Source organism: Eleutherodactylus coqui, chromosome 7 (assembly GCF_035609145.1).
Source record: "Eleutherodactylus coqui strain aEleCoq1 chromosome 7, aEleCoq1.hap1, whole genome shotgun sequence".
Taxonomy (NCBI): domain Eukaryota; kingdom Metazoa; phylum Chordata; class Amphibia; order Anura; family Eleutherodactylidae; genus Eleutherodactylus; species Eleutherodactylus coqui.
Window position 1 is genome coordinate 51524203 of NC_089843.1, and position 66555 is coordinate 51590757.

Genomic DNA, 66555 nt, shown 5'->3' on the forward strand with positions numbered 1-66555 from the left:
CACTATATAGCTAACACTATACAGAACTCTAGAATGCTCACATTATAAAAAATCACTACACCTCACATCATTTACAATATTTGAATGCTCTTAGCATATGGAGTTAGAGTGCCCACATGATACATTGCAGTTGAAGCTGATTGTTATTGCTGCTTTTACTGGTGTTGGCTGATTAGTCAGTAGGGTAGTCTGTAGTGTGAGGTTTCAATTCCTAGTAAATCTCATGGAAGCAGAATATTTTTCTTAAACTTTTGACATGTTAAACCTGACTTGCACTTTTAGCCCGCTACAAGCATTATAATATGTACAGCCAGTCCGGAAGGTGAGAGCACCGGGAACAGTTGTCCGGAGTCAGTATCTTGTTCCAGGAGTTCATCGGGCCATTTTAGGACTTTCTTATGAAGCATTTATGTTTTTCTCATTATTATCAATTTGAATACAAGGGACAAGATATTCCGACCATAAGTGCTGATGTTGATTTTCCTAAATTTCCATCAGTACATACAGTAATTGTAATACCTCTAAGGGTCAAAACAACAAAAAAGAATACATTTCATACAGTTTACAGGGACAGCAGGGGGCACTTAGCAAGCATATGGACCCCCATTATGGTGACTGGTTTTGCCACATAGGACAGAAAGTCTCCCTTTCATAACCCTTGGTCAGGTTTGAACCCCTTTGCTGTTTAACAATGCAATTGCTCTCTACGGGGGAGTCCTGCATAGGTTCTCATGGGCATGGGACCTCATGATAAACAGGAAGGCAGTACACTACAGCTGCTATACGACCAGCGAAGTAATTAATAAGTAATAGCTGGATAGAATTGAAAATGAAAAACATAGGATAGCAACATATTACCTGACATGTAATACAGACCCCAACACGCATATCGCCCTGCTTCTTCAGGAGGCTCCCTGACGAAGCAGGGTGAAACGCATATTGGATGAAATCCATTTAACTAATAGGTGGTTATCCTACTTAGTTACATCTTGGCACTGCCTATTACATATTAGTATGCTATAAGTTCATTTATTGTTTGTATACGAGTAGGTATTAACTATTTTTGCTGATTATTTAGTTAGGTGATTTCAAGGCCTCCTGCCCACGGCCGTGTCGGACTCCGTCAGTGGAATATTGCAGCAGAGTCCAATACGGCGCCCCCCCCCAAGGACTCCATACTCACCTCTCCAGGTCCGTCGCGCGAGTCTCGTCCAGTGAGCCATTGCGCACACGCATAACTAAGTGCGTAACTAAGTGCATGACGTGCCAGCGGTGGGCGGTGACGTGTGATCACGGGATACTTTCTCTGTGCTCACAGAGGAAGTATCGCGTGATGGACAGCTTGCATTGACTACAATGGAAGCCGGATGCGCGTTTTTCCGCAGCAATTAGAACATGCTGCGATTTCTTTCATGCTGCTGAATTCCGTGGTAGAATTCTGCAGCATGAACATTGGAAGGTAGAAAGCTATTAGAAGCTAATAGCTGCAGGATAACGCCTACAGTATGTTGGGTAGATAGCGTAATGTACTGTAGTGGGATTGCCCTATCCTGGGGCACATGGCAGTAGGCACAAAGATAGCCCCATCTCATTCAGATCATAAGCCCAACTAGATGATGTCTTTCCTTCTTTTGTCTCGCTGTTTGTTAACGTTCATTTCTTTCCATTGTTTGTAAATTTATGTTACTAGATTGACCCGATGTTTGCTATGCGAACATAAAATGTTTGGAAAAGTGGTTATTGTGCATCTTCCCCCTCTCTCATTCCCTGAATGCCGCGAGCTAACTAAGGAGGCGGCACATGACTGGGAACAGGCACGGTAGGGGTTAAGCAGAGCGAGCATAAGGGGTGGAGTTTAGACAGGAAAGAAGGGGGGGGGAGCGGAAGGAGCTTCAGTTAGGAGTCAAGCGGTGAAGAGAGAAGGACAGAGCAGAGACAGCAGCATAAGAAGTTTTCAAGGAAAAAAAGAGGATTTTTGAAGCAGCGAGAGTGCAACAGAGAGAAGGAGCAGCAAGAAGAAGGGAGGCGCGGAAAAGAGTACCTGCAAGTGGAAAGAAAGGAGCACCATCAAGTCCGTGGGATCCAGAAGCCCCAAGATCCGAGGATGGCTGACCTGCGTGCGCAGATCCAGGAGGCGATTCATCGGGACGGCGCTGAGTGGCTGGAGGAAATAATGGCAAGTTGCCGATCGGGCTCGGAGTCGGGGAGGCCAGTCGGGCCGGCTGCAGGGCTTCCGGCGGCAAGTGGAGGAGCGGAGCAGCCGGGGGATGCCGGGCGAGGCCGCCCGAAGAGAAGAAACCCCCCCCCCAGCGAGGCTTAGCCCAAGCCCCGCAGCTAAGAGGGTCGGCCACAGGAGCGGTCGCGGCGGCGGGACGCGCCACGATGTGTGTGGCGGGAGATTCAAACCGCGTGGCAGTTGGAGGGCCCGCGGAGGAGCAGCGGGAACAGCCGATCGGCAGTCCGCAAGGCAGAAGAGGCACAGCGGCAGCATTAAGCAGAGGCTCCGCGTCCAGGAGCCAGCGCGCAGTCGGGCGCACGGCTGCAGCAGGACACAGCACGGAGCAATTGAGGAGGCACGAGACACGTGTGGAGGCATGGCGGGAAAGCAGGCCCTCTCAAGATGGCGGCACAGCGATGCGGCAGCGTCAGGTACCGGGGAGAAGGGGGGGAGGAGAAGCCCCAGGGGAGCAGGTGGCCAGGCCCTTAAACCCATTGCCCGGGAGGGAAAACACAGGGGGGGGGGGAGGGATAGGGATTATAGCCCGGCCACCAGCTCTGCTAGCAGTGTAGGCACTAGGGCAGGGAGCGCACAGGAATGCAGGGAAAGTGGGGAGATATCAGGAGATAGTGGGACGTCCGGGGTGGCACTCATTACGGAGGGCCCCCCAATAGGGGCCTATGTCGGTCACTCCGCACATAGGCGGCGCCATAGCCAGCACGTACCATATATCACACCCGCTGGCGCCGGGTACGCAGGCAGCACCCAGGGTCGCGAGCATAGCAGCCGTGCGGCTCGCAGACATCATTTTTACAGCAGCAAGCAATCGCAGGCACTAGCACGCATAGGCTCTGCTATGTCAATCCACGTTTCGTGGTGGCCCCATCTTCCGGGGGGGGGGGGGGTGATTCATCGCAGGGGTACGCCAGTCGCGCTAGCGGCAATAGACAAGGTGTGGGTGCAGAACGTAGACAGCAAGAGAGAGCCAGGAGGGAGATACCAGAAAAGGCGCGAAAGCGAGCTTGCTAGATTAGGGGCAGAGGCAAGCGAAAACAGGAGGAGACCAAGCGGAGAGGCTCTGGGCGACGGGTCAAGGGATCCAGGTCAGCGGTATCACCAGGAAACCTACCGCCAAGCAGCACCTCCGTCACCTTATACAGCAAGTATGCACAATATACGCCACGCGAGGCGGGATACACCACAAGAACGGCCGGAGCAGGGCCACCTTTGTACAGCAAGTGGTTCTGCAACGAGAGAAGCTCCGCATGTGAGTACGCGGCAGCCATCGTATAGCAGAGGCAGGAGCCCCGGAGGAAGGATGGCAGGGACCTTGCCCTTGGCGGTGCTGGAGGACGGTCATGCCGGTGAGTTACATTGTTTAAATGCATGGAAGAATGTTATGGATCCCGCTAAGGCAGCGGAGAAAAATGATTTGGTTTTGGTGTTGAAATAGGTGTTGAGTAAAATAGATAAAAGTGATGTGTTATCGGTGTCCTGTGGTTCCCCAGGGGGCTCGGGCCCGCCTGCGGGGCAGGAGGTGGTGGCTTAGCAGCCGGTGGTGATGTTGACTCATATATACAAAAAAAAAGAAAAGGGTCTTATGGTCATCCGGGGAGACGAGACTCACCCGTGGTTGGTAATGTGGCTCACGCTCCCGGGACTCGTCAGCGGTGGCGAGCGGGAAAAGCGAAGAGTCGGTAAAAGATGGTTTGCGATTTCTGATCCAATTTTTGGTGGCGGGGAGCCGAGGCTTGCCCGTGGTTGGTAATTTTCCCGTGGTTGGTAATTTAACTCACGCGCCCAGGACTCGTCAGCGGTGGCGAGCGGGAAAAGCGAAGAGTCGGTAAAAGATGGTTTGCGATTTCTGATCCAATTTTTTAGTCGCGGGGAGCCGAGGCTCGCCCGTGGTTGGTAATTTTCCCGTGGTTGGTAATTTAACTCACGCGCCCAGGACTCGTCAGCGGTGGCGAGCGGGAGAAGCGAAGAGTCGGTCAAGGATGGTTCACGGTTTCAGATTCCTCGGGACTCGCCTGTGGGTCGGGTGGTGGCGCTATGACGAGGACTTTCGTCGGCGCGTTTCGGCGTATGGTTGAAACTCATCTTAGCGCAACGCCCTCAAAACCTACTTTTCAAGGGTGAGGAAGCAAGAATCCTTAGACAGGGTTTTACCTACGGTTTTTTAATCCCATTTTCCTTTCAGGCAGCTTCCATTATGTGCGCAAATTTAAAATCGTTTTAAAAAAAAAAAAAAATATAGAGCTAGTGAAAGAAAAGGTTAATAAAGAAGTGGCGGCCGGCCGCATGGCCGGCCCCTTTCGACGAACCACCATTTGTGAATTTGCGGGTCTCCCCATTGGGGTTAGTCCCTAAGAAGGAGACAGGCAAGTTTCGACTGATACATCATCTATCCTTCCCAAAAGGGGAGTCGGTAGATGATGGCATTACAAAAGAACAAGCATCGGTGGTTTATGCGTCCTTTGACCAAGCGGTCGCTCTGGTTAGAGCAGCAGGTAAGCGGGCACATTTAGCAAAAGCCGACATTGAGTTCGGTTTTTTAGGCGGCTGCCGATTCATCCTGAGGGTTTCCACTTGTTGGGATGCAAGGTAGATAACCAGTTCTTCTACGACATGTGCCTGCCGATGGGCTGTTCGATTTCATGCTATTACTTCGAGCTTTTCAGTTCCTTCCGGGAATGGAGGCTCAGGTTTGAAACGGGCATCACATCGGTGACCCATTACCTGGATGATTTCCTGTTTATCGGTACGGTATCATCGGGCACCTGGGGTTTTTTGTTGCATACTTTCCGGTCGCTGATGCATGAGGCGGGGGTCCCATTGTCAGAGAAAAAAACGATGGGCCCGGTGACTAGGCTGATTTTCCTAGGGATCGAGACACCGAGGAAATGGTTTTTAGACTACCGATAGAAAAAATGGCCCGCCTTCGGCAGACGGTGAACGATGTCGTACAATGTAAAAAAGTTACGTTGCGTCACATGCAGGCTCATGGGTCGCGTTTTTCTAGAAGATTGTCTCTATAAAGGAGCCACATTACTTCATTAGAGTCACACCAGGGATATGAGGGGATTTACACATATGGATAATCTTCTTGGAAGCCTTTAATGGGCAGGTGGTGTGCCTCAAAGAGGAGTGGTCGGATACAGGTCTTAGCCTGTCCGCGGACGCAGCGGGATCAACAAGTTTTTGGTGTAATTTTCCGGAATCACTGGTGCAGGGAACCCTGGCCGGTATCCTGGTTGGAGAAACGATGGAATCAAAACATTACTCTGTGGGAGTTTTTTTCCCGTTGGCGGTGGCAAGGAGTTACAAGACCACAAGGTGTGTTTTTTGGGTTCGATAATGCTTCAGTGGTGCAATTTATTAACCGGCAGTCATCATCTTCCCACCGGTGTTGGCGCTTGTGAGACATGTGGTTCTGAGATGTTTACAGCTTAATATATATTTACTGGCAAAACATGTACCGGGTTATAAAAACGTGGCAGCTGACGCGCTCTCTCGTTCGCAGATGGAGCGGTTCAGAGAGCGGCACCCACAGGCGGATGCATTGGGGGTACGCTGCCCGCATTTCTTGTGGTAACTGGTAGAGCAGAGCTGCTGAAGCTTGTCGAGTCATCCGTAGCGGTGGGGAACCTGGAAAATTATAACGTGGTGTGGCAAAAATGGTTGTTTTTTGGTGGACGGTTCTGTGGCTGGGGGCGAGAAGGCCCGTTCAGCGACCCTGGATATGTTGGCGTCTCTGCGGGTGAGACGGGCGTCGGTAGATTTTGCAAAAAGCACCTCGCGGGCGTGGCATTTTTATTAAAGTTGCACGGTTTTAAGGACGTTACAACAGAGTTCGTTTTTCGCCAGATAGTGCGCGGGTGGAAGAAAGAAAAGGTCGGTTCAGATTCCCGGTCGCCCGATTTCGTATCAGTTGTTGTGTAAATTATTGGACTCTTTACAAGTCACATGTTACAACGACTACGAGGCGTTGCTGTTCAGGACGGCATTCTTACTGGCGTTTTTTGCAGCGCTCAGGATCGGCGAGTTAGTGCCGAAGAGCAAGTTGTTATGCCGGGAGGATTAATGGTTGACGACGTGGTAGCGGTGGATGACGGTTTACGCGTCAGGATAAAAAAAAAAAAAAAAACACGTGTACGGCAGGGGTGAGTGGGTGCCGATCACTCGATTAGGCTCAGGATGGTGCCCAGTAGATACGGCAGCCAGTTACATGGCATCAAGGCCGGCAGGGGAGCAATTTTTGGTCCACGCGTCCGGCCTCCCCCTCACTCGTTTTCAAGTTTCGGCGGGGTGAAAATCGTCTTTGAGGACTATGGGCCTCGACCCGAAGGAATTCGGGACCCATTCTTTTAGAATTGGAGCGGCAACGTCGGCAGATGCGGGAGGGATGAACGAAGATGGTGTAAAACGGCTTGGGAGATGGAAGTCACAAACATATAAGTCATATGTGCGACCCGATCTAACTGTGGGAGATTTAAGTTAGCACCCGGTATCCCGGTTTCTGTTTTAGCGGTAGGCTCGTGTGTTTTCAAGTTTTTGCCCTCGTTTGGTTTTCATTTGTTCGCAGCAGTGGAGCCGTGGAAAGTGCATATAATCGGTCACTCCTATATTTACTGGGCGGAAAGGAGGGCAGCCGTTCGGCCTTTAGGATCAGAGCTAGGCCTGACCGGAACATCCGTAACCTGGCACGGAGTCCGGGGGCTGATATGGCCCGACATGTGGAAGTTGGTGGTGGACATTGCCAGAAGTACCCCCCGGAGAGTGGTTTTGGTTGTTCACGCCGGGGGGAACGATCTCGGGAAAGTAAAGACTCGCGACCTGTTGGTCATTATGAAACAGGATTTGTGGCGTTTTCGGGAATGTTTTAATGGATGCATCATCGTTTGGTCGGACATAGTGGCACGGAGACACTGGAATGGAGCAAGAAACCTGGAAGCGGTGGATAGAGCCAGGAGGCTGGTGAACATGAAAATAGCTCAGTTTGTTCAGTCTATTGGAGGGGTGGCGGTTCGCCATTGGGAGTTGGAAGAGAAGGAGAAGGGGGCATTGAGGGGGGACGGTGTTTCACCTCAACGAGGTGGGGTTGGATACGTTCCTATCCGGCTTGCAGGATGGGGTCGAGAAAGCTCTAGCTCGGGTTGGTGGGGTGGGGACGGAATGAGCCGCAGTAACGCGGCACATCCCGTGTGGCCCGGAATTTGTCCATGCTGTTAAGGAATAGAGGAAGGTTTGCAAGCCGAAGGAACGGGGCTTACAAACGTCCTCAGTGGACGGTTTACGAACTGTAAGAATTAACACGGACAGCATGGATAGTGATCGATCGTTAAATTAAGTTATCGTTGAGACCGTTTAATAAATAAAGCTGTGGCCTACCCCACAATTTCAGCAAGAAGTTGTAAGACATTGGTTATTTATTAGGTAAGTGAGCGGGTAAGTGATTGAGTGTTCCCAGTCATGCCACTTCTGTTCTCCTCCCTCTTTCTCTCCCTCCCCCCTCTCCATGCCACTTCTCTCTCCTCGTCTCTCCATGCCACTTCCCTTTTCTCCACATCTCTCCATGCCGCTTCTCTTTTTTCCCCCTCTCCATGGCACTTCTCTCTCCCCCCTCTCCATGCCGTTTCTTTTCTCCTCCCTGTAAGGACTGGCGGTTCGCGGGTCCGTCGTGCCCGCACCGCCGGTCCGATCACACGTGCGGCCGCTGTGCGGCGCAGGGGAGCCCCGGTCCTCGTCACCACCCCTGGCCGCCGGGCTCCGCCTCACCGCCGGGTTGCTAGGGACGCGGTGGGTGTTGCCCCGCGTCGCGTCCTAGGTATCCTGGCAACCAAATGTGTGTCTCCTGTCCTGCCTCCTGCAGGGCTGGGGGCAGGTTCCCCAGTGCTGCTGGGTGCACTCAGCTGCTGTCAGGCTCCCCGCCCCAATCAGCTGCTGGGGCGGGAGCTCTGACAGCATTTAAACCTGCTGGTGTCTCCTGACCAGTGCCAGTGTTAGTTTTGGATTTCCTGCTACACCAGCGTACTGCATAGTTCTGACTCCTGACTCCTGTTACTGACCCTCTGCCTGTGGACCTGACGTTGCCTTTGCCTGACCCTCTTGTACCGCGTACCCTCTTGTTGCTGAACCGGATTGCCTGACTCGCCTTGCTGTTGTTTGTTCCAGTGTCTGTCTGTTCGTTAGTCCCCGCGTCCCCCTTCCTTAGTGAGTGTAGGGACCGTCGCCCAGTTGTCGCCCTGGGGCTTAGCCCAGGGGGGCAAGTAGGAAGGGACAGGGGTTGCGGGTATTTTCAGGGACCTCCAGTTTCCCGGACCCCGAGTCCTGACAGTAACACTGGCCGAACGGAAGTCGGTTCCCTACATCCGACCAGCAACCTTGAAACCCACTATGGAGGCTGTGGCGGCTTTAGCCAACCAGGTACAGATTCTGACGGACCTGGTCCAGGACCTGACTGCTCGCCTGCAGCATCAGGAGCAGCGAGGGGCTTCTAAGATGATGCAGCTCCCTGCCACTCCTGGTACGGTTTCTGAACCCCGAGCAACACCTCCTGACTTCTTTTTCGGGGAGAGAAGTCAGTTTTTTGTGTTCAGAGAAGGCTGCAAGCTTTATTTTGATCTCCGACCTCACACCTCTGGCACAGAATACCAGAAAGTGGGTTTTGTGATAACTCGCCTGAGGGGAGAACCCCAAAATTGGGCCTTCTCCTTACCAGCTGACTCCCCCACCCGACAGTCACTAGACGCCTTTTTTACTGCTTTGGGCCAGCTGTATGACGAGCCTGACCGTGCGGCCTTCGCAGTCTCTAAACTCCTGGCCTTGCGACAGGGGTCGAATGTGGCTGAGGACTATTGTTCACAATTTCGCCAACACTGCACGGAGTCTGGGTGGAATGACGCGGCCTTAAAGGATCTGTTTTTGACCGGTCTGTCGGAGGGCCTCAAGGACCTCTTGGTGGCACACCCGGAGCCCAGAACTTTGGAGCAAGCCATGTCTCTGGCCATCCGGGCTGACCGACGCTTGAGGGCCAGACGCTCGACTCGGACCAGCCCTGTCCGTACGTCTACTCCGTCGGTGGTTCCGACCTTAACCCCTCCCTCCACAGAACCCATGGAGCTGGGAACCATGACCCCGAAGCAACGCCGGGAATATCGTCTCAGAATGAACCTCTGTCTCTACTGTGGGGAGCCGGGTCATCGCATTGTGACCTGTGAGAAAAAGCCGCGGCAGGAAAACTTCCGCTCCTAGGCAGTTGTCGGGAGGATTGCCTAGGAGCTAAGGTACTCCCTGTAAAGTCTAAAATGTTGTTGCCCTGCACCTTAGAATTCCGGTCTTTCTACCGTGCTGGGCAAGCGTTTCTGGATTCTGGAGCTGCTGCTAATTTTGTTAATTTTGAATTTGTTGCTAAACTGTCTGAGTATTTTTTCCGTGTAGACCCCCCTATTCTCGTCTCTGGTGTCGACTCTACTCCCTTGCAGGCTGGTCTTGTAAATCTGGTTACCCCGGAGTTACAGTTCACTATTGGGGCCTTACATACGGAGTCCTGTACATTTTTGGTTATGAAGAACCTGTCTGTGGATGTTGTGCTGGGGCTACCCTGGCTAAGGGAACACAACCCAGTAATTAACTGGGATACGTTGGAACTGGTAAAGTGGGGTTCTCGCTGTGACAGCCACGTGCGCCCAGTGGGGGTGGATGTCTCCACCTGTGAAGGAGTTGAACTACCTGACTACCTCTCCGAGTTTTCGGACGTCTTTTCCAAACAGCTATCAGAAGCCTTGCCTCCCCATAGAGAATGGGATTGTAAGATTGAGTTGATTCCGGGGGCCAAACTTCCTAAAGGTCGCATCTATAATGTTACGGTTCCGGAGAGGGATTCTATGAAGGACTATATCCAGGATAGTTTGTCCCGGGGGCACATCCGGCCCTCCGAGTCTCCAGTAGGGGCTGGTTTCTTCTTTGTGGAGAAAAAGGATGGGGGTCTCAGACCCTGTATTGATTACAGGGAGCTAAACAAAATCACGGTCAGGAACCAGTACGCCCTTCCGCTCATCCCAGACCTCCTCAACCAGGTCACCGGTGCCCAGTGGTTCTCTAAACTCGACCTAAGGGGAGCTTACAACCTCATTCGTATTCAAAAGGGGGATGAGTGGAAGACGGCATTCAATACGCCCCTCGGTCACTTTGAGTACCTGGTCATGCCTTTTGGGTTGTGTAACGCCCCTGCTGTATTTCAAGGTTTCATGAACTCAGTTTTTCAGGACATCATGGGGGTGTTCGTCGTAGTGTATCTAGATGATATTCTGATTTTTTTCCCCCGACTGGGAGACACACCAGGTACATGTTCAAACGGTCCTTACTCGACTCAGGGCTAACCAGCTGTTTGCTAAGCTTGAAAAATGTGTTTTTGGGGTGCAGAAGATATCCTTTTTAGGGTATATCATTACTCCATGGGATATCCAGATGGATCCGGGGAAGGTGAAAGCCATCACTGAGTGGGCCCAACCCATCACCCTAAAGGCCCTCCAGCGCTTCTTGGGCTTCGCTAATTATTATCGGAAGTTCATCAAGAACTTTTCTGTAGTGGCTAAACCCTTAACGGATCTCACCAGGAAAGGGGCAGATGTGAGTACCTGGTCTCCAGATGCGCTGGCGGCCTTCGCTACCCTGAAAGCTGCCTTTTCCTCCGCACCCGTTCTTGTCCAACCAGACCTGTCGTGCCCGTTTGTGGTGGAGGTGGATGCCTCTGAGTTTGGAGTAGGGGCGGTACTTTCTCAGGGGCCGTCTACACTCACAAATCTTAGACTGTGCGCTTACTTTTCTAGAAAATTTTCCCCAACCGAACAGAATTATGATATAGGCAATCGTGAGTTACTTGCTATAAAATGGGCGTTCGAGGAGTGGGGGCATTTTTTGGAGGGAGCACGCCATCAGATCATGGTACTCACAGACCATAAGAACCTTGTATATTTAGATTCTGCTAAAAGGTTGAATGCTCGACAAGCTCGTTGGGCTCTTTTCTTTTCCCGTTTTAATTTCCTGGTTACTTACCGACCCGGTTCCAAGAATGTGAAGGCAGATGCCCTATCTAGGAGTTTTGGTATTCCGGAACCTCCGGAGTCGGAGCCTGAGACCATCCTCTCCCCCGGGGTGGTCCTCGCAGCTGTCTCCTCTGACCTCTCACCGCTAATTCAGGATGCTCAGCAATCTGCCCCTGAAGCACTTCCAGAAGGCAAACTCTTTGTTCCTTTACCATTAAGGTTGAAGGTGTTAGAAGAGACGCATGCCTCAGTCCTTGCTGGTCACCCCGGTATCCGGGGAACTCAGGAATTACTTGCCAGAACTTATTGGTGGCCTCATATGAGTAGAGATGTTCTGGCTTTTGTCACTGCTTGTCCGGTGTGCGCCAGGGGGAAGAGTGTCAGGAGACGTCCTGAGGGGCCTCTTCTTCCCTTGCCCATTCCGTCCAGGCCCTGGACACATCTGTCCATGGACTTCATCACAGATTTGCCGAAGTCACAGGGGAATACGGTCATTTGGGTCATTGTAGATCGGTTCTCCAAAATGGCACATTTCGTTCCTCTGAACAAGTTACCGAATGCCAAACTGTTATCTGACATGTTTATTAAGGAGGTGGTGCGGTTGCATGGGATTCCTGAGGACGTGGTCTCAGATAGAGGTGTACAGTTTGTCGCTCGCTTCTGGCGAGCTTTCTGCAGGAAATTGAATATTGGTTTGTCCTTTTCGTCTGCCTTTCACCCCGAGTCAAATGGGCAAACTGAGAGGATGAATCAAGAATTAATCCAATACTTGCGATTGTTCGCGTCTGACAATCAACATCTGTGGGTTAACTTCCTACCTCTCGCCGAGTTTGCCATTAACAACCATGTAAATTCGTCTTCTCATGTGTCGCCGTTCTTTTGTAATTATGGTTTACATCCTCGATTTTCTTTTTCTCCCTCAGTTACTGACACGCCATCTGCGGACTCTGCCATTAATGAACTGTGCACAGTTTGGGCCCAGGTTCGTAAGAACCTTCAGGGTTCCCAGGATAAACTTCTTGGTCAAGCTAATAAAAGACGCACGATCTCTGCTCCATTCGTGGTTGGGGAGCAGGTATTACTGGCCTCAAAAAATTTGAGGCTCAAGGTTCCATCCCTAAAACTGGCTCCCCGCTTTGTTGGTCCGTTCACCATCTCCCATGTGGTCAATCCTGTTGCATACAAACTATCTCTTCCGCAGTCGTGGAAGATTCATGACGTCTTCCACAAGGGGCTGCTGAAACAATATGTAACCCCAGTTCTGCCCACCCAGAGCCTGCCCGCTCCTACTCTTGTACAGGGGGAACTGGAGTATAAGGTAGAGCGTTTGATTGATGCTCGGCGTGTGAGAGGTAGTTTGCAATATCTTGTACATTGGAAGGGTTTCGGCCCTGAGGACCATACATGGATTTCTGCCCGGGACGTACATGCACCCCTATTGGTCCGACGGTTCCACAGAGCCTTTCCCCTCAAGCCTGCTCCGGGCCGTGGGGGTCCAGTGTCCCCCCGTAGAAGGGGGGGTACTGTAAGGACTGGCGGTTCGCGGGTCCGTCGTGCCCGCACCGCCAGTCCGATCACACATCCGATCACGCTGTGCGGCGCAGGGGAGCCCCGGTCCTCGTCACCACCCCTGGCCGCCGGGCTCCGCCTCACCGCCGGGTTGCTAGGGACGCGGTGGGTGTTGCCCCGCGTCGCGTCCTAGGTATCCTGGCAACCAAATGTGTGTCTCCTGTCCTGCCTCCTGCAGGGCTGGGGGCGGGTTCCCCAGTGCTGCTGGGTGCACTCAGCTGCTGTCAGGCTCCCCGCCCCAATCAGCTGCTGGGGCGGGAGCTCTGACAGCATTTAAACCTGCTGGTGTCTCCTGACCAGTGCCAGTGTTAGTTTTGGATTTCCTGCTACACCAGCGTACTGCATAGTTCTGACTCCTGACTCCTGTTACTGACCCTCTGCCTGTGGACCTGACGTTGCCTTTGCCTGACCCTCTTGTACCGCGTACCCTCTTGTTGCTGAACCGGATTGCCTGACTCGCCTTGCTGTTGTTTGTTCCAGTGTCTGTCTGTTCGTTAGTCCCCGCGTCCCCCTTCCTTAGTGAGTGTAGGGACCGTCGCCCAGTTGTCGCCCTGGGGCTTAGCCCAGGGGGGCAAGTAGGAAGGGACAGGGGTTGCGGGTATTTTCAGGGACCTCCAGTTTCCCGGACCCCGAGTCCTGACACTCCCTCTCTCTCTCTTCCGCTAACTCCCCCCTCTCCATGCCACTTCTCTCTCCCTGTCTCTTCATGCTGCTTCTCTCTCCCCATCTCTCCATGCTGCTTCTCTCTCCCTGTCTCTTCATGCCGCTTCTCTCTCCCCGTCTCTCCATGCCATTTCCCTTTTCTCCCCGTCTCTTCATGCTGCTTCTCTTTTCTCTCCATCTCTTAATTCTGCTTCTCTTTTCTCCCCCATGTCACTTCTCTTTTCTTGCTGTCTCTCCATGCCGCTTCTCTTTTCTCCCTGCTCTTCATGCAGCTTCTCTTTTCTCCCCGTCTCCCCATGCAGCTTCTCTTTTCTCCCCGTCTCCCCATGCCGCTTCTCTTTTCTCCCTGTCTTTCCATGCCGTTTCTCTTTTCTCTCCCTCTCCATTTCACTTCTCTCTCCCTCTTCATTCTGCTTCTCTCTTCCACCCACTCCATGCTGCTTCTCTCCACCAACTCCATGCCGCTTCTCTCTCACCCCCTCTCCATGCTGCTTCTCTCTCCTCCCCACTTCATGCTACTTCTCCCCCCCCCCCCCCCCCTCCATGTTGCTTCCACCCATATCCCTCCGTCCATGCTGCTTACACCTCCCACCCCCCTTTGGTGTGTGTGTGTCTCTGTGTGTGTCTGTATCTTTCACCATCGCTTCTGTCTCTCTCTGGCGCTTCAGCCAGCAGCGACATTCATAGTCATGCGACGGTGAGGGTGAGAGACGTTGTGCAACTAAGAACGTCGCTTAGCAATGATTATAAACTGTGTGAGCTTCCAGCTTTGCTCCGGCCCGGAGGTAAGACAGGGGGATAGTGTGTCTGTGTGTCTATCACTTCTCTCATAGCCGCGCTCCAGCCAGTTCATAGTCTCCCTAGAGAGAGACGTCGCCAGACTATGAACGTCACTAAGCAATGATTATACAGCCCTGTCAGCTCCCGGCTGTGCTCCAGCCTGGAGGTAAGACGGGGTGGTGTGTGTATATCTGTGTGTGTGTGTGTCTGCGTGTTTCGCTTCTTTCATAGCAGCGCTCAAGCCAGCAGGGCCGTTCATAGTTTCCCTAGAGAGATGTCATGAGACTATGAACGTCGCTTAGCAACTCTTACATCTGCATAACGGCGCTGCTGGCTGAATCGCTGCTATACTTAACATGGTGAAGTTTGACGGGGCCCGACGGGTCACTGAATGTACCAGCCTCAAATTTTGGGATTTTATGGCTCTGGTCAGCATCTAAGGAATTGAATGACACCAAAATCATCCTCCTAAGGTGAGGCAGACTGGTCCAAGTGTGGTGCAGGAAAAAGCATGTAGGCTTGTTTATATTAGAAATATGTTGCACTTATAATTTAGGCCGCCTGCACATGGATGGATTATCACTGCGGAATTCGCGGTCAGACACCAGCCGCGAATTCTGCAGCAATGTCCGTCCATACACATGCTCTGCTACAAGATTCTCCCCTGCCCACGAGCGGCAATCAACTGTGATTTTCCGCTCGCGGGGGAGAATCGGAGCACGTTCTATTCTGCGCGGAAAACTGCTCAGACGACTTCCATTGGAGTCAATGGAAGCCGTCCGTCCCGCGATACTTCCGCAGTAAGCACTGCGGAAGTATTGAGAGAATCTGCGTCACCGCCCAGCATCGGCGCGTCATGTGCTGCACTGGCTCACCGGCCCAGATACTCGTGACTGATCCTGGCAGGTAAGTATGTTTCTCTGGCGGTGCTGAGTCTGATCCCGCTGCGAGATTTTGCAGTCGGAATCCGACTCGGCCGTGGGCATGAGGCCATAGGCCAACTGCACATGGCAGAGCAGAATTTTGCATGCAGGTTCCCGCAGCAGAATCTGATCCTGACAGCAGCTGCATCCGCGCGTACCTGTATGTTTGCTTGTCCTGTACTGCGGACGAAAGTGCGGCTTGCCGTTGTACATATCCAGTACAGATTTTTTTTGCAAAACAACGCAGAATCTGTGACCTGGCCGTAATGTTCATTGTGGATGGGCCGCGGGTCGGACAACTTCCATTGACTTCAATGGAGATGTCCACGTGGAATCTGCGCAAAAATAAAGCATGCTGTAATCTTTCCTCCGCAGGCGAAAACCGCAATGGATTTCCGCTCGTGTGCAGGAATAATATAATCCCTTTAATTATCATACTACACGTTGAATCCGTTATTAGGGGCCTTTCACACGGGACACACCGCAAACCGCGGTAAATTCCACACCAGAATCCGCAGGTACCTGAAATCGGGTTGCAACATTGAAGATGATTTGAAACCTGCTTACAATTCTGCATCAAAATCCTCAGACCTGCAGCTTCCTCAGCTGTGGATTTGGAGGCGCCTTGCGGCGTAATTCCGTCCCGTGTGAAAGGTCCCTTGTGTGCCCTAGATGTAGACGTCACTATGTAGGATCTACAATTAGATCCCTACGGAAAAGGTTCATGAACACTTATTAGACCCAACGCATATCGGAAACCGATACACGTCAGTGGCCTCCCAGCATGTGATCTACCATCACCACATGCGATTGGCATAGAGAGGGTTAACAAGCCCTTGCAGGGTGGCGATTGTGGAAAAAAATTAAGAAATAGAAAGGCTTCTTGGATTTTGGTCTCTGACAGTCGATGCCCTGAGGGTGTAAATTTCCATATACAAGGTGATTGTCTCCCTGGAAAACCCGAACGTTCCTCAATAATGTTGTCATTTTGGTCTTGTTCCCTATGAAAACTGACGTGGAGGAGGATTATGGAGCAGATTTATGAAAACGGTGTAGGAAAACTGCCGTTGTTCATAGCAGCCAATCACAGAGCAGCTTTCATTATATCCCAGCTCTATGAGGAATGAAAGCCGTGCTGTGATTGGCTGTCGTGCGCAACAGACAAGTTTTGTTTTAGAGTGTCTCATAAATCTCTCCCTATGCCTATTGGACCATCACACCTCCCAACACAGTCAACTGTACCCGCGATGTCCAGAGGGGCCGCAGAAATCACCAGGCCTGACGCCACCTGCTTCTTCTTGTGGAGTTTACTGAAGGGCCGTGTATATAGATATAATCCACGAACAATTGGCGCCCTGAAAGACACGATACGGCAGGAGGGTGCTGCCATACACGAGCAGATGTCTTTGCGAATATGCAGCCTCGCGTAAAAACTGCTTACATGATGGAGGCGCCATTTTCAGCATATGTTCTCATCAATAAATACAGATCAACTGAGAACCAAGCTGAGATTACAAAGTTACTGAGGAGCGTTCAGATTAGTGAATCACCCAGGATTTGTGCCATTTTTTGCTGTCTGACAATACTGATGATTGCCAACCAATGTGTTTTAAAGATGCAGCCTCATGATTCTTAGATTTTGATCACTGCTTACTTTACACCTAATACGTAGGAATACGTCCTGTTCTGTTGCCACCATTCTGGCACTCTTGCTCTTTAACCCAAATCCGTATTTTCTGTCGTCCCCATTACCCGTCATTATAATAAAAGAATTATTCCAGATGCATAATAAATTATAGGTCTTTAATTTCATCATAATGTCAAAAAAGTGTTTTTAATATTCGAGCACCAATATACAGCATATGTATAAATAAGGACAATGATACCATTTAATGGCAGCTCTGTATCCTGCCACTAGAGGGCGCTATAAACAAGCAATCCAAACTGTAAGAACAGTCAGCAAATTAAAGCAGTATTCTACTTTCAGCGAATAAGGCCGCAGCTACCCTGAGAGACTTTCTGGAGCGCAGCTGATTGATTGGAACTATTGAGTTGTATCAACGCAGTCCTTGGAACCGCAGCCGGAGCCGGATAGTTGCAAATGTTCAATTGTACTGCAAAAAGTCTCAGCATAGCCAAATCTAAAAGTTCTGTCATTTTCTAATACACTTTGTACATTAACCCTTTCCAATCCACTGTCTGACATCTACAGACATTCTGATTGAAGGCTGTACAGCTCCGATGTCGGAAGACGTCCGGCAGGGTATTCTTACTGTATATTGCCGGCCGCTCTGTTGTTGGGGGCCTCTCCGGCATGTCACATACTGCAGTACTGGTTCTATCCAGCAGATGGCGCCATTGTACAATGGCAGAAAGAGAAAGCCCCCTCAGAAACACTGAATCCAAAATTGGATTGCAAAGGTTTAATTGCTTGCAGTTCTCAAAATCTCTGCTTGCAGTAATTGAATAGTGATCTCAATGGTTTACTTGTAGAGATTAAAAAGGCATCCCAGTTACATGATGATGATGAAGGAAGAGAGTCATCAAACATGGCTGCATTCACATGGTCAAACGCAATCGGTGAGTGAAAAACTGACTGTTTACTGTACAATTTTAAAGCAAATTTCATGCATTTTTGTGACTTTTACATGAATTGCTATCCGTTTTTTACACGTTAAATAAATTGTAAGGTCCTGATTGTTTTCTTATTATGGTCCCCATAGTAAGTATATATTTACAACGGCGCTTTATTTTTTTTTTATTTTGAAGTCTTGAAAAATAATATTGATTTTTCGTGCAGTTTTTACACGACTTTCATGACTGTTAGCCACTTTTTTGGCCACTTTGCCCCCGATTTATATACACATAATAAAATAAGTGCACGATGGATTCTGCATACTTGATTACATGCAGTAAAAATGGATCACAATCGCATCAAACAAGCGCAGTACGTTTTTTTTAAACGCATCCATGGACTTGAATGGGTGATTTTCATCTGAAATTTGCAACAAAATAGCATTTATTTTTTTGGTAACGTATTGCACTCATGTGTTCTTCAGACATCACATGGGAGAGTGATGCGTTTTTTGAACGCTCCCATAGAAAATAATAGAATCATACAAAAGTAGGACGTACAATGACAACTTTCTTTCAAACTGATTATCGGTCCGACTAAAAAAAAAAAAAAATCGCACGTGTGAATGAATCCATTTAAATGAATGGTTTCTCTTTCAGCGCAAGTTCTCGCCATCTCTGACTCGCATTAAAAATGCCCGTGTGAACGCAGCCTCACGGGCGAGCACGAAATTGGGCTGAGAAACTCGGCTTGATATCACGATTGCCAAAGTGCAATTTTCATGGTGATTACAAATTGTATCGCTTCTGTGAAATTGCGATCCTCATGCTCATGTTTCACAAGTGGGATAAGATCATAAGTGTTTCCCAATGACTTCAGTGCGAAACATTGCATCGCATTCACCTATACAATCCATGAAATGCGAGTGCCACGCAATGTCTTTTCAGGTCCCATTGAAAACAATAGGCGATGCGTTCCGAAGGAAACCACAAAAGATAGAACGTGCCGCGCTTGTGTGAATGCGAGTTTTGAGTGCATCTTATCGAACAAAACTCGCAAGAGAATATGGTTCGTGTGAATGCGCCCTAACGGCAAGCAGATATCTTGAAAACTGCAAGAAATTGACCAAATATGTTAGAAAATGACACTTTACATGAACTACCTAGGGTCGTGGGAGGATGAAAGTGATAAGTGCATATTTGTAATTTCTACAAACCATCTAGAAATTAAAGGGGTTTTTCAGGCAGCCCCCACTGTCAGTGCCGGGATATTCCAGAGTCATAACGGAAGCCACTGCTCCGACTCCTGTGTAGTGGCCGGCCCTTGTAATTGCAGGCTGGGGTCCCATTGATTTCAATAAGACCTGCACTGCAATTCGGAGCTACACAATGGTGGCTTCCGCTCCAACCCTGGAGTATCCTGGTACTGACCACTGGCTCGAATATCTGTAGTCTACCAGCACTAACTACAACACTGCCCCCTGTGGACAAAAATATAGAGAATTTCCCTCGCTTGACGAGAATTAGTCTATAAGTTGCTCATCCAAGACTTGTAATTCTCCTATTTATCTTCAAGACTGTAGTGGAAGAGTCTTGTTATAGACAGGGGTGTAGTTATAGACGGTGCAAAGATAGCAGTCGCACCCAAAGGAGCTTAAAGCACTGGCTCTCTGCCACAATAGATGGCACATGGTAGGGGGTCCCTGGTACAGACTTTGCATTGGAGACCAAAAACTTCAAGTTCCACCGCTGGTTACAGACAATATATAACCGTCACACAACACATTTGTATCATTTATAACTAAGGGATTGAAGATCTTCCTACAATAAGTTACACCCGTTCGTTCTGTCCTATATGCAGTTCTCAGGTTCACAATCTTTGTTGTCGCTGAGAGATGGACAAGCTGTCCCATTGTTGGCCGCTTTCATGCGGATGTAGCGGGTTCGAATTTCGACTCCCTTGGAGCCACAGCTGCCTTTACACAAGCCCCAGGGGGACCACAAGGACACCTCGCAGTCCAAAGGTGTTCCTGAAAGAAAGAGGTGAACAGATTAAAGTATTACTCTCACCTAATGAGAGGCATGGAGAAGAACAGCAATGGAGGACGAGAATTAAAGGGATACTCCTACTTTAGAGTTCCATGCCATGTTCACGTCATGAAAGTCTGATAGGTGTGGGTCCTAGAGGTGGGAAAGCATCTATCTGTAGTTTTGGCCCCAATCACCCACCAGCTGAATGTGGCGGCTGGAGGCGGTCATGACTTACTGAAACATTCAAGCAGGCTGCACTGCAGTGTTTCCGTAATTCCCATAGACGTTTAAGGGAGATAAGGAAATGGCAGAGCACTACGACCTATGCTGTTTCTGTAACTTGGGAGCTTCACAAACGGCGTAGCCAGCTGTGCTACATTGTATCTATAGCACTTATTGACTTCAATGGGAGTAACAGAAACAGTGTAGCACAGTGTTTCTGCAGGTTCCTCCACCACTGCTCAGACAGGCCAGGACTGGAGTAAAGGAGAATTCCAGGCTTTTACTATTGGTGAACCATCTTCAGGATAGGTCATCAATAGTTGATTTTGGTGTCCAACGCTCGGAGTCCCCGATGATCAGCTGATCGTCCAGGTCGCCGTCAGTGCAGCAGGGGTGGAACATCATCATCGGCGGTCAGAGCCTGGTGTGTAATACTGTAGACAGCTTCACTCTCATTGAAATCAATGGGAGCGCTGCCTCCTATTACACTGCTAGCTCCTTACTGCGGTCAAAGACAGAAGGGTAATAGGAGGCAGCACTCACATTGATTTCTCCAGAAGGAAAAGATAACCATGTAAAGGCATTTTGTTTCGGGGGTTTTGCTCCTCATTAGTGTGCACTAGGTCCACCAGCTTGGCTAGGTGAGAGGCCTATGATGTGGATCTGGGAAATTAGCTAGTGAGTAGACTTATAAGACCATGCATGCTCCTCTGGGAAATTTATGCAAATTGAAAGATGAAACAGTGCCTCTACAGCGCCACCTATTAGAAGGTAACATTCCTTCAATGTCAGACTTCTAACAAGCCCTGCACTCTTCTAGACCAACATCATTGGCCTCTGGTTTTAGTTTATATTCCCAGTCATTGTCCTAAGGCTCATTAAAAGGTCTGACATTGACTTGCAGGAATGCTGCCTTCCAATAGGTGATGCTATGGAGGCATTGTTCGACCTTTCAATTTCCATGACCTTATACGTCTCCTCAGTAAGAGCTCTGCCTAAGGAGAAACATTACCCATCCCGACCTAAGGTCATTGATTCACTTGAATGGATACTATGTAATCCTGCATTTTCCCTCCTAAGGAGTTGTGTCCAGGCTCGTGTTGATACAAGCAGTCCCTTGGGGTTTCAGAAGAATCGATCATTTGGGGGTAGGGAAATAACTTAAAAGTGACTATCAATATTATCACTTTTCCAAAGTGGGCAGCGAAGCAAATAGAACCAAATCTATGTTTTGCATAGAATACTTCTTTAATTGTCTCTGATGAAACTTCCCATTGAGTAAGCGGGTGCTTAAAATAAGTCCCAATAGGGAGAGGGCATTCTATCCTTACAAGAATACTAGAGCCCCATGTACATAACAGGACTACTGTATAGGAACTTGGAATTCTTCTATGTGGCCTCCAGAGGGCACTAGAAGAATGGTGGATATACTGTATCACAAGTAACATTTCAGCTGAAGTCTAAAAAACGTATTTATATACTGTCTGCTTACAAGGGGATTGTCCGGGTCCTTCATAATCCCTCCATTATCATTACATGATGTTATGAGGCAGGAAGTAGCTTGCTTCTCCGTATACTTCAGACTTTGGAAGGATCCACAGACCCTGAAGAGTGTAGGTTACGGTCTCTGCTTATGGGTACAGATACACTTAAAGGGGTTCAAATAAGCAAATAGGTGCACCATTAGGTGCGAGGTGTGGGTCTGGTGTGCAAAGCTCAGCAAGTCCCGACTCCAAGGACTAACGACGTCATCCAAATAGAAAGTGAATTGAGCAGCACAACCAGTGATCCCAGATAGTATTTCTTTATTGATCCATAAAGGGCAGAGCAACAACGTTTCAACTCCTTCTGTAGCTTGACAAAGACTCCAGAAGGAGTTGAAACGTTGCTGCTCTGCCCTTTATGGATCAATAAAGAAATACTATCTGGGATCACTGGTTGTGCTGCTCAATTCACTTTCTATTTGGATGACACTTAAACAGGTTGTCCAGTTGTAAACTATTGATGTTCTATCCATAGGATAGGTTATCAATAGTACATTGGTAACAGACTGCTGCACAGGACCCTCACCAATATGCTGATCTCTTGGCTGGTATATTTGTACACTGCGCTGATTTCTGCAGGAAGTAGACAGCTCTGTTTCCACTGCAGTGGCCAGACTTGGTATTACAGGCATTGAAGTGAATGGGAATTTTGCCTATAATACCAAGCCTGGTCATTGCAGTGGAAGCAGAGCTGTCTACTTCCAGCGAAAATCAGAGAACAGTAGATCACAGGGTGTCCCAGGTGGCAGACACTCACCGATGAACTATTGAATTACTTCATGTCATATTGATCGAATAAGCAGTGACTTACCTGGGAGATGCTCCTCAATTTCGTTCCCTGTAGCCGTCACGTTTGATGCTATATCAAGGAATGATGTTATCTTGCCTTTAAGTTTTATAAATGTCACTTTTGCAATTGGTGGGAGTCTCTTTAGCCGGGGATAAAAGAATGAGTTTGCCGGATGACTTGGCGAGGAGGATGTAATCTGCCACAGGAGAGAAAGGTTTTTACATTTGCAATTTCACTCCTGGAGGCCAAAGTTCAAATAATTTTTATAAACTTTTCACCTGTTTTAGTTAACGGACTGCTGCAGGGAAACGCTTTATTGTTTCTCCGAGGTACAACTGTCAGAGAGCACATTGGGGCAGTTGACATTCTTACCCATTGCTACGTTGCTGAGATTATGGCTCTGTGCCCATGCCCATCATCGTATCTAACCTCCGCTGTGACTACTTGTATCCTGCAGCGTCTTTTGTGTCCCACAAGTGGCTTTTCTGCAACTACTCCTATGACAGTCTATTGAGGCTTATGTAGCTCAGTAGCACTGCCGTCCTTTCCCTTCCACATAGGAGCGACTGTGTGGCCCAGTTCAGTGGCTATGAGGCCATGGCATTTAACCCTGCCCCAACTGGTCCAGGACTTGGCCAGGAGGGAGGACAGCGTAGAGCAGACAGGTGCTTGCCAGCACCAGTGTAAAGAGCCTTGTTCTCCTGCCAGAAGCAGGGATCGGGGCGGGCTGAAAGGTGCAAGAGGTGCCATATTTGTAGGGCTCTGAAGCACTGTGAAGAAGGGGGCTCCACCCTCTTAAATATGTGGGTGGTGACAAGGCTAGTGCATCACAACCAGAGAGACTGCTCCATTGATAGGGAAGTAATACGGGGTAGGCCCTGCCCTTGTTCGGGACTTTTCTCAGCACTTGCAGGTGCTGTATAAGTAGAGCTGCATCACAGGGTGCCCTATGTAGCAGTACACATGAGCGTGAGCACCTTGAGTGGCGGCAGTAGAGAGCAGTCAGCCAGAGACAACAGAAAAGTAGCAGAAGCCACTGAGGAAAATGGTGGCCATGTACTCATGCTGTGAGGAATCGGAGACTAACTGTAGCAAAGAGAAGCAGCATGAGCCATATGGATGAACTGGTTTACAAAAAGGTCTCACGACTTGGGGTCAAAAAATGACACCACGTCGTGTGGAAAGAGAAGGAGCCGCTTTTCCTGCCGGCGAGTTGGAGAAGTAGCAGACGTCATCATGAAGGTTTTGGCAAAGTTTTATTAGTTTGAAAAAAACACCTGATGCCTCCGTCTCGGCCTGTCACCACCGCACCATACACAACACCACCCACTCTGCCTCACTTACATAGCAATGAGTAGAGAAAAGTTACTTCTGGGACACAGAAGATGCCGGAGCATACAAATAGTCACAGTGGGGGTCTCAATGGGGTTGAAGAAAAGGCGAAATTTCAGCATTGTAGCGATCAGTAGGTATCAGTAGTGTATTAACTACACTAACTGCTCTCTGTGGCAATCATACACCCGGGAAACGAAAAACGTTTCTCTGGAGTGCCTCTTAAAGTGGTTTTCCAGGGAAAATACTATTGATGACCTATCCTTAGGATAAGTCATCAATAGTTGATCGACTGGGGTCCGTGACTCTGGACTTTGACCGATCAGCTGAGCGGGCGCATGCTGTCAGTGCCGCAAATTCACAGAGGACAGAGCAGAAGCAGCGGACGTCTCTGCACCAACCTCTGTGTAGTGGCCGGCGCTTGTCACTTCAGGCACGGCTCACGTTGATTTCAATGATAAATTGGCTCATTCTGCCTCAGGCTACACAGCAAAGCTGAGAAGTGAGCTGCATAACACAAAAAGTGTCATCTTGTTATGTTTGCTCCAGTGGCCAGAATGAAAACTGCAATATTTTAGAGTCACAAGAAATATGTAAAAAAAACTCATTAAAAAGGTAATAAAAAATATATACTCATGATATTAAAAAGTGGCACTTTCTGAAGGCGCACACCCTTTACAGTTATGTTACCCTACATACCTCAGTCACAGTGCCCTGTGGGAGGGTGGCAAAATTTGGTGAAGAGAATGTAAATCCACTGTCAGTCCCAGCGTCATAAGGATGGAGATCTATGGACACGCTCTTTTTCCAAGCCTTTCCACCACAAAGATTTAGACTATTGATCCCCACAAACCAGTCAGGACTTGGTACAATTCTTACCATAAATGAAACCTGAATATGGAGAACAGATTCAGAAAGCAAAAAAGATTTAAAATTAGTGCCAAAGAAAGCCAATTGTCATATAATCACATATAAAAAATACATATTACGGAACAAAGCAGATTATATGACATTAAACTTACCCTACCAGTTTATATCCAGTAAGAGCCAATATTATAGTAGTTATATTCTTGTACATAGAGGGCAGTATTATAGTAGTTATATTCTTGTACATAGGGGCAGTATTATAGTAGTTATATTCTTGTACATAGGGGGCAGTATTATAGTAGTTATATTCTTGTACATAGGGGGCAGTATTATAGTAGCTATATTCTTGTACATAGGGGCAGTATTATAGTAGTTATATTCCTGTACATAGGGACAGTATTATAGTAGTTATATTCCTGTACATAGGGGCAGTATTATAGTAGTTATATTCTTGTACAGAGGAGGCAGTATTATAGTAGTTATATTCTTGTACATAGTGGCAGTATTATAGTAGTTATATTCTTGTACATAGGGGCAGTATTATAGTAGTTATATTCTTGTACACATGGGGCAGTATTATAGTAGTTATATTCTTGTATATAGAGGGCAGTATTATAGTAGTTATATTCTTGTACATAGGGGGCAGTATTATAGTAGTTATATTCTTGTACATAGGAGCAGTATTATAGTAGTTATATTCTTGTACATAGGAGCAGTATTATAGTAGTTATATTCTTGTACATAGGAGCAGTATTATAGTAGTTATATCCTTGTACATAGGGGGCAGTATTATAATAGTTATATTCTTGTACATAGGGGGCACTATTATAGTAGTTATATTCTTGTACATAGGGGCAGTATTATAGTAGTTATATTCTTGTACATAGGGGGCAGTATTATAGTAGTTATATTCTTGTACATAGGGGCAGTATTATAGTAGTTATATTCTTGTACATAAGGGGCAGTATTATAGTAGTTATATTCTGGTACATAGGGGGCAGTATTATAGTAGTTATATTCTTGTACATATGGGGCAGTATTATAGTAGTTATAGTCTTGTACATAGGGTCAGTATTATAGTAGTTATATTCTTGTACATAGGGGGCAGTATTATAGTAGTTATATTCTTGTACATAGGGGCAGTATTATAGTAGTTATAGTCTTGTACATAGGGGGCAGTATTATAGTAGTTATATTCTTGTACATAGGGGGCAGTATTATAGTAGTTATATTCTTGTACATAGGGGCAGTATTATAGTAGTTATAGTCTTGTACATAGGGGCCAGTATTATAGCAGTTATATTCTTGTACATGGGGGCAGTATTATAGTGGTTATATTCTTGTATATAGGGGGACAGTATTGTAGTAGTTATATTCTTGAACATAAGAGGCAGTATTATAGTAGTTATATTCTTGTACATATGGGGGCAGTATTATAGTAGTTATATTCTTGTACATTGGGGCAGTATTATAGTAGTTATATTCTTGTACATAGGGGGCAGTATTATAGTATTTATATTCTTGTACATAGGAGGCAGTATTATAGTAGTTATATTCTTGTACATAGGGGGCAGTATTATAGTAGTTATATTCTTGTACATAGGGGGCAGTATTATAGTAGTTATATTCTTGTACATGGGGGCAGTATTATAGTAGTTATGATCTTCTACATAGGGGCAGTATTATAGTAGTTATATTCTTGAACATGAGAGGCAGTATTATAGTAGTTATATTCTTGTACATAGGGGGCAGTATTATAGTAGTTATATTCTTGTACATAGGGGGCAGTATTATAGTAGTTATATTCTTGTACATATGGGGGCAGTATTATAGTAGTTATATTCTTGTACATTGGGGCAGTATTATAGTAGTTATATTCTTGTACATAGGGGGCAGTATTATAGTAGTTATATTCTTGTACATAGGGGGCAGTATTATAGTAGTTATATTCTTGTACATAGGGGGCAGTATTATAGTATTTATATTCTTGTACATAGGAGGCAGTATTATAGTAGTTATATTCTTGTACATAGGGGGCAGTATTATAGTAGTTATATTCTTGTACATAGGGGGCAGTATTATAGTAGTTATATTCTTGTACATGGGGGCAGTATTATAGTAGTTATGATCTTCTACATAGGGGCAGTATTATAGTAGTTATATTCTTGTACATAGGGGGCAGTATTATAGTAGTTATATTCTTCTACATAGCGTGCAGTATTATAGTAGTTATATTCTTGTACATAGGAGGCAGTATTATAGTAGTTATATTCTTCTACATAGCGTGCAGTATTATAGTAGTTATATTCTTGTACATTGAGGGCAATATTATGGTAGTTGTATTCTTGTACATAGGGGGCAGTATTATAGTAGTTATATTCTTGTACATTGAGGGCAGTATTACAGTAGTTGTATTCTTGTACATTGGGGGCAGTATTATGGTAGTTATTTTCTTGTACATAGGGGGCAGTATTATAGTAGCTATATTCTTGTACATAGGGGCAGTACTATAGTAGTTATATTCTTGTACATAGAGGCAGTAATATACAACTTTTATTCTTGTATGTAAAAGCAGTATTAACACAAAGGATGGTAGAAGATATAGTTATTTAGAAAAATAAGACTTTATTAAATATTAGTTATATATTCATATTAAGCATCCTATTAGAATATGGTGGGTAAAATCTAAACTTTTTAGTAGACTTTAGTCATTTTACCGATTCCAACTGGACCGGGCAACTGTAGAATGTTTGGAGGGGAATTTTAACTTTCACCCAACAGATGATATTTGGGAAAAGAAAGATTAGGTGCGTTGAATTTCAATCCCCAATCATTTGTCCCTCCTGGAGATAAGCCCTCATCAGAGCTGTCTGGCTGCAGTTCGCTCCACAAAATGCATAAACAGGAGGATGAACCAAATGCTTATGTGTTTGGAAAAATCAAGAGAAATAGCTGTCCACTGAATGAATGTTTGGCCAACAGCTATTGAACATTGATGGGCACCTTTAGATCTCCAGATAAAGAGAAACAACAACATAAAAAGAATGGTGGCAGATAGCAAGGGCACATAGGAGGCATAAAAGAAAACAATGGGGGGGGGGGGGGTAGGCACACACAGCAAGGTGATATGGGTGGATAACTGATGTAGGGGTAGATAAAAAAGTAGCAGGTAAGGTAAATAAGAAGGAAACAATAGGGAAAGATAACATGGCCATATGGGGAATACTTTTAAAGGGGTTTTCCTGGACCAAACTACTGATGACCTATCATCAGAACAGGTTATCAGAAGTTCATCAGTGAGGATCCGCCACTCAGGTGAGCGCTGCAGCCTCTTCTGAGGTCTGTGGTGTCATATCGTTGATCGCATGGCCTGAGAGCAATTCAGTCTTGTTCAAGGGAATGGGATTGAGTTGCTATACCAGGAACAGTTTCCTTTCAAGGTGTCTCATATGGATGCAAGTGACAGCGTTGCTCACTCGAAGGCCACTGTAGCATCAATTGACTGATCATCGGGTATCCAGAGTGGTGGATGCCAACCAATCAACCACTGATATCCTATCATGAGGATTGGTCATCAATAGTTTATGCCCAGAAAACCTCTTTAAGGCCATATGGAGGGATAATAATAAGGATACAAAGAATTTAGGTAGCATAACTATAAGATAATTAGCTCCCCAATAACAATGAAAAAGCATACAAAAATTACTTATAGAATGGCCAATGGGATGTTGGGAGCCAATGACACAGATAACCGTGCCACAAGAAGTAGTCTTGTACAGAATAGAAGGTTACTGCGCTGGCAGGTACAAATAACTAGTCTGCGATGTGGCTCATAATACAGCAGACTGATAATAAGGCCCATGGACTCAGAAATTTGTTTTGGAACTGCTGAAATGCCTCCGCTTGGAGACCACCATTATAAAGTTTGCATGATCACATTGGGGCATTTTAAGGCCACATGACTTGGAAGTACTTACATAGGGGTGTCTGGAATGAGTTTCTAGCTCAGTTGAGGACTGGCCTGTCCCGCTAGAGATGGACGGAGCTGAGAAAACGCCATGTACACTTTGGATTTTCTCCCCCGCTGCTTCTATCTCTTTCATTAGGGCCCACGCTTCTCCTTTCTCTGCAAAGTCACGCACTCCATTGCTGGCATGGATATTTTTTTTCCACATGTGGTAGTCAGAACTATGACTCACTCCTGTTGGATAAGAGAAATCTATTGTCATCTTGTAGGTCTGGATATTCTCAAGTCGGACTGTTAGTAAACTATGTCACATCCACAAACATGTGCAATCTATTCCACTTATTCAGTGCAACAAAGAAGATTCGATATTTATCTAAGATGGTGACAAAACTACTGGGGGTAAATGAAGAATGAAGACATCCATCTTTGTTGCAGCATTGGCAATGCCAACACTGCATGTATTTTGTAGGCAGCAAATGTAAGAATGTCGTCAAGCAATGGTGAGCATATATTTATGGTATCTACCTCTAGTTATCATTATGCCATGATTGCTGGTTGACCAACAGTGAATACTCTTCTCTTGCTGTCGTCCATTGGATAGTAGTATATAGCAGAGAGCTTGTGGTAGATGCAAGTAGGGCATTTTAGTTGCAAACTTTCAGCTCAGATTTCGCCATAGAAACTAAATACAGTACAAAAAACTAAATGAGAGTCTAATAGATCTCATGTACATGCTGCAGATATTTCCCATATGGAAATTAAGCAACTGTGTGGATTTTGCCCTTTTCCCCACAAATTTCAACCTTTGGAAGCGGAGCGATTCCCTACTGCTTGGCCTGGGATCATTCCACCCGGGATGTGTCAGTGCTACCACTAAGCACTGACTGAGGAAGGAATCGTTGCTTGGTGAAGGAAGGCACAGGAAGCGTGATTGTGTACCGGTAGAGAGTTGGAGAGAGTCCCCAGGAGTGGGATCACACAGATAACTACGACTGTGGATTGTGCGGATTGCCCTGACTGTCCTCCCTGTCACACCACCTCCTTCTGTTGTATCTGTGCCAATCTAGTGTTGAACCGTTATCAAGTTACAGTAAACAGACATTAACGACCGTTCCCGGTTAGAAAGTTATCCCTGTTTGTGGACTAAGTTATTTCATACAACGAGTTTCACTACAGAGGACGGAACAGTGATGTCACGAGTGACAAGAAGATTCAAGGTAAAGGTAACCACTAGGTACCCTTTCCCTGTGACCTCCCCCAGCAGTAACTTGGACGGGTTCCAAGATACCCTCAGGGAAGGAGATGGTAGAGCCACCGTGAAAGAAATCCCTTACCTACCCTGCCATCTCCTTGGCTGTGGGCCCCCTCCTCGGACGCTGCACTAAAATCCTGTCATTCAGGATGTTGATGGGCAGTAGTGATGAGCAAACTTTTTAAAAGTTCGATTTAGCCAGTTAGCCGAACTTCTGCAAAACGTTTGGTTCGGTCCAAATTAGTTTGAACTGGACATTCACTAAAGCCATCAAAGTTCTGTATAGAACTCTGAGGGCTCAGTCACACGGGCACATCGGCACCCGTACACCAGCGCCGATGCGCCCGTGTGACTAACAGTTAGAAGACGTCCGTACCTCAAGACGGCCGTCTCTCTGCAGCGCTGACGAAAGAACACATGACCGGCAATGAAGCAGGTCACATGTTCTTTCTCCCGGCGCTGCAAAGAGAAGTCCGTCTTGAGGTACGGCCGTCTCCTACCTACAGTAACACGGGCACCGATGCGCCCATGTGACTGAGCCCTGATAGTGTTATTCAGGGATTTTATGGATCTTAGACAGTATTATACATCAGTGTTCAGGACTAGTGTTGAGTGAACCAAACCACTTGAACCCTGTCTTGGGTAGAACATTGCTAAAAGCTCGGTCAGGTTCATGCCAAACTGAACTTTAAGCAAAGTTTGACACAATACAAGATTCTATTGGTTCAGTTTGCTCAATTCTAGTGAGAAGCCAAGTAAGAACCCCCAAACAATGCTAAAAATGTAAAACCCATTTAATATTCCCATCATTGTTGAATTACTTAATTTTGAGTGATCCTGAATTACTTGATGTTTTTTTTCTCAATTCAGGCCTAATGATAAGGTGATAATTCTGCTATTTTCTTGTTACTTGAGAGCTCATTCTTAAATACCCTCTTAGAGCAGTTTTATTTTATTCAAGGAGCTCCCCGTCTCATGGCCCACATACAGTAGAGCGACTATAGATGGTAAGCTCCATCCTGGAGGACCTAACATGTCCATACATTACATAGATATTGAGATCTGTGTAATGCTTCATTTTACCTGTGGAGGCACTGCAGAGTATTCAAATACTTTTCCTAGATTCCTTCACTGGGAGCTCTAGCAGTGGGGCAGCTTGTAATCAATTCATCAACGGCGACCTTTCTGACTTAAAGGGATTGTCCAAAGTAGACAAATCCTTTGAATCCAACTTGTTAGATCTGACAGTACAGTGGGGCTACCTTAAGTTGCTGGTTTTTTTTTTACATTTTATGCTGGTTATTTCTCATAAACATTCCTGGGAAAGGAAAATGGATAAGAAGTTCATAAATAACTTGCAAATTAATCAACTTTGAAGGGTTTTCACAACATCATTTCCGGTTATTTCCAACACGCATAGAGTGCAGCAGCTTAGTTAGAGATACAGTAGAAATACTGGAGTCCGCTCACCTGCTCATTGAATGCCCTTAGGGCAGGCAGCTAGCTACCACATTCTATCTCTAATGCCATCAATATGCTGCCAGATCTTGACAGTGAACTTTAGGGTTGAGTCATTATGAGGATTGATAACCAACTAACCCAAGCACATGAATTCCTAAATTGGTTGGATCCAATGCTTTAGCCTCTCAATATTATTTTCTAACTTAGGGCTCATGCACATGGACATATTATGGATCGGTGTTGTATGCATCCTGAATATGGTGCCCAAAGATGGCTATGGTCCATACTATACCATCAAGTGCCTTCAATGGCACACATGATATGCTCTACCACATCTTCCATATTATGGCATTTCTACTTCCAGAGGCACCATATGATGTTATACAGATTGCAATACAGGTTCATACTAGGGACCTATACAGAGATTTAGTGGCATTTTACCCGATCCATGTAGAAGGTATTTCCATGTGCGTGAGTCCAATTATTGTGTATGACATCTTGAAAAAAACGCCAAAAGCTGAAATGCTGTGTCCCGGCATGGAATAATCTAGTCTTGGTCACTTCTGAACAGCTAATGCAACTGCTCAAATTCATTGATTTTTCTGAGATGAAGGCAAAAACTCTACTAGCCAGGTAAGAACACCAATGCCAACCGGAAGGTCACACTTTCTGGTACCCCTATTGATATTTGCATACAGCTCAGTAAAATGGTTACTGAAAGAGAGGAGAGCCAGAAAAGGCTTCCTGATAATTGTGCAGCCATTTAGCTTGGGGCAGACAAGAATCAGGAGAAAAAGATCACCAGAAGTTATTGAAGTTAACAGTTTAAGGATTATATCGTCCACCACAAACCTAACATCTTGTCCAATAACCTCAACAAAAACTTTTTTTTTCACACAGTTGTCTGTCTCTCTTAACCCTTTCCAATCCAATTTGTATCCTGGTTTTCTTAGGGGCCTTACTCTTTTTCTGCCGTTATACAACGGCGCTATATGCTGGCTAAATCCAGTACTACATGAGGTGACACGTTGGATAGGCTCCGACAGCAGAGAGGCTGGCAATATACAGTAAGAGAACCCCGACGGACGGCTTCCATCATCAGAGCTGTACAGTCTTAAGTCATAATGTCTTCAGAGGTCAGACAGTGGATTGGAAAGGGTTAAAGGAGTTTCCCACAGATGCCATAAAACTGTAGGGTTGTGAGAGGACACACTAGGCTGTTTCTTAATTATTTTTGGGGACAAGAGTAAATATGGATGAGTGGTGAACAGGCATAGAGATAGGACCCTTCTCAATCGGCAGTGGAGGTGATTCAACCACTTGCCACAGTTATATGGCCTTTCTAAATGAGGCAAAGCATAAAACTTGGTATTAGGGCTTATACACATGGTCATCTCCACTATTGTACCTCCATGGTCGTCCATTTCAAACAGAGGACACATGTTCCATTGCATACCATACAATGAAGACACCAAACGGCAGAAGAACGATTGTCTACAGGTCTTCAATATGGATAGGCTTGGGCATGTACATGATTTGGCATGCTCTCTAGACACATCTCAGTTGGAAATACAGTTTAGACCATCATTCTTGGTAGTGCAGTTCACCCTTTTCTTAAAGTTATTCTCAGATTTCATGACAAAATTCTGTCTGAGGACCAGAAATGAAAGGGGGTACATTACCTGCACTTGTTCTTCTCTGCCAACCCTCCAGTCCATCGGTTCTGGGTCCTGTTTTTGGCCGTCTAACGTTGTCACTGCAATTTTCTGTACGCTGCTCTCTAATTGGACTGCACTGATCACGTGAGCAGCACTGGCCAATTAGAGAGCAGGTACTGTATAGTGCATTGGTAGTCTAACATTATCAAAGTGCTGTGCGGACTAGATAGTCTGAAGAGTGTGTCGGTCATCTTGGATGGACAAAAACAGGACCCAGAAACGGGAGAATAACAACTACAGGTAATATACCCTCCCCGCCCCTCCAGCCCTAGGACAGAACTTTGTTGCAAAACTGGAGGGTTGCTTTAATTACTTCGATTACCCACCTCAATGTGCGCCCAAAACATTTACATGTAGCAATGTAACTGCAGATGTAGCAAAGCTGAACTTGCTTGAAGCAGCTGGGAAGGATATGACAAACGGAGCAGAGGAAGGTTTGCCAGATGTGGCAGGGCTGAGGATGTCAGATGGGTAGTTTTGCAGAGACAGCACAAAGCAAAAACTAGAGTTTTGGGTCATTGCGATGCTAACTATGGTTATATCTACCGAGTCCTTTTACAATATTGTTCCTTAATGCTACTTCCTAGATATCTATGGGATCATAAATGCTGACTTTCATGCACAGACTACATTTTATACATATTCCATTCTCCATAGCATGCAGCAATCACTTACCCAACAGTGATGACCACTGCGCTGGCGGTCTGTAGAGGGGATATTGTTTAGGGAACGCAGTCTGACTCCATCTACCAGTGAAGACTATCCTATACTTAGCAATCTCCTCTGCAGTGCAAATAGGATCTTCACTTAGGGGAAGACAGCTGGAATAGCCAACAATCGATAAGACAGTCAAGACAACTTTGTAGGATTTGTACGACGACGGAATCATGTTTTCCACTTGCTGCGGAAAAAGGCAAAAAAAATGAATAAAGACACGACTCCCTCTATCTACATCTGCAATGTATTTAAGCCTGGACGAGGCAGGAGAGAACACATTGGCTTGTGCAGTCAGTCCAAATTCAATCAATCATGTGCACAGATGTAGCAGAGCTGAGTGTGAGGATGCAGAAGAGGTGGATATGTTATTCTGCGGATTAAATAGGACTTCCAGGAAAATCTTAAATGACAAATTCAGCTCTGCTACATGAAAAGTTGCTGATTTTCTGCTGCAGGAAGAAAGTTGAGGCAAGACGTGAGAAAGTTACTTACAAGTCTCGTCCTGCAGAGTCCGGGGAGGCTGCGGCACCTGCGTTTGCTGGCAGCTAAAGTCTTCTGCTAAGGAGAAAAGGAGGAACTGATGTATTTATGCCTGGAGAGGGTCCCCTCTGTCCAACACTGATGGTAACCTTAAGACCCCGCACTTTCAGGCAGTGCTCAACCTTTTTACTTCTTGGAGGCGCATCGCTGCCAGTTGGTCCAAGTTTCTCCAATAAAAATAAATCAGAGACTGCTGACTAAACAAATTAAGTTTCCCAAGTCCTAGCCCCCTCTCCCATTACCCAGCCCCTGGACGCTTTTTTTTTTCTTCCCAGTGGTACATTTGGGAAATGTCACGACGGCGTAAAACATTCTCATACGTGAAAGTAATGACTCTCCGGAGGGAAAGTTTAACTAATAAGTATTGGGGGAGAACATGTGTGAGTGCGGCGGGTGATTCATCTGTGGGATCTAATAACATTATATCGTTCCCGTTGGGGTTTTTTGAAAAGAGCCATTCTGCTCATTTATTGTCGGAAGAACAGAAGAGTCTAGCGAGACGGCGATAACGTATATAATTATGTGCGAGGAGATATAATGCATATTACATGCTGCTCAGAGTCATATCTTGTGGCACGGTACCAGCATAGGGTCCAAACAGTAGATGTGGCCGTGGGATATGAAGATCACGGTTGTCGACGAGGTCCCGTTGCGACTAGTGGGATGAGAATCACAGAAAATCCAAATAATTGGACTTTTGGTCGTAGGTTGCAACTTTGTCCTCACACACTGCACGCGACTACAATTTTTTAAGGGCTCCTTCAGACGGACATATTTGCGCAATATGCCAAGAATAGAACCCATTGATATCTATGGGTTTGTTCTCATTTTCCGTATCTTGCACACGCAATAAAATAGAATATGCTCCTTTTTGTGCACATTTGCGCACTAAATAACCCCATAGTGCGCATGCAATATGCAACAAGATGCGTAAAATACAGTGCAAAACTGAGGATAAAAAAATACATCTGCACCCTATTAGGCTTAATAGCCTTTTAAATTACGGTGGGGGATTGTCCCATGTCCATGTGAACATGCCTTACGTGCGCAAAAAAGTACCGTAAATTGCGTTAATATGCACACAAAAATGCCTCAGTCAGGGTGCAAATGCGTTCCGCTGAAGTGTGTGCAATTGTGCATACACTCATGTGAAGCTGCCCTAAGGCTGCCCTCACACAGCTCGCTTTTTACCGCGATTAGCGTGGCGTTTCAAATACCGTGCTACCCGCGGTACAATGCTCCTATTGATTTAGAATAGAGAAACCCAGGGCAGCAGACTGGTGCGGTAGAACAACAAAGTTTTTCTTTTTATTCCTCTGCGATCATAAAAATAACCAACAATGTTTCGACCCACAAGGGGTCTTCGTCAAAAACCCTTAGTGGGTCGAAACGTTATTGGTTTTTGTTATTCTGGATTTGAAGAGGACGGTTGGTTTACTGTCCTTTAGGCATTGTACCCGATTTCAGAGTGGATTGTGTGTGCTGCTAAACACTCAATTCTGTCTGCCATTGATTTTAATGGGGCTTCGCAGACCAGAACTCGAATGCAGTGTTTCTAACACGATTTTCAAGCACCGCCTGCTTTATTTTCACACATTTTAGTGCTTTTTAACACCCCTCATCACCCATCACAATGATGGGGTGTGTTAAAAAAAATGCTGCCAAACACCTTAACATGCGTTTTGTGAACGCATGTGTGAGAGCGGCCTTACTGTCAAGCTGGAGATCTAATACAATCACCCAACAGGAAGTTGCACAAATGTTTTGGTTGTACAACTGTTCCGACACTTAGGCTGGTGACACATGAGCGGAAGCGTATTTGCACGCACATAAGCCTTGCATATTTGCAGAATGAACAGCTTTATTTTGCACGCATCAGCGTATTTTTTTTAGTTTTTTCTGCATGCAAGGCATGTGCCAAAAAAAAGCATGCTTCACCCATCGAAATGACTAATGAGTCTGAGTTCCAGATGTGTTCTTTTCCCTGCGCAATTATGCAGTGTTTCAAGCATCATCTAGTGCAGTGGTCCCCAATCTTTTTCCCTCCAGGGACCGGCCTTAAGCAAGATGATTTTTCCATGGCCCGGTAGGGCGGGGTGGGGGTGGGGCAGGGGTGGGGCTTTGGTCATATGGGGGCGGGGTTATGCAGTGCTATACACCAAACAGCGTTGTAGACCGGGGGGTGCTGCTGGGACCTCTCTGCTGCCCTGCTACACTCCCTGGCACCCTCAGATATGCGCTCACTGGATCCGAAGCACTGTCCGTGTGGCCATGTCCCCACTGCGCTGCAAGAACTCTAGGGGCCCAGCCAGTTCTGATGGCGTGGTTCCTGAGGTCCCGCTATGCTATCCGCTTTCGTGCGCTCACTGCTATGTTGGCGAGCCGCCACCGGTAGCAGACAGCAGCACACGATGGAGCGTGTCCTCCCTGCCGCAGTACTAGCCAATCGGAAGCTAGGGGGCGTTCACTCCAAAGTCCGCTCAGCCCCTAGCTTCCAGTGACGTGACATCAAGGTACAACAGTACCGTGCTGGTCTGCGGCGCCGCCGACCGGCAAAGAAACCCTAACGGCCCAGTCCGCGGACCGGTGGTTGGGGACCCCTGATCTAGGGTATTGCGTGCACATTTGCACATCCACCTGAGTTGCCTACCAGGGCGCAGTATTAAAACGCTATGACTGCTGTAAGGTAGACATTGTAGAGAGTGTAGCGAGCTGCGCAGGGACTCCTGGGTGACTCTACAACTAAGTGAGAACTCCATAGCTGCTATAAAGAGTCGCTACGACTGTCATGTCTGCACGGCCAGATGGTGGAATGGCATAATGAGATGGCTGCAGAGGATTTTTCCCAAATGAGTTTGCAATACAACGGGGGAATTTACTATGCCCAACGTTTCATATGCCAGTCTTCATATAATCCCAACCAGTGCGTAACGTGTCTAATCTATGAAGGGGCGCACACCTCTACATATATTAGGATCTCCAGCCATCTCTATACCAGATGGAAAAGATTTCTGGTATTCTTTTCTGCAAGCTCCTGGTGTAAAATATATATAAATTTGTTGGGCAAGGATAGCCACGCTCCTTCCCATTAAGCTATGCTGACTTTTTTAAAAAGGGGTGTGGGCTGATGTAATTGTAAAAAGACACCAATTTTGTAGAGCAAGACAAAAATTGCAACTGTTTTAGGCCAAACTTGCTTTCATAATACTCACTCTGCAAGCAGTTCCCTCTGGAGCTCTATACAGCGGGATCACAATCTCCCTCTTTCTACTGTACCTACCTTTTGCTATGCAGCTGAGCATCCTACTTGCTTTCTTTGCTGCTTGACCGCATCAAGGACTCATTTTGAGGCTGTCCGAAATCAGAAACCCTAAGGGCTCATGTCCACGGGCAAAATATGATTTAAGATCCGCAGCGGATCTCCCGCATGCGGATCCGCACCCCATAGGGATGCATTGACCACCCGCGGGTAGATAAATACCCGCGGATCGTCAATAAAAGGGATTTAAAAAAAAATGGAGCATGGAAAAATCCGGACCATGCTCCATTTTCGTGCGGGTCTCCCGCGGGGACGGCTCCCGCGGGCTTCTATTGAAGCCTATGGAAGCCGTCCGGATCCGCGGGAGACCTAAAATAGGAATTTAAAGTATTTACCATCCGGCGCGGGCGGGGAAGGTCAGCTGTTCCTCACGGCCGCATCTTCCTTGCTTCGGCTCGGCGGATGTGCCCGGCGCATGCGCGCGGCACGTCGGCGACGTGCCGGCGACGTGCCGCCGGCGTCAGGAATTCATCCGCCGGCCGAAAATGAAGATCCGGCCGTGAGGAACAGCTGATCTTCTCCGCCCGCGCCGGATGGTAAATACTTTTAAATTCTTATTTTCGGCGCTCATGTCCGCGGGGCAGGAGGGACCCGCTGCAGATTCTACATGTAGAATCTGCAGCGGATCTGATTTTCCCCGTGGACATGAGGCCTTAATCCTTCTCTTCTAAAGTCCCGGATAACAGAACAGCCGATACGATACTCAGTCTGAAGATTTCTTCTACCCAAGTGCATTATTTTACATATGGAAAACTTGAACAGCAGTTTCTATTGTTTTGACCATTTATTCAGTAAGGCTTAATTGTTCTCTATGTTCAAGACACGACTGGTAGTATCAGCCCTATTGCACACTTTTGTCATCAGCAAACAGATGAACCATCCCTGTTATACCTTCTCTTATGTCACTTAGGCCTCATTCACTCGGGCTACAAAATCTCGTACAAAATCATCGCTATGTTTTGCAGCCTGAAAGAACCTATTGGAGACCATGGGCTTCACATACATGGGTTTTGTAGCAAGATTTTGTAGCCCCTGTGAACACATATTAAAAAGAACAGGACCCAGAAGAGACGCTTGTGGTCACCACTTGTAACTCGTCCCTGTTCAGAATACACTCTGTTACCAACAACACTTCGATATCTATTCAACTGTAAATCCACCGGGCTATCAAAAGGTTTAATCCTTTCCAATCCAATGTGTATCCTGGTTTTCCTAGGGGGCTTACTCTTTTTCTGCCATTATACAACGTTGCTATCTGCTGGCTAAATCCAGTACTGCATGCGGTGACACGTTGGATAGGCTCCGACAGCAGAGAGGCTGGCAATATGCAGTAAGAGAACCCTGATGGACGTCTCCCAACATCGGAGCTGTAAAGCCTTAAAGCATAATGTCTTAAGACGTCAGACAGTGGATTGGAAGGGGTTAATCCAATTTTCAATAATTTATCTATAAGCTTTTCATGTGGAACTGTATTAAATGCTTTACCAAAATCCAGATGGCGATATCCACAGCAAGACCTTCATCCACTACTTTTGTGACATAGTCAAAGAAATCACTGAGATTAGTGTGACATGATCCGCCCTCAGTAAAGCTGTGTTGTTTAGGGTCTAACAGGTTATCGTCTTTTTCAGGAGAATTTCCATTAGTTGAACTACTACAGCTGTCAAACTACTTGGACTCTAGTTCCCAGCTTCTTCTCCACTATCTTTCTACTTCTACTATAAATGGGTACAACACTGGCCATTCTCCAGTCCACTTCTTGGTCTAGCCCAGTGGTGGTGAACCTATGGCACGCGTGAAGCCATCCCTGCTGGCATGCGCCGCCATCGGCTGCTCACTATGACAGTGATTACTGGCTGGGGTGCTGCAGCTTCCCGCCGGTAATCATGCAGCAGCGCTGGCAGTGTTGATCCCGCCGCACACTCTGATGTCAGTGTGCACCTGGTACCAGCGCTAAGAAGAGGAGGAGCAGCGCTAACTACAAGGAGGAGGTAAATATATGGGTTGGGAGGAACTATTACTACTGGGGCTACTGAAGGGGTTATTATTACTACTGGGGCTACTGAAGGGGTTAATATTACTACTGGGGCTGCTGAGGGGGTTACTATTATTACTTGGGCTACTGAGAGGGGTTAATATTACTACTGGGGCAACTGTGGGGAACAATATTACTACTGAAAGGGTTAGTATTATTACTGGGGCTACTGAGGGGGTTATTATTATTACTGCAGCTACTGTGGGGTTAATATTTCTATTGAGGGGGTTATTACTGGGGCTACTGTGGGGTTACTATTACTACTGAGGCCAGTATAGTGGGTTACTATTACTACTGAGGCCACTGTGGGGAAGACTATTACTACTGAGGCTAGTATAATGGGTCACTAATAAACTGAATTTTTGCCCTGGATTAAGGCAATCCAAATACAACTTTTCAGTAATTCCTTTGAAAATATCCTTGCATGGTGTATGTTGATATATAAAATAATTACAAATTAAGGAGTAACCCAAAAGCAACAGTCTCCAGGACCTTTTACTCAGTCCCAGAGGCACATTCATTAAGTACTTAAACAATCCCAAAAGATCAGTCCCCAACAGTGTCAACATTAACCCTTTTCAATCCACTGTCTCACGTCTAAAGACATTCTGATTGAAGTCTGTAGAGCTCCAATGTGGGAAGACGTCCAGCAGGGTATTCTTACTGTATATTACTGGCCACTCTGTTGTCGGGGGCCTCTCCAGCATGTCCCATTCCACAGTACTGGCTCTAGCCAGCAGATTGCGCCATTGTAAAATGGCAGAAATAGGAAAGTCCCCTAGGAAATCCTGAATCCAAAATTGGATTGCAAAGCGTTAAGTTAGACAGCACCTTCTTTTGGCACTCCTCCATCATAAGAAAAAAGCTATTTATATTGCACTGTTAGGCAGTCAGTCTCTATTCGACTTGTGCAGAAAACAACAGGATAGCAGCGTTCCCACACTAGAACAGCTTAGTGAATAGCTACTGTACAGAACCAAGCTCATAACATAAATACAGCACCAGAACTAAGCTCATAACATAAATACAACACCAAAACCAAGCGGATAACAAAAGTACAGCACCAAAACTAAGCTTGTTACATAAATACAGCACCAGAACCAAGCTCATAACATAAATACAGCACTAGAACCAAGCTCATAACATAAATACAGGACCGGAGTCAAACGCAGGCACACTCGCCATAGGGCAGGCGCAATCGCCGTAAACCCTAATCGAATGCAGTCAGCCAGACTATGATATGGAGGAGCAAATTGTTCAATGCAGACTAATGTGCGGTCACCCACTCAACCCAGCCCAGATTGTGTAGGAGCGACTGCAAACAAACATAGCCCGCATATGTGAACAATACTAAAGAGGCCAGCCAAAGATGGATGTGGCCCACCATACAGGATATCAACTCTCACTGATATAGCAGTGGGTTGCCCTGTATCTCCAAAGTGGGCCACAGTGGCTGACATCTTGGGCTCCCCCAGAAGTCTATAGCAAACTGCATAAAGGAAATACTGATAAACACTAATACAATGCGGGTGTTAGTTCTACATTTTGGCCAAAACACATAGGCTCACTGGCCATGGCATGACATAAATAAAGTAGTAGAATGATGTGATTGTGTTGCGGGGACACGAATGGGCTGATAACACCACATTAGAACATTACAGGGGAGGAGACAAAGCCAAGAGGAAGGTGATTCATGTAGGTGCAGTATCCGAGGAACAGGCCCCAGCCCAGGAGACAGCGTGGGTAGAGTAGTTCACTTGTCACGGTGGCTCTACCATCTCCCTACCGGAGGGTAACCAGGGACAATTCCAAGGGGCGCAGGCAGACTATATTAAATAGGGAAATCCACAAGTGGATTTCCTTAATTCTTCTTTGTCACTCGTGACGCCACCCTTCCTTCCTCTGCGGTGATCTCTGCGGAGAATAAATAAGAGTCCACACACGGGGTAGAATTCAATAGGCCAAATCGAGAACAGTCGGTAAAGCCGTTTACTGAGTAACTTGAAATAACAATGCACAACAGTCTTCCTTACATCCACCGACACGTTAGTGTGGGTTTAGAACATGTAAAGCGACAGGGAAAAAACATGGGAGAAACAGGGTGACTTACACAGGCCTAGATAACTCTGGTTACCTGGTATCGGACAACGACTCTTAGAAAACTCCACCAGCACTCTACCGGTCCACTCTCACGGATCTTGAGACACTCTTCACCTCACACTGCACGGCGGGAAAAACTCCACATAACAAGGGAAAGTAGAAGAAGGGGTTCACGGCATTAGATGGGTATCCTCTCAGCCTCTTCCATCTCTTCTTGTACTCAGATTAAAGGTATCTGAGTACAGGCCAGCCTCTCTTTCTCTCTCCAAGGGAACAGCCAAAAACCAAAGAAAAGACAGAACTCCACTTACACACCTTGCACCCACACATATATAACGAGGTCACATGACATACAAATAGATATTTTCCAGACATAACGCAGACAGCAACCCATTCAGTGCTGCAAAGGTGCAATACACATCATATTCATACACATAGAGGACAGTGGGAAAACACAGAAACACAAGACAACAAAGATCATTCAAAAACTTCCAGAACACATGTGCACATTAACTTCTGTACACTGCATAGGTCCACAAGGTAATGACACACGGAGGTAGGAGATCGTCTGGCCAAACGGATCTAAAGGGGGCAATTGCCCTTAGCCTACATCCGGCTAGTGACCCCTTACAAGATCTGCGAGTGCACAGATTGCACATAGTTAAAGCCGGCCATGGTCCCCAACAAGGGTGTTGACCTACTGAGAAAGTGGTTGCCACCTTTAATGTCCTGTCCATAGCATACGGGTCTATGAAGGTGGTGAACTAGATTTGTCAGTTTTTAATCTGGCTGCACCTACTATGAACGGCAATGGAGTAGTCTTCTACATGTAGCGGATATGTAGCACATCCAGATAGAAATAGAGTCCAAATTGTACATTGTGATGGACTAAAAAAATGTTGTTGGGGCAGAATTAATTCACTACAGAAGGGGAGACCTTACGTGATCTGGTTCATTTTTTATCTATGGTGAGACTGTGCCTTTTAGTTACCCTTTCTGCTCACATCTCATCTGTTTTTACTTCTAGTAGATGGAACATTTACAGAATCCTTTCACAATTACACTTTGCTTACAACACTGACCTCAGGAGTTTGTTCCATGGACTTTTACATTTTAGAATTCAGTTTTCTTAATCAAACAATTATTGTAACTTTGGAAGATCTATTGCAATTTCTTTCCAGACTTACAAAACTAAGGAATTGCAAAGCCAAAATCCCCAGAAACAGTAATTCAGGAAGACATCAGCAAGTCTAATAAAAGACCTCCTGCCTGAGGAGAAGGGCCAGACTTCTTATGTTGGATGAGGCCCTATGCGGTACCATCTGTTGACACCCCCCTTATAATAAACTGATATTTCTCATGTAGTGAAGAAATAACTAGTCCATACACTGCCTAATTCTAAGCACCATACAGTATGGTAGCATGCATTGGCAATATAATGCTTCCATACTCTAGACTGAATAACAATGCTATATACTGCCATAAACCACCATGACTGGCTCAAGTTCCTTGGGTTCTCCTTGTTGGAGTATCTTCTTTTCCCTCTATTTTTTTATATTTTGCACCACAATGGTACATGCAACGACTGACAAGGACTGTAGGAGTCTTCAAGAGTGAACTTCCTTTTTAAAGAGGTAGCATGATATATAGAACTGCCGGCCATCTTTCTAGAGACAGTCCCAGCTGGGCATTGCCATACACTATGTTAACAAAAAGTATTTGGACCCTTACCAATCCTGTGCAGTCAGGTGAAGGGGACATTCACATTGGATGCGTGAGCATTAGGTATAAAAGAGAGTATCACACAGACATATCCCAGTAGAGAAACAATCAGATGCCACCAGGTGTAGAATTCACAGACTTCTAAGGGGGTCTGGTGGTGGGATGTCATCTGAGCAACCAATCAGTATGGGAAATCACAGCACTGTTAGACCTTACAAAGTCTACTGTTGGCAATGTTATTCGCAAGTGGAAAACATCTGGTGTGTGCGGTGCAGCCACATTCGGGGAGACCTCGTAAACTGACAGAATGTGGGCAACAAAGCCTTGTACAATCTTTGAAGGCATCATGCTCATGGTCTGCTGGAACACTCGCTCAGGGGGTCTCGTAGGCCACTGAAAATCCATTAGCACTGAAACCTGAATGTGAAGGTCACCATGGACAAGCAGTGGCACACAAGCCCAGCATCACAGCAGTGAATGCATAGAGGTGCCTGCAATGGTGTTTAAGAACATCGTTCTTGGACAGCGAATAAGTGTTGTAGACAACTGATTCACAGTACACCATCTTCTATTCAGATGGTCACTTTTGGGTGTGGCAGTTGCCTGGTGTTTCTACTAGGAAAGACTAGGGTCATTGGTTATAGTTAAGTCCCCCCTCAATGGGTACAGAGACATTTGGACAATGTGGCATTACCTAACCTGCGGCAATACTTTGGCACAACTCTATGTCTCTACCAACATAACCAAGTACCATGTCATACAGCATGCAGTTTTGAGGTTTGAGGAGCAGAACATCTGCAAACTTCATTGGCAAGCCCAAAGTTTGGAAATCAATCGCATCGAGCATTTGTGGGACATACTAGAATGCTGTATCTGTGCACGCCCAACATACCCATCATCCTCCACATCACTATCTGAAGGAATGGAGGCAAATGCCCCCACACATATATTGGAATTTGGTAGAAAGCAAGCCTAAGAAAGTTACTGCAGTCATTGAGACCAAAGGCAGCCCCACACCATGTTGACAAATGAATAAAATCTAATTTCATCACCTTCTAGGTGAACCAATACTTTTGTCGACATAGTGTAGTGGTAAAAAAACAACTCATGACTCTATTAGATTATTGATACCTTCTTATGAACCTTTTAGAGGGTGTGCTACAAACTTGGCCAGGTACCCTAATCTGCATCCCATTTTCTCCAGCTCAAATAGGGATTATTTCCTGTGGGTCAATACGCCATATGCTTCAATCTCCATGCCTGTGGTAATGTTACCTTGGTAAGGGCTTAAAGAATGAGAAGATAATTGTCACCTTACTTTATGATAAATTATCTAATGACCCTTGGCATCAAAGTAGTAGAGGACATGAATTTGGTCGCTCACAGTCATCAGTCAACCTTTGCGTGGCCTATGTAGGTGGAGTATCTGGAACGTTTGACTTTTTTGACTAGCTTTGTCCAGTCATTTTCATATTGTGTCTGCTAATGTGCTCACTAAAGTACAAAAAAACGTAATTATAAACTTATGTTGTGGTTTTTTTTTACATTAAACTGTTGCTTGACATGTGGTTCTTCAGGACTTTCTGGGTTTATGAAATTGTTAATTTTTCCTTCCATTAGCATTTGCAACTTCTAAGTTAAATCTGATTCATCATCTGGAAAAAAATATGCTTTTACTTTCACTAAACCACAGGTCTGAAAAATAAGATATACATAAGATGTTAAGTCATATAAAGGAACTGCCCACTTTTGACAATAGCTTTTTGTTAGAAGGGTCCCCCAAAGATAAACTGTCATCTGTAGATAAATTGTTTCCTGCAGCACCACTACAGGGGATACTGAGTATTACAAGGTTCATATTGATACCAAAGGCCTGCTCGTGTAGTACACAGATGGGTTGGGTCCTCCAGTGTTACAGCCACTCTCCACTCTGGCTATATGATGAGGCTCCTGGATGACAAACACTAGAGATGAGCGAGCACGCTCGTTTAAGGCTGATGCTTGAGCGAGCATCGGTCTTTTCGAGTAACTGATTACTTGTCCGAGCACCATGCCACACAGGGTCCATGGGCTGACAGAAGGAACCCTCTCTCTCTGTCAAACTCCTTCGATGCTGTGGTCGCTATTAACTGTGGCTTCTAATGGGTTAAAATGATCAGAGACCAACTATATGTGTATCCAATCAGTTTCCAACACCTAAGGCTTTTAATAACAGCCTCAGAATTGGGATTGCAGCGCTATGCCATCTGCTTATGAAATGTTGCCATAAAAAGGCAGCGTATCAGAAGTTCCATAAATGGTGGCTGTAAAAACACTGCACTATGTTGACAAAAGTATTGGGACACACATAGAAAATTATTAAATTAAATTATTTTCACATTTTTCGATATGATGTTGAGCCACCTTTGGCCTCAATGACTGCATCAACCCTCCTCGGCTGCTTCCCACCAAATTCCCATAGATGTCTGGAGGATTTGTCTTCATGCCTCAAAGAGAGCCTCAGATAGTGATGCGGGGAATGATGGGCATGTTGCACATGCACGGATACAGCATTCTAGCCACACCGCAAAGATGCTCGATAAGATTAAGATCTGGAGTTTGGGTCGGCCAATGAAGTTTGCAGATTTTCTGCTCCTCAAACCAAGCCTCAGCACTCCATGCTGTATTACATGATGCTCGGTCATGTTGGTAGAGATAAAGAGTTGTACCTAAGTATTGCCACAGGGTAGAATGTCTAGAATGTTTCAGTACCCATTGGTGTTGAGGGTGGATTTCACTATAACCAATGGTCCTAGTTCTATCCCAGCAAAAACACCCCCAAAGCAGAACCAACTACCAAACTTCACTGTTGGGATAATACAGTTGTGCGGAAACCACTCTCTAAGTAAATGCCACACCCAAGTGCGGCCATCCGATTGGAAGATATACCATCCAGAACACCTGCTTCCACTTTTTTATAGTCCTAAAAGCTCCACTGACCATCTCATGCGCTTCTGTGCATTTACTGTTGTGATGTTGGGCTTTTAAGCAGCCGCTCATCCATGGTAGCTCTTTGCATGAAGTTCCAATTGGATGGTTCTGTTGCTAATGGATATTCCAATGACCCGCGAGACCTTCTGAGCGAGTGTTTCGGCAGACTATGTGTGATGTCTTCACAGATCGTACAAGGCTTCATTGTCCTGTTCTGTTAGTTTATAAGATCTCCCCGATCGTGGCTGCACCACAACACCAGATGTTCTCCATTTCTAACTAACATTGCCAACAGTAGACTTTAGAAGGTTCAAAAGTGCTGCAATGTCCATACTGATTGGTTGCTCAGGTGACATCCCACTACCAGACCCCGTTGGACGTCTGTCAACTCTACACCTAGTGGCATTCTGATGGTTTTTGTACTGGGGTATGCTGTGTGATTCTCTCCTTTATACCTAATGCTCACACATCCAATTTGCATATCCCCTTTGCCTGACAGCACAGGATTGGTGGCTGTCCCAATACTTTTGTCAACATAGTGTATATGATGGTTGTTAAGGGGTTAAACTGCAAAGAGTATTTCACAGTCAATGTGAAATGTCAAAGTGAGTAAAACACCTCCCTTTCTCCCTATCTCAGCAGGAAGTCCAAGCGAGATCTCAAAGGATATTGTAGATTTGAACAAGGAGGGTGCAGCCCGCATCAAGAAAACATATTTCAAATGCCCAAGATATAAATGTTTTTGGCATCCAAAGAAATATTTATATTACTAAAATTAAGCTGTTATCCAGCATAGCCCTCAAATTCTGAGTTCTCGCATTCATCTGTTTAAATGCTCATTCTTTCATTTTCTCATGATGTATTCAAGTCTTTTATGTGAAGTCGGAGGAGCTGCCAAGAAGCCACATCTGTTGGTTGTATGTTTTATGTCAACATTTCTGTCATAGATGTGTCCTCATAAAGGTCACCAGGACAATGGAATGTGCTGCCACTTTGCTCATCTAATGTATTGAGATGTCTTAAAGTCAAAGTTCAGGCAATCTGTCATATTTACTAAAATGGTGTGACCGTGCTAGGATCCTAACCAAGGGTGTACGTACCATAGAAGTAGACTATGTGGCAGCTCTGGGGCCCCAGACAGAGAGGGGACCCCATCTCTGATTGCACCATCCCTTTTGCTACTGAGTAATGAGAACATATGTAGGTCCTTCCTCCAAAGAGAAAGTGCATTGTTAACAAATTAGAAAGTAAAAAATTTGCCCAAAGATCATTTTAAAGGGCATGGGGTGGGAAATACACACCAGGCCCTCTTGACCTGGATGGCAAAACTGGATGCAATACTGGGGAACCATTTACGTTTTGGCTATGGGGCGCCATCAATTCTATGTACGCATATGATTATAATATATCAATGATATTACATTTTTTTCCCTTGAAATACAGGTTTCTAAGGTGTTATGTCTGCTATAGATCCCCAATACTACAGAGAGTAAAAAGACTGCATGCTTTTGGGCTGTAGAAAGTGTTAAAATAATGCCCCTTCTCTTCTGACCTCATTTCCTGCTTTGCAGCCATTGGCTGAAACTACACCTCGCAGACTTCCTGCTGCTCCTTCCCCCGGCATGCAGTCTATATCATGCTAATAATACCGAGAGCCCCCTGCTCTATTTAGCTGCTTGGACCAGAAAGGAAAGAGATGCATCACAGAAGGGGAAATAAAAAATTAAAAACAATCACAGAACATGGCCGTTACTTACTGAGTGAGGAGTGCATATAGATGCATCCTCTCACAATGCAGGTAGCTGACTACCAAATGGAGGAGCCAATAACACCTGTGCAGGACACCAATAATAACACCCACTCACACTGCCTCCTGATAATGAGGGGGGTGGCTGCTTGGCGTATACTCCCACACATAGTGGATACAAGGTGCCAGACCATTCTGATATATGTAGTTCACCATGCAGACCAGCAACCTATTAATGACGCCATGATAATTCGGTGGGTTGCCATGCATTTCCAACAGTGAACCACATTGGTACTGCCACCCTGGGCTCCCCCTGGAGTATTAAAGCCACACTGCATGTGAATGATAGATAATAAATGCAAGGCATTGGTTGGATGTTGGCCAAGATACATGAGCCCACTAACCACTTCACGGTTCCTTGTGTTGTAGTGGGTCCCTACACTAATATAAATGCATCACAGAAGGGGAAATTAAAAATTAAAAACAATTACAGAAAAGGAAAGAGAAGTTTCTGGAAGAGAGTAGAAAGTTTACAGCAATACCTTTATAAATGCAAGGGTGGGCAGAGTAGGAAATGTGAGGTATAGCCTTAGCCCCAATGAAAAATTTGTAACATGGCCCCAACCTACTGTGTACTATTTATAATATTAATGTATTTTCTTGTGGCAGAGGGCATTTTGAGTTCCCTCAAGCACTTGGGTCCGGGTGCAATTACAGCCCTTGATTATAGGTTGTGCCAATACTGTTGTATTATATCGCCACCGGAAGTAAGGGGTGGCGACATAATACAGCTGTCAAAAAAATCTGTTAACGCCCCCAGCTTCTGATTGGGACAGCAGGTATTGCCATTCTAAGACAGCAGCAGCACAGTGTCGGCAGAGACAAAGGTGGTGGAGGACAGCGGGCATTGCCATTCTGAGATGACAGGAGCACAACGGCGAGGCTGGGAGCAGCAGCGCTGGCAGAGGTGGCAGAGGACCGTGGTCAGTGCCGTTCTGAGACGGCAGGAGGACAGTGGCAAAGCTGGGAGCAGTGGCGCTGGCAGATGCAAAGGCGCCCGAGAACAGCGACAAGGCTGGGAGCGCAGCGTCTTTAATCCCTTAAGTGCCTGTGAGTGACCGGGGCAGCGCAGGGACAGCTGCAGCGTGTGTATTGATTTTGTGCCTGGGATGGAGGGTTAGGGTTCGTTTTCCTAGTAGGCTTACATTTATAGCTGTAAAGGCTTCTGCATTTACAGCTAATAATGCAAGCCTAAGAAAAACGAACCCTAACCCTCCAGCCCAGGCACAGCATCAATGGACACGGTGCTAGGACCTTCCATAATTTAGCCAATCAGGAGCTAGGAGTGTGACAAGGGCGTTCCTCCATGCAAGCCCTGTCAAACCCCTAGCTTCCAGTGGCGTCAAGGTACAATAGTACCAGCCGTGCCAACACCACTTTTTTATTCAGCAGTCCTGAAGTTAAAGGGGTTGTCCCACTTCTAGCTATTTTGCTGCAGGAAGCAAACAGGGCTATACATTGTGCCATGGCCAGGGCAGGTACTGCAGGCTGAGTCCTACTGAAGCAAATGAGACTCAGATTACAGTACCAGCCTGGGGCACTGCACAATGTCTAGTACTGCCTGCATCTTGCAGTAAAACAGCTACCGTAGAAGTGGAACAATAGAGTCTCCACATTTCTACTTACACGATCATTCAGGGTGGCTATTCCATATATTGTAGGAGTTTTTGACAGATGCAATGATTGAGTTAATAGCTAGTTAGACCATGTAAAGGTGATAAAAAGTGCTCAACATCGTGCAAGAAGAAAGTAACCTTGCATTTATCGAATTCTCCACATTTCTCATTGAAAAGGTAAGGAATTAGATTCCCATACAACTGATGTATAGGAAAATGTTTCAATGACTGCTTACAGTATATATTTCACCATGTATGACCAGCATTAGAGAAACTGGGTCTGTAATGACTTACAATTGCCATTGAAAATTTTTGACTAATCCCAAAAAGTCTATAAATACTGTAGTCTTCAAAACTGTAAGATCTTTCCCAATCCTGGAAGCACCTAGTTACCAAACTATTAGTCACTGTCCTCTTTTCACTTCTGTTTAGCCCTAAATCCCCCTAAATCCATTATGAACCACTTGCATCATTGTCATTTCATCTCTCAACCACCAGTAAAGGAAAAAGCGTAAAAATGGAAAAAAACGAGAATAAAGCTAACACGCACAATGGAAAATCCAGAAGACAAGACATATTGAATAGTCATAGAGAACTTAGGGTGTGAATGACCATGGAAAGAACCTTTAACAATAACATTACAAATGTCATTGCAGATGGGTGGAGAAGTCTCATTATCCAAGGCCACATCCTGCAGAGTAAATCCAGTATTGTAGACATAGGAAAGGTCGTCTTCTCAATATTATAATAGATATAGAGAAGTGCTACATATTTCCAACCAGTTATATGGTACTGAACAGAAGTTGTTACACTGCTCCATTTACCCGGATGACATTATGGCATACGGTGGAGCATGGTCTGATTTTTTATTTCTCCAAGCTACAGGATAGTCTGGGTCTGGAAAATCTTCAGACCTTCTCCCTTTTTTACATTTTGTTATGTTGTGGTCTTCAGCAAATTAAAAGAAAAATCAAGTTTCCCCCCATCATTCTGCCCAGATTGGTAGAGGCTGCAGTGATGATTGACCTCCTGGAAGTTTCTCCCATCTGCACATAGGATCTTTGGAGCTCAGGCAGATTGACCATTTGAGGAGTGGAGGAGCCGATAAGTATCTTCTGTGTGTGTTTGTGAGCTAAGTGTGTGTCTTCTGTGTATCTGGCGTGCCCTAGTTGTGTCTTCTGTGTGTGTGTGTGTCTGGGGGTCTAAGTGTTTATGAGGGGGAAAAAAAATAAATAACTAAAAATTTTTGTGGCCGGTTGCGCATAAGTGTCAGCGGGTAAGCGGTTGCGCGAGGAGTGGCAGCGTGTGAGTGGTTGTACAGAGGCAGCAGTGTGTGAGCGGTTGCAGCAGCGTGTGAGCGGTTGAGCGGTTGCAGCAGCGTGTGAGTGGTTGCAGCAGCGGGTGAGCGGTTGCAGCAGCGGGTGAGCGGTTGCAGCAGCGGGTGAGAGGTTGCAGCAGCAGGGGAGTGGGTGAGCGGTTGCAGCAGCGGGTGAGCGGTTGCAGCAGCGGTTGAGCGGTTGCAGCAGCGGTTGAGCGGTTGAGCGGAGGCAGCAGCGTGTGAGCGGAGTGTGAACAAGTCTATCTTCACTACTTCCACAAGTAAATTGTAGATCCCCATTAGAATCAGCTCCATGTCTGGCAATGTCATCCAGTGTGCTACTTGTGCAATGTATGCGGTCCTTGATCAGCCGATCGAGGGTGCATACTGTTGCGCAAGATGCATGCACTTCGCACATTTAGAAGCCCAAATTCTGAATCTAAATGAGCAACTGGCAACACTGAGAGCCATTGACATCATGGAAAGGAGTTTGCTGCTCACTGAGCGGACACTCGCTGGGGTAGAGGCGGGGGCGGTTGGTAGTACAGAAGTGCAGGGGGAGCAGGCAGTCAGCTGGGTGTCAGATAGAAGGAGGCGTAGAGGGAATGGATCCAGGGAGGCTGGTCCTGAACTGGCACAACCCAACATGTCTACAACGTTGGCAGATGAGGGCGATGCCATTACAGAGCCAGCACCGCTGCAGCACGACATGCCCTCTGAACGCCAGGGGGATGACTGCTCCAGTGAGACGGGGACGGGGAGCGCAGGGCAGGCTAGACAGGTTCTAGTGGTGGGGGACTCAATTATTAGGGGGACAGAGAGGGCAATCTGCCATAAAGACCGGGATCATCGAATGGTGTGTTGTCTTCCTGGCTCTCGAGTTCGACACATCGCGGATCGGATTGACAGATTACTGGGAGGGGCTGGTGAGGATCCAGCGGTCATGGTGCACGTTGGCACCAATGAACAAATTAGAGGTCAATGGAGGGCCCTCAAAAATGATTTCAGGGACCTAGGGTCCAAGCTCAGGGCGAGGACCTCCAGGGTAGTTTTCTCGGAAATACTACCTGTACCTAAAGCCACACTAGAAAGGCAGCAGGATCTTAGGGAGGTAAACAAGTGGCTCCGGAGTTGGTGTAAGAAAGAGGGATTTGGTTTCCTGAAGAACTGGGCTGACTTTGCTGTCGGCTACAGGCTCTACCGTAGGGACGGGGTGCATCTTAATGGGGAGGGTGCAGCTGTGCTGGGGGATAAGATGGCTAGAAGGCTGGAGGAGTGTTTAAACTAGGGACTGGGGGGGAGGGTAAAATGAGAAATAGTGGGGTAGCCAGTGTAACTAGCGATCCGGGTCCAAGCAAAGGGAATAGGGGACGAGCAGGGGGTGGGGTTAGTACAGTTAGAACTGATAGATCAGTCATAAGTACGAATAGCAACAAAACAAATTTAAAAAACAAAAAAAATGATATAAATTTTATGACCACGAATGCAGGAAGTCTGATTGGTAAAGTGGGCGAGCTTGAAGTGAGAATGACTGATGAAAATTATGATATAGTTGGAATTACGGAAACATGGCTGGATGATAAGTGCGATTGGGCGGTGAATTTGCAGGGGTACAATCTCTTCAGAAGGGATCGAAGGAACCAGAAAGGGGGAGGGGTATGTCTGTACGTCAAATCGAACTTGAAGCCGAGGCTACGGGAGGATATAGGGGTAGGAGAAGAACAGGTGGAATCTCTGTGGGTAGAAATACAGGTAGGAAAAAATAACAAAATCCTGATAGGGGTCTTCTATCGACCAGCAAAAGCAACAGAAGAAACTGAAAACTTACTACTAAGGCAGATAGAAGAGGTGTCAAAGCGCAACGAAGTAATTATCATGGGGGACTTTAATTATCCAGATATAACATGGGAGAAGGAAACCTGCAAATCTCACAGGGGTGATAAGTTCTTGAGAGTAATTAAAGACAATTACCTGAACCAACTTGTGCAGGAACCAACAAGAGGGAGGGCCATTCTGGACCTAGTACTAACCAACAAACCGGAACGTATAAAGGGGGTGCAGGTTGAGAGGCACTTGGGGAACAGTGACCACAATATAATCAACTTCCAGCTGTCCTTCAATAGGAAGCCTTATCAGGGGGCAACAAAGAAACTAAACTTTAGTAAAGCAAAATTTGATGAGCTCAGAATTACTATCGGTAACATTAATTGGGACAACATCCTCAATAATGCCAGTACGGAGGACAAATGGGAAAAGTTCAAAAGGATCCTAATCACCTCATGTGAGCAGTTCATTCCCTTTAAAAATAAAAGAAACTCAACTAAAAGGAAACCAATGTGGCTCGACAAGACGGTAAGAGGGGCAATAAACGAAAAAAAGAAAGCGTTCAAACTACTAAAGCAAGAAGGCAGCAAAGAAGCGCTAAAATCATACAGGGAAAAAAACAAAATATGCAAAGTTAAGATCAAAACTGCCAAGGAGGAAGCAGAAAGACGGATCGCCAAAGAGAGCAAAAACAATCCGAAGCTATTTTTCAACTATATTAACAGCAAAAGGATTTGCAGGGAGAGCGCTGGCCCTTTAAAAAATAATGCAGGAGAAATCATTGATGATGACGAAGGGAAAGCAAATCTACTAAACAGTTTCTTCTCAAGTGTATTCACAAACGAAAAGGAAATGCCACATGAGATGCAGGGGAATAAAATGAACCCCTCACAAAATATCTCATACCTAACGCAGGAGGAGGTGCGGAAGCGACTAAAGAAAACTAAAATTGATAAATCGCCGGGCCCAGATGGATTACACCAAAGGATACTAAGGGAACTAAGTGACGAGATAGTTAGGCCGCTATACCTAATATTTCTAGACACTATCAAGACCGGTGTAGTACCATTGGATTGGCGCATTGCCAACGTGGTTCCAATTTACAAAAAAGGGAGCAAAAGTGAGCCTGGTAACTACAGGCCAGTAAGTCTCACTTCAGTAACGGGAAAAATTTTCGAGGGGATTCTGAGAGACGCCATCGATGAGTACCTCAAGGAGAATAAGGGAATAACTCCTCACCAGCATGGATTCATGAAGGGTCGCTCATGTCAGACAAATCTGATCAGTTTCTACGATGAAGTAAGCTCTAAGCTGGACCAGGGAGAATCTATTGATCTTGTATATCTGGATTTCTCTAAAGCCTTTGACACCGTGCCACATAATAGGCTAATATACAAAATGAGGCAGCTCGGACTGGGCGAAAACGTGTGTAAGTGGGTAAAAAATTGGCTCACTGATAGAAAGCAGAGGGTGGTAATAAATGGTTCGTACTCTGCTTGGACCACAGTCGCTAGTGGGGTGCCACAGGGTTCAGTATTAGGCCCTACTCTGTTCAACATATTTATCAATGACCTGATAGAGGGGCTGCACAGCAAAATATCAATATTTGCAGATGACACAAAATTATACAATATAATTAATGCAACGGAGGACAATGTGCGGCTACAAACGGACCTAGATAAGCTGGGGGCTTGGGCAGGAAAATGACAAATGAAGTTCAATGTTGAAAAATGTAAGACTATGCACATGGGCAGGAGAAACGGATGTCACCAATATTCACTTAATGGGGTACCACTGGGGAAAAGTAATATGGAAAAGAATCTGGGGGTATTAGTGGATAAAAGACTAAACTGGAGTAACCAATGCCAGTCAGCTGCTGCAAAGGCAAATAAAGTCTTGGGGTGCATTAAAAGAGGTATAGGGGCGAAGGATGAGAACATTATCCTTCCATTATATAAGGCACTTGTCAGGCCCCACATGGAATACTATGTACAGTTCTGGTCACCGGTGCTCAGGAAAGATGTTACAGTGCTGGAGGGGGTTCAAAGAAGGGTGATTAAACTAATACATGGAATGACGGGACTGGAATACCCAGAGAGGCTATGCAAATTGGGACTATTTACTCTAGAAAAAAGAAGGTTAAGAGGCGTCCAAATAACCATGTATAAGTACATGAGGGGACAATAAAAGGATCTCTCCCAAGATCTGTTTACACCCCGGACCACGACGGTAACAAGAGGACATCCGCTACGATTAGAGGAAAGTAGGTTCCATCACCAACATAGAAGGGGATTCTTTACTGTAAGAGCAGTTAGACTGTGGAACTCTCTGCCTGAGGAAGTGGTGATGGCAAAATCCATAGAGGAGTTTAAAAGGGGACTTGATGTCTTTCTGGAGAAGAAGGACATTATAGGATATAAATCTTAGGTTAATTGTCAATCCGGGTATATAGGCAGGTAGGAACTATTAGGGGTTGATCCAAGGAACAGTCTGATTGCCATTAGGGAGTCGGGAAGGAATTTTTTTCCCCAAAAGGGCTAATTGGCTTCTGGCCTTGGGGTTTTTTGCCTTCCTCCGGATCAACAAAGGAGGATAGACAGGCTGGACTAGATGGACATTGTCTTCATTCAGCCTTACATACTATGTTACTATGTTATTTGGGTTCTTGGTCACCTCTCTTACCAAGGCCCTTCTCCCCAATCACTTAGTTTGGTGGGTCAGCCTGCTCTCGGAAAAGTCCTAGTTCCAAATTTCTTCAATTTAAGAATTATAGAGGCCACTGTGCTCTTGGAAACTTTCAGTGCAGAATATTTTTTTCATATCCTTCTCCAGATCTGTGCCTCCAGATAATCCTGTCTCGGAGCTCTAATGACAGTTCCTTTCCTCATCATGGCTTGATTTTGACTCTGATATGCATTGCAAGTTGTGAGATCTTATATAGACAGGGTGTGGCTTTTAAAATGTCCAATCAACATAATTTACCACAGGTGACTCCAATCTAGGTGTAGAAGCATCTCAAAGATGACCAGGAGAAATTGTTAAATACCCTTCTGTTAGTTGCCGCTCACTGTTCAAGTTTTTCTAGATCTTTTTAAATACTCTCCCTCTCTTCCCTAGTATTAGCTATCCTTCCTAGCTTTGCGTTGTTTGTGATTTTGATCAGTTTCCCCTTAATTCCATCCTCCAGATCATTTATAAAAATGTTGAACAACACTGGGCCTAGGACAGAGCCATGTGGTACCCCACTTGATACATTCTTTCACTTGGATGTGCAGCCATGTATGACCACTCTTTGAGTACGATCACTCAGCCAGTTGTGAATCCACCTAACAGTTGCCTTGTCAATCCCATATTTGGTCATTATTTCAATAAGTATAGTATGAGATACTTTGTCAAATGCTTTACTAAAATCAAGATACACTCTATCTACCACATTTTCCTGATCAACGTAGTCCGTGTTTCTGTAATAGAAGGAAATTAGATTAGTCTGACATGACTTTTTGTTACACATCCATGCTGGCTCTTTTTAATAACTCCATTCTCATCCAAGTACTTGCATACATGCTGTTTAGTAATTTGTTCAAAGATCTTTCCCGGTAAAGAAGTCAGGCTCACAGGCCTGTAGTTTCCTGGATCCACCTTCTTCCCTTTTTTGAAGATAGGGACAACATTTACTCTTTTCCAATCTTCTTGGACTTCTCCTGTTCCCCAGGAATTTTCAAAGATTATGGCGAGTGGTTCAGCAATTACCTCTGCTGCTTCCTTTAGTATCCTAGGATGTAATTCATCTTAATCTAGAGACTTGAATTCATTTAAGTTAGCTAAGTGTTCCCTCGTCATCTCTCAGCTTGTAAATACCCTGCATTCTTTTATATTCCCAACAGCACAGGGAAGATCAGTTGATGTTACATTTACTTTCTGAGACAAAACAGATACAAATTAGGAATTTAAAAGTTCAGCCTTCTTAACATAATTTTTAAACAATTCACCATTTTCATCCTGTAAACATCCTACAGCATTTTTGACTTTGCTGTGCTTTTCACATACCCCCAGAATCCCTTTTTAAGGTTTTTGGCCTCTGTTGCAAGCCTCAATTCATCATTAGCTTTAGCTATTCTGACACCTGTCCTACAGTTCCTGCAAACTGCATTATACTCTTTTTTTTAGATATTCCCCCCTTTTTCTATTTGCTAAACATATTTTTCTTCCTTTTTAGTATGTGTTTAAGGTCTGTGGCCTGAGGCTGCTCTCACACAAGCGTCTGTAAAACCGCTGCGTTTTAAACATGGCATTTTACAGCGTTTTTGAACGTCATTTTCAAACAGGTTCAACAGTGGGTTTGTTTTATGCAACTCATCATGGCAATGGGTGACGAGTTAAATTAAAAATCACTGAAACACACTAAAATAGAGCAGACAGCATTTGAAAATTGCGGCGTTAGAAATGCCTTGCTCTAACGCTTGTCTGAAATGCCCCATCAAAATCAATTAAGGCATTTTATAGCATGTAGCGCAGTGTTTGAAACACTGCACTAAATGCTGTAAAAAACGTCCTGTCTGAGAGCGGTCTTAGAGCTTGTTCAAGTCAGAGCTAAGGGTGTCCATTTTCCTGCTCTGGTCAGGAAGCAGGAAAATGACAACCCCTGGTTGAATGAATCTGTCTTATGACGGAACTCAACGGGGCTGAACAGACCCCATTGACTATAATGGAGTCTGTGCAGTTTCCATCCATTCATCTAGCAGGACACAAGGCTCGGCTGTAACCTAAAGGTAGAGTCAACTGAAGAATTTTCAGCGTGGAGCCAGAAAGAGACCCAGTTCTGCTACTGGTGAGTCACTCTCCTCTGCCAATCTATGCCTGACTTCCGCTGTCACTATACTTGCTCTTCAGCTGTGGCACTACACCTGTCTAATCAGTTTCTACCAAGGTCAAGCGCTGTAGGTGAACTGCAGTATCGGTGCTGAAGAGAAGGCTCCCTTCTTTTGAGTGGTGGGTCTGGCAATTGCTCAGTTTTCTTCCCCCTAATACCTGCCCTACAATCCACAAATCAACCTGGCTTGATGCTGCTCCTGAGGCTGGCACCGGGGGACTACAGGTATTCACCCTTTAACTCCACCAAAAGGGATCTGGTCTTTGCTGCAGGTTTCCCCGGACTGTTCCTCCAAGAGTATTCAGTTTTGTGGCAGCTGACAGAAGCTGGTCAGGATAAAGAATAGCCGTAGCTCAGTACCAGAGAAGCAAGCTGAGATGTGGTCGTGAAACAGAGCCGGGGTCAGGACTGGCAGAGTTCTTGCATAACAATACAGTACAGCAGGTCAAGTGTCAGAGCAAGTGGCAGACAGATTTAAAATGGTCCAGAAACTGTCAGAACCTGCAACTCTCGGGGCCGCCGTGCCCGCACCACCGGTCCTGCCACCCGGGCTACAGGAGTGCGGCGGAGGGGAGCCCCGGTTCTTGTGATCTCCCCGGGCCGCTGTAAGACTGGTCGCCGCCGGGTTGCTAGGGAGGCAGCTGGTGCTTCTAGTCACTTGACTACCAGGCTGGCTTCCCTAGTAACGGTCTGTGCTGCAAGACTGGGGGCGTGCCCCCAGCACCTCCCTGATTAGCCCTGCTGCTGTCAGGCTCCCCGCCCCAATCAGCTTCTGGGGCGGGAGCACTGACAGCATTTAAATATGTGTGTTTTCCTGTCAGGCCTTGCCAGTGTTAGTTTGGTTCTCCAGCTGCACCCGCGTTTATCCTGACTACTCTTGTGACCTCGGCTTGTCTGACACCTGCTTTTGGACTTGACTACGTTTTGCCTGACCCCTCCGTACTGCGTACCCTCTTGTTGCCAACCCGGATTGTCTGACCATTCTACCGTTGTTTTGTCTCAGTGTCTGTTTGTCTTCCCGTGTCCCGCTTCCCTAGTGAGGGTAGGGACCGCCGCCCAGTTGTCGCCCTGGGGGTTAGCCCAGGGGGGCAAGTAGGCAGGGACAGGGGTTGCGGGATATCTCAGGGACCCCCATATCCCGGACACTGTCCTGACAGTAACACTGGCCGAACGAAGGTCAGACCCTTGCATCCGCCCGGCAACTTTGAGCCCCTCGATGGAGGCCGTGGCGGCGTTAGCGGACCAGGTCCAGGTCCTTACGACCCTTGCCCAGGACCTAACAGCCCGCTTGCCGCCACAGGAACAAGTGGCAGCTGCAGGTCCCATGCAGCCCTCGTCCGCTCCAGGAACAATGTCAGAACCTCGAGCCACGCTTCCGGATTGCTTCTCCGGAGAGAGAGATCAGTTTTTTGCATTTAGAGAGAGCTGCAAGCTCTACTTTGATCTCCGCCCCCACTCCTCTGGTACTGAATACCAGAAAGTGGGAATCGTAATTACCCGCCTGAGGGGAGAGCCCCAAAATTGGGCTTTTTCGTTACCGGCTGGCTCTCCCACCCGACTATCCCTTGACGCCTTTTTTTCCGCCTTGGGTCAGATTTATGACGAACCCGACCGGGCCGGCTACGCAGTCTCCAAGCTTCTGGCCCTGCGACAGGGTCGCAAGATGGCGGAGGACTACTGCGCTCTATTCCGCCAACATTGTACAGAATCCGGGTGGAATGATGCCGCCCTAAAAGACCTATTTTTGACCGGTCTGTCTGAGGGTCTTAAGGACCTACTCGTGGCCCACCCGGAGCCTAGAACCCTAGAGCAAGCCATGTCGCTGGCTATTCGAGCCGACCGACGTTTGAGGGCCAGACACGCCGCTCGGACCACCCCACTCCCCACGCCTACTTCTTCGACTGACCCGACCTTTTTACCTCCCACCACCGAGGCCATGGAGCTGGGAGCCATGAACCCCAAGCAACGACGGGAATACCGCCTGAAGAAGAACCTCTGCTTCTACTGTGGGGAGCCGGGTCACCGCATTGCTACCTGCGCTAAGAAGCCACGGCAGGAAAAACTTCCGCTCCTAGGCAGTTGTCGGGGGGGCTGTCTAGGAGCCAAGGTACTCCCTGTGTTGTCCAAAATGTTATTGCCGTGCACCCTAGAATTTCATGCTTTCCACCGTACTGGGCAAGCCTTCGTTGATTCTGGGGCTGCGGCTAATTTCGTTAACTTTAATTTCGTTGCTCAACTGTCCGGGGTTTTGTTACGTTTAGAGACTCCGATTTTGGTTTCAGGAGTGGACTCCACTCCATTGCAAGCAGGGGTTGTTAATCTGGTTACCCCTGAAGTAAGGTTTACGATAGGAGCCTTACACGTGGAAACCTGCACCTTTCTAGTGATGAGAGATCTGTCTGTGGACGTCGTCCTAGGTCTCCCCTGGCTCCGGGAGCACAACCCGGTAGTAAATTGGGACACGCTGGAACTGGTAAAGTGGGGTCCCCGCTGTACCAACCACCTTTGTTCGGTGAAGGTGGGAATCTCCACCTGCGAGGGGAGCCCCCTACCAGATTACCTCTCCGAGTTTTCTGACGTGTTCTCCAAACAGTTGTCTGAAGCTCTGCCCCCTCACAGGGAATGGGACTGTAAAATCGACTTGATTCCTGGGGCCAAACTTCCTAAGGGCCGCATCTATAATGTTACGGTTCCAGAGAGAGAGTCCATGAGGGACTATATCCAGGACAGCCTGGCCAAGGGACACATCCGGCCCTCAGAATCCCCGGTGGGTGCCGGGTTTTTCTTCGTTGAGAAAAAGGATGGGGGTCTCCGGCCCTGTATTGACTATAGAGAGCTAAATAAAATCACAGTCCGAAACCAGTATGCTCTTCCACTCATTCCTGACCTCCTCAACCAGGTTGCTGGGGCCCGATGGTTTTCTAAACTTGATCTCAGGGGAGCATACAACCTCATCCGCATTCGGGAGGGGGATGAGTGGAAAACCGCTTTCAATACGCCCCTCGGTCATTTTGAATACCTGGTTATGCCTTTTGGACTGTGTAACGCCCCCGCCATTTTTCAGGGGTACATGAATTCAGTGTTTCAGGATATCATGGGGGTGTTCGTTGTTGTATATCTAGACGACATTCTGGTCTTTTCCTCCGACTTGTCGAGTCACCATACTCATGTTCAGACTGTGCTAGCGCGACTCAGACATAACAAGCTGTTTGCCAAACTCGAGAAATGTGTGTTCGGGGTACAAAAGATATCATTCTTAGGGTATATCATCACGCCATGCGACTTCCAGATGGATCCTGAGAAGGTGAAAGCCATCACGGAGTGGGCCCAGCCAGGTTCATTGAAAGCCCTTCAACGCTTCCTCGGCTTCGCCAACTACTATCGCAAGTTCATTAAAGACTTCTCCGTGGTGGCTAAACCTCTAACGGACCTCACCAGAAAGGGGGCAGATGTGAGGACCTGGTCTTCTGAGGCCATGAGGGCCTTCGATACCCTAAAGGCGGCGTTCTCGTCTGCACCCGTCCTAGTACAACCGGATCTGTCCTGCCCTTTTGTGGTGGAGGTAGATGCCTCTGAGTTTGGTGTGGGAGCGGTACTGTCCCAAGGTCCCTCCACTCTCACTAACCTTAGACCGTGTGCCTATTTTTCGAGAAAGTTCTCTTCCACTGAACGGAACTACGATATAGGCAACCGGGAATTGCTGGCGATTAAGTGGGCTTTCGAAGAGTGGAGGCACTTTTTGGAAGGAGCCCATCACCAGATCACGGTACTCACAGACCATAAAAACCTCACCTATCTAGATTCCGCTAAGAGGTTAAATGCTCGGCAAGCCCGCTGGGCCTTGTTTTTCTCTCGGTTCAATTTTGTTGTTACCTATAGACCCGGTTCTAAGAATGTCAAGGCCGATGCCCTGTCGAGGAGTTTTGGTTCTCCGGAACCTTCCGAGTCTGAGCCTGAGAGCATTCTCTCCCCTGGTGTGGTCCTCGCTGCTGTCTCCTCCGACCTTTCACCTCTCATACACGCCGCTCAACAATCTGCTCCTGAAGCCCTTCCGGAAGGCAAATTATTTGTCCCGTTGTCACTGAGATTGAAAGTGTTAGAGGAGACACATGCTTCAGTCCTAGCTGGACACCCCGGCATCAGGGGTACTCTGGAGTTAGTGGCCAGACTCTATTGGTGGCCGCACATGGCCAAGGATGTACGGGTGTTTGTGTCCGCGTGCCCGGTTTGCGCAAGGGGGAAGAATCTCAGGAGACGTCCTGAGGGTCCTCTTCTTCCCTTGCCCATTCCGTCCAGGCCATGGTCCCATTTGTCCATGGATTTTATTACTGATCTGCCATCCTCGCTGGGGAATACGGTCATTTGGGTAATAGTTGACCGTTTCTCTAAAATGTCTCATTTTGTTCCGCTTGGCAAGTTGCCTAACGCCAAACTTCTGTCTGAAATGTTCATCAAGGAGATTGTTCGGTTACATGGGATCCCCGAGGATATTGTGTCAGATAGAGGGGTTCAGTTCGTCGCTCGCTTCTGGCGAGCCTTCTGTAAAAATCTAAACGTTAATTTGTCCTTTTCCTCCGCTTTCCATCCCGAGAGTAACGGACAAACGGAACGGATGAATCAAGAACTTATCCAGTATCTGCGACTGTTTGTCTCTGATAACCAGTATCAGTGGGCCAACTACTTACCTCTCGCCGAATTTGCTATTAACAACCATGTTAACTCGTCGACCCAACTGTCACCTTTTTTTTGTAACTATGGGTTCCATCCCCGGTTCTCGCTTTCTACTCCTGTTGTCTCGAACAATCCGGCCGCTGACATATCCGCTGAAGAACTGTGCACAGTTTGGGCCCAGGTTCGTAAGAACCTTCTGGGTTCCCAAGAGAAACTGCGTAAATACGCAAATAAAAGACGTACTATCTCTGCACCTTTTGTGGTCGGGGAGCAAGTTTTATTATCGTCCAAGAATCTGAGACTTAAGGTTCCCTCCCTGAAACTTGCTCCTCGGTTCATTGGCCCATTTACTGTTTCTCAGGTTATCAACCCGGTGTCATATAAGTTGGCACTTCCTGACCCCTGGAAGGTCCACAAGGTTTTTCACAAAAACTTGCTTAAGAAGTATGTGACTCCAGTTCTACCCACCCAGAACCCGCCTCCGCCTTCTCTGGTACAGGGGGAACTGGAGTATGAAGTAGAAAGGCTTGTGGATGCCCGACGGGTTAGAGGTGTGCTGCAGTACCTGGTCCACTGGAGAGGATTTGGCCCTGAGGATAGGACGTGGGTCCCTGCCAGGGACGTTCATGCGCCACGCCTAGTCCAGTCATTCCACAGGGCTTTCCCGCTTAAGCCCGCACCGGGCCATGGGGGTCCGGTGTCCCCCCGTAGAAGGGGGGGTACTGTCAGAACCTGCAACTCTCGGGGCCGCCGTGCCCGCACCACCGGTCCTGCCACCCGGGCTACAGGAGTGCGGCGGAGGGGAGCCCCGGTTCTTGTGATCTCCCCGGGCCGCTGTAAGACTGGTCGCCGCCGGGTTGCTAGGGAGGCAGCTGGTGCTTCTAGTCACTTGACTACCAGGCTGGCTTCCCTAGTAACGGTCTGTGCTGCAAGACTGGGGGCGTGCCCCCAGCACCTCCCTGATTAGCCCTGCTGCTGTCAGGCTCCCCGCCCCAATCAGCTTCTGGGGCGGGAGCACTGACAGCATTTAAATATGTGTGTTTTCCTGTCAGGCCTTGCCAGTGTTAGTTTGGTTCTCCAGCTGCACCCGCGTTTATCCTGACTACTCTTGTGACCTCGGCTTGTCTGACACCTGCTTTTGGACTTGACTACGTTTTGCCTGACCCCTCCGTACTGCGTACCCTCTTGTTGCCAACCCGGATTGTCTGACCATTCTACCGTTGTTTTGTCTCAGTGTCTGTTTGTCTTCCCGTGTCCCGCTTCCCTAGTGAGGGTAGGGACCGCCGCCCAGTTGTCGCCCTGGGGGTTAGCCCAGGGGGGCAAGTAGGCAGGGACAGGGGTTGCGGGATATCTCAGGGACCCCCATATCCCGGACACTGTCCTGACAGAAACAAGCCAAGGTCAAGAGTGGAGAAGACAGAAAAGCTGAGTAGAACAGGCATAGGTCAAACCAAAAGTCAGTCAGAAGTCATCTTTGCATGCCAAGCAAAACTAATTGCTCAGGCACCCTCCAGTGAGGATGGGTGCCTTAAATTGACAGAAGACACCAAAAAACTGACAGGTAATACCTTATCTGCTACAGATGACACAGGGAACATAGCGCTGGCAAACAATGGCAGGTGGAGGTAAGGTACGCTGTTGGCCGCGACCAGCAGCCATAACATTATCAGTAGGATCTAATAGACTATTTGTGATTCATTCTATGAGAAATACACCCTAGAGACATGTGATTGGCTTCAAAGTCACCACAAGTCAGCAGGACATTTGGAACTCATTATTGTGTCAGAGTTCACCAGGCCATCCTCTAGTACAGTGATGGTAAACGTTTTAGAGACCGAGTGCCCAAACTGCAACTCAAAACCCACTTATTTGTTGTAAAGTGCAAACATGTCAGGGGGCGGGGCTTATCACGACGTATCATTTTTACCTCCGTCGTTCTTAAAAGGACAGGTCCGCTTCAAAATAGACTGGGTGCAGATTTTGACTTCTTTTGGATGCGGAAATGCTGTGGAATTTGCCACGGAAATTTCCGCTGAGGACATTCTGCAGCATTTCCAACTCGTGTAAACATATCCCAGCAGTGATACTGACCCCCCCAGAGCGGCCCCAGCAGTAAGGGTGAAAACTCCAGAGCAGCCCCAGCTCTAATAGTGGCACACCCAAAGCGGCTTTAGTGGTTATAGTGACCCCCGCACAGCGGCCCCAGCAGTAATAGTGACTCCGCAACGTGGCCCCAGTCGTAATAGTGACATCCCACATTGGCCCCCCAGTAGTAATAGTGACACCACACAGTGGTCTCAGGGGTAATAGTGACATCCCACGTCAGCCCAGTAGTAATAGTGACATCCCACAGTGGCCCCGAGTAGTAATCGCGACATCCCACAGTGGCCCCTGAAGTAATAGTGCCCCACCCGCCTCTGAGACCCAAATTTCCCCTTCCCCCCACCTCCTCTGCTTGGCGCTGTTGCTGCCACTGATCCCAGGAGCACACTGTGACGTGCTCACGGAACCAAGTAGAAGACGTCAAAGGAGGGGGGAGGAGGATCCTGACATCACAGTGTGCGCCGGGATCAGCGCCTCTAGCAGTGCTGCTGAGTGCATACCAGCAGGGGAGCTGCGGCACCCCTGCCAGTATTTACTAATGTGGTGAGTGGCCGACGGCGGCGAGTGCCAGCTGGAAAGGCTCTGAGTGCCGCTTCTGGCATGCGTGCCATAGGTTCGCCTCCACTGCTCTAGTACTATGTTGGGCCAGTATGGCATTTCCAGCTCTCAAGGTGTATGAGGCAGATACTATTAGAGATAGGGTTCAAGGACACAAATTGTGAACCATCATTTTGCAATTTAATGAGACAATTCTCCTACTCTCATCCATAGAAATTCATTTTATTGAGCTCGGAATGCAGCATTTACTCATGAATGCTCACTCCATCCATGTATAAATACTCTATGGGTGGATTCGCTCGTTAAAACAAATAGTCTGATACACGTGAGCCTGATAATGATCACAAGTATTTCGACCCCAGCAACTTTGTCCAAATAAAACAAGAAGAACACAGACTGGACTGCTTTCAATCATTTGCGGTGGAAAAACGATTATATCCACTAATGTGCATGTGCAGAAGTTCACAAGTTGGGAAAATGATAGATTTTTTTTTCTGCAGAGAACCTGGAAAATGTTTGGCTTATTCCTAAATACTTGTCGGGGAGTTGGGGAGGGTCTTCCCTTCTGGTTTTAAAAGGAAATTCCAGGCAAAACTCAAACTCATGAACTTTGTCCAGACTACTCAAGCTCCTCACCCCTGCTCAGCTACCCTCACAAACCTGTTTTTTTCCACCTCTCAGCTGCATGACTTATGTATCATGTAAACTTTATGTAGTCAACATAATTTAAACAGACAATCATAACTTGTTTAGAGCTTATTACGTTTATATTGTTACTGGTTCCTTTTTGGGCTGGTGGTGCACCCACTAATCACTGAAGCACACTAGCATGCTCTGTAGGCCACATCAAAACTACTTAAAGGGTTGTACTAGAATTTCAAGTTCTTACCTATCCACAGCACTGTCAATGTGTCAAGTGGGCAGTCTATACCGGTCACTGTCATTGAGTGACATTGGACTATCAATCAAATCCAATGTCACCCATTGAGAATGAGAGGTGGGAACCACCTACTTGACACACTGACAGCATTGGAAACCTGACAAATTAGGATAGAGTCAGCAGGGCCATGGATATACGAGAGCTATGTGGCCAGTCCAACTGACTTTACCCATGACAGGTCTTTTTTAACTATGGATGGACAACAATACCGATCATCACTTTACATATAGCAGTGATGACTATAGTATCTTGGAACTTGGTGCCCTGATAAAGTTTCTGTAATACTGTGAATTGATCTACAAGCTTTGTAACTCCATAAATGGCACCACCTTTCTTGAAGTGATCTTGAGTTACATTTTCTAGTATGATACAGACCTGTATTTACAATTGTATAGGCTTCAGAGCTGCAGTCATTCTGAATTTCATTCTGGCTCAATGTATGTATAGTAAAAGCTCTGTTAATTTCCCCCGTGGCAGTGTTGCAGTT

General features: G+C 46.6%; 1 protein-coding gene across 1 annotated transcript; it reads right to left on the reverse strand.

Moving 5' to 3' along the window:
- Positions 1 to 16984: 16984 nt before the first annotated feature.
- On the reverse strand, positions 16985 to 34373 carry SPON2 (spondin 2). The gene is made up of 6 exons (XM_066573000.1): positions 34168 to 34373; positions 33634 to 33859; positions 28538 to 28761; positions 24393 to 24584; positions 22383 to 22557; positions 16985 to 19804 (listed from the first exon to the last, which is right to left on the reverse strand). Exons 2-6 carry the CDS (start codon positions 33845 to 33847, stop codon positions 19626 to 19628), a joined length of 984 nt encoding a protein of 327 aa, XP_066429097.1. The 5' UTR covers positions 33848 to 33859; positions 34168 to 34373; the 3' UTR covers positions 16985 to 19625.
- Positions 34374 to 66555: the final 32182 nt, after the last annotated feature.

Excerpts from the sequence above, each read along its gene's own strand:
- SPON2 (XM_066573000.1), bottom strand. The coding sequence starts at position 33,847 with ATGATTCCGTCGTCGTACAAATCCTACAAAGTTGTCTTGACTGTCTTA. Across the intron at positions 22,558-24,392 it reads CACAGGGCACTGTGACTGAG|ATTACATCCTCCTCGCCAAG; the intron begins GTATGTAGGGTA and ends CTCCTGTGGCAG. Across the intron at positions 19,805-22,382 it reads AATTGAGGAGCATCTCCCAG|GAACACCTTTGGACTGCGAG; the intron begins GTAAGTCACTGC and ends TCTTTCTTTCAG.